We start from the raw sequence: 62,633 nt of genomic DNA, 5'->3' as shown, positions 1-62,633 counted from the left end.
TATTTAGCCTATACAGTTAATAAGCTAAGTCAGTTCCTAGTCACTCCCAAAGTCACACACATGAATGTTGCACAAAAAGTTCTTCAGTATGTCAAAAGTTCTCTTGGACAGGAGTTTTTCTACCCTGCTGATTCTGAAATTAAACTTGAGGGATACAGTGATGCGAATTGGACAGCATGTGTAGATACTAGAAGATCAACAACAGGCTTTTGTGTGTTTCTTGGAAGATCTTTGATATCATGGAAGTGCAAGAAACAACACATAGTCTCAAGGTCTTCAGCAGAAGCTGAATACAGAGCAATGTCAAACACCACCTGTGAACTGGTTTGGTTACTTTCTTTGCTGCATGAGATAAAGATTGAGCATAGGGGACCTGCTATACTACACTGTGATAATAACGCTCCTCAATAAATTGCAGCTAACCTCGTGTTCCATGAAAGAACCAAACACATAGAAATAGATTGTCATTTGGTAAAAAAAAAGGTTCAAGAGGGAATTATAAAAGCTGTTCACACTTCTAGCAAAGAACAAATAGCTAACATATGCACAAAAGCTCTTCTTCCTAATCAGTTTCAAGTTCTCAAAGATAAGATGAAAATTTGTAACAATGCATGCATACCCGTGCGGAAGTATCAAGAGTTAGTAAGTTGGAGTGTTAGTTAGAAGGTAGATGAGAGTTAGTTAAGGTCGTTAGCTAGTTGTTAGAAGGTGGTTAGCTTAATTGTCAAGCTGTATATATGCACATTGTAATGCTTTGTTTTCAGTAATGAGAATTCTGCAACTTTGATCCATTTTTTCTTCCTTCTATTCTTTCCTTCTTCTCTTTCATTCCTAAACTAATAACTTTAGAGTACACACTAGATTACTTAGAGTAAGGGTTGGGTTCTCTTTTTTGGGTGTGAAGGATTTTAGTAATAATTGTAACTTTTGTGGAAGAGAACCCGAAGTCCTGAGAAATTAATGGAAGGCTTTCAGTCATTTTTATCTCATCTATTCTACTCTATTTTCTACTGTTAATTAAATCAGTTTTGATAGGTTATCCCTAAAAGAAGAAGAGAAGATTTTTAGAAATAGCATGCGCTATTAATCTATTAATTAATTAATGTAAATAGTTAGTAAGTACAGACTAGAATCACCTATATCTCACATGCGCCCCAAATATTATATTTATAATAAATTAATATATCAATAAAATACGAAATATAGCTCTTTTTGAAAAAAAGTTTACTATTAGTTTTTTTTTTTTTTTTTGAGAAAAAAGTTCAGGTTTACGTATCATGTACACTTATTAATATAATTTTTGTTTGAAATGCGTATCATGTACACATATAGTATTACTATTAGTATACATAATTAATTATTATTTTATTTTTTCGAAGGGAAGTAATCGAAGGATGTTTAGCTGACTCTGCGCTTCACACAACTTTAGTAAAGGCATATCTTTCAGTAAACAACAAGTGAAACTATATATATAATTTGCTTCTTTTTAATATATATAATTAATATAGTCAATAGTCACGTATTTAGATGATCATCATCGTCTTGATTTTAGATCCATATGTATATATTTATAGACGATCTAAAAAGACTAATCATTAATAAAAGAAAAAAAAAAAAATGAAGCTCACCGAAACTCTCACGTATAAGCCCAAAAAAATGGCATATAGACAAAGGGATGAAAAGATCTTACACTATAAATAAAAGGGTTTTCTTATTCTTTTTCCTTTTCAAATTATGCTGTTATATATATGCTCTGTATAGCTAAAAAAGTGTAATGATGGCATCTTTATATAATATAACATACAGAATTTATTCCTAAACAATAATAATCAGGATTTTTTTTTTTTGAATGAAAAATATTCAGGATTGAAATCGATAATATATAATATATCTTTTTTAATAAAAAGCAATCTACAGAATTAACATACTATTACATAAATTTATGTTGCTTTGCTTAACGATTAATTAGCTGTGATCAAAATCATTGATATAAATAAACTAGAAGAATTCGTTAATCATAGATATATATTAGCTTGGTACTCTGTGTAACGTTTTATGAGCGGTTAACCAATATTTATATTAATTAGTTAAAAAGGAATTATATTATTCATATAATAGTTTTTAATTTTTACAATTTGTATTGTTCCTATAATTTTTATGTGGATTGCTAAATAGATTTGAATTGCGATTTAAATTACTCTTATTACTATGTTGGTCGCTTTGTAAATTTTACTAAGACTACAATAAAAAAAATAAAAAAAACCTTTAATTAAATTAGAATAATAATGTTACATGCACTATCTTAACCATATTTCTCTTATAGATATGATTAGATATTAGGTAACGGGTCAGTAAGACCTATTTATGATTGAACCAAATAGGTTGATTGCTACTTAGCTAGCTGTAGCTTGATATATTATATATAAACATTATCTATATCACTGAAAGTTAACTAACTAATACTAATTGACCTTCTACATTATGTGTTGAAATATAAATCATAATTATTGCCTTTGTTGTATATTATTGAAATAATACATTCAATAATGCAAAATATATAATTAATGCATAATTGAGTTACACCAAACAAAAGAAATTAAAAAAATGTCTCTCAACATTTATATGTATTTATGTTATCAAAAACCATTTATATGTATATATTTGGATATACAATTATAAGTAAGCAATAATTAATAATAATTTAATTTTTTTTTTTAATTTTTCGAACATGAAGGGAGTCACATGTGTAACATTACTCTCCAGATAACTTTTGTCGTCTACCATATTGGAAAAAGAAAAAAAATCCTTTTTTTTTTGATAGCAAAAGAAAAACAATACTATTAATTATAAAATAAATATTAATATATGGCGTCACGAGACATATTATAAATTTATTTATTTATATTAAAATTAATTAACGTAACTAGTCAGCTATACACATACAACCATTACCACCCTATAGCCTTGTGCTGCTACCTTCTCTCATTTTATATTTTTCATCTCCACACACATCTACATCTTCATTTATGGCTTTTTCCACTAATTTCTTCTAGCCACTTCTCTCTCTCTCTCTATCTCTCATCATCATCATCATCATCATCATCAATGAAGCACAATCAAGCTAATAACGATCATCATCATCATCAGTACTACTACGGATTAATATACAAGCAGTTTTGTACAAAAAAAGTGGGTCTCTTAGCACTAATCTTCCTAGTTATCCTTACCACAGTCCCAATCTACCACCCTTGTATAAAATACTCCTCATTTTTCTCTACAACTTCTTCTTCCTCGTTATTGGCCGGTGGTGTTGATGATGATTTGGATGATATTAAAATAGAGTCGTCGTCCACTCACAAGTGTGACATTTTTTCCGGGGAATGGGTTCCCAACCCGGAAGCCCCTTACTACACAAATGACACGTGTTGGGCCATACACGAGCACCAGAACTGCATGAAATATGGCCGACCCGACTCCGAATTCATGAAATGGAAATGGAAACCCGACGCCTGTAACTTGCCCGTTTTCAACCCGGCTCAGTTCTTGGAATTAGTTAGAGATAAATCCTTGGCTTTTGTGGGTGACTCTGTCGCTAGAAACCAAATGCAATCTCTCATATGTCTACTTTCAAGGGTAATTAAAACTTAATTATATTACACTTCTCTATGCATATATACATATGTACGTAATTATACAAAAATCGTAATATGTGGTAATTTTCAGTATCTCTGTAGTACTATAATACTACACAAGTTAGAACTTTGGTGATAAGTATTGTTAGTCGTAAAAGATAAGTTTCGTATGCTTTTTTTTTTTTTTAATTTTAATAATAGGGATGTGATGTCCATTTTCTCTTTTTCTTGTGTGGTGTGGCCCATCTTCCCTTTCTTATTCCATATGTGTCTTTGTTAGTAGATATTGATTGATTCGACCATATGATATTATTCATACAGACTTATTAATAATGTATTTATTCTTTCTTTACAAAATTATTATTTATGCTGTTCTTTTTTTATTTTTAAAATAGCTTTATACTATATATACTGTGTGTGTATTGATGCATAGTTTCAGTATAGTTTCAACTTTTAAAGTTGATTGTTTATTACTATTCTCTATATGTGGTTAGATGGAAAGTATGAAAAAAATCAAATAAGAGTCTCTTATTGATCAAGTGTACATTTTTGTATTTTCTTTTAATATTCACTCACCTTTAACTTTTGGGTAAAAATAAGTGTACTGTTTTCTACCTAAATAATAAATTATTTTACTTCTTGGAAGGATCGATATTGTCTAGTGAAGTTTACAGATAATAGCTCTCTCTATTTCCAGCTGGAAAGAATCAAACTATCGAAAAATATACATATACAATACAAGATAGCATAATTAAACTATTTTTTGTCACATTGTCTTTGGACATTCCAACAAATTTTCATAAAGTTGTTTGGTTTACATGCTTAATTTTTAATAAATATATGAAGTAATATATATTTATACATTTTCTATTGATTGAAAAATACATATACACATGCATTAGATTAAATTAATATATACGCTGTATATTTTTTTTCAGGTTGAATATCCAATTGATGAGTCATACACTTCAAACGAACAATACAAACGGTGGAAGTACACAACTTACAACTTCACTCTAGCCACATATTGGACCCCTCATTTGGTAAAAGCCCAAAAAACAGAGACAGAAGGCCCAACTAAAACGGGCCTATTCAATCTCTATTTGGATGAGTTGGACGAGGCATGGACGGCCCAAATGGAGGACTTTGACTACATTATACTCTCAGGAGGCCAATGGTTTTATACACCCATGGTCTTCTACGAGAACCACAAAATTATAGGCTGCCACTTCTGCCAATTACCAAATGTGACCAATTTGGGTATGTACTATGGGTATAGGAGAGCCATGAGGACAGCCTTGAAAGCCATCAATGGGTTGAAAAACTACAAGGGTGTTACTTATCTTAGGACTTTTGCACCATCCCATTTTGAAGGTGGGCTATGGAACCAAGGAGGGAATTGTGTGAGAACGGTGCCGTTTAAGAATAATGAGACCGTTTTGGAGGGCCCAAGTATGGAGTTTTATATGATCCAAGTGGAGGAGTTTAGAAATGCTGAAAGAGAAGGAAGAAAAAGAGGGTTGAAGTTTAGGATGCTTGATACAACTCAAGCCATGTTGTTGAGGCCAGATGGTCACCCTAGTAAATATGGTCATTCGGCCAATGTGACTATGTATAATGATTGTGTTCATTGGTGTTTGCCTGGGCCTATTGACACGTGGAACGATTTCTTGCTAGAGATGATCAAGACTGAACGGTTGAGATCTGCTGATGAGAATCTTCGATTTTCTGATAGAAAATTGCTAGTGCGATAGATGAATTATTCTTTCTTTTTTTTTTTTTTTTTGTGTATTTATGATTATTTTTTAATCCCATTGTATTTACTTCTCCTGATTTTTATTACTTAATAAGATATTTTATTGTGGCTAGAGAGTAATGCATGCATTTAATTAAAATATATCTATGTTAGAGAACGGGGAAGTTCTGGCATAAGTCATCAGTTGTTAATAAAATAAGAATATTTGACTTGTGTATGCGAGAATGGAAGAAAACGACAGCAATTCACTTTAGTGTGAATTAGTAAATGAGAATATAATTATCAAGCTAATTATAAAACCAAAACCAAAAACAAATGTAAAATGTTTGTTAAAATAGTTACTTTAAATTATTTGGAAGATGTCACATTCTAATTTTCCCTTGCATTCTCCTATTTGTATCAAACATCTTACATCTAAGGCTAATATCTGAATATATTTTTTCTTAGGTTTTCTTTTATAAATGCTAAGAAAAAAAGGCATTTCCTTTATCTTTTTGTTTAGAGAATAAAGACATTCGTGGTGTTTAGTACCTTGTAATATCGTTATTAGTTCAATTTCATATTAGGTCTCACTTATTTTATTTTAATAAAAGAATTGTTAAAGGGTACTATTGGTGCCTAGCACCTTATTTAGTGTCAAATTGCTATTTGTATAATTAAGTAGGTGATCCCATATAATTTAAAAAAAATAAGTTTTAAGAAATATTTCTAACTTATTATAGAGTGATACCTACAGAAGGTGCTGACATTATTAGTGCGCAATAATAACGCTATTTTAATAAATATTATAAAAAATTGCTAATCAATTATAGGACAATACTTTATCGTAGTAGTAAACAATACTACATAGTAATGTTTTTTTGTTTACCTATATATAGGGAATTGTGTAAAGTCATATACCTAAGCACAAGCATCAAGCAAGCCTATTCCTTTGTAATGGAGATAATGAAAAGTGAAATAAACAATCTAAAAGATAAAAACGTAATAAAATGTGCAACATAAATTATATAAAATTATATGACAAGTCTTTTTTAACTTTATCGTAAATGAATACAATTGGTTAAACAAATTAATCATCTAAAATCAATCACATAAGTGGTATAGTTTATTGTTAAAGATAAAACGTGAAGGTAAATATGAGAATCCAAATTTTAGAGGCATAAATTTGTAGCAAATTGTATGTAAAGCAAAGATTACATTATTCTCAACTGGACCTATAGTGGCGGCTCCACCACTGCACATGTATCATATAAATATTTATATATATATGTATAGCCAAGATATACTGTCATTGTCACCCTCCAAAAAAAAAAAGGAAGGTTGCACAATTTGACTAAGTATGTGAGAAGTAATAGATCTTCTTAGCTTAATGCTCTGCTTGTTTTTGAGCTATTCTCTTACTACCGACTGTGTTAAACAAGATTGTTTTATTCATAATTATTTTATTATATATCAACAATAGTATCACTCAAATATATAAATTGGATCAACTTAGACTATTGGAGTGCATGGTTTATGATTATTATAAGGTTCAAATTGGTAAAAGCCAAGATGCCCTTCATCTAAATTATTGGTTATGATTCGTACACACTATATTGATTAATTCTTGTTTTTCTTCTTCAGATATACATATAACCCCAAATGAATGTATAGTTTTTCCAATCCTCAAACACACACACACACACACAAAAAAAGGTAAAAAATTATGGCCCATTTCCTGAAATATTCTAATCCCTTTGGTAAGACAAATCTGCTACCACAAAAACAGTACTTGAGTTCAACCTTTCGATTTCTTTCACTTGCACTTACCATAACACTACTCTGCCTATTATCACCTCAATTGTTCAGTTTCTTCTCTTCATCATCATCATCACTTCCATGGCTCAAATCTCACATGTTCAGCTTTAGTAGTTTTCGAAACAAGTGCAGCATTTTTAGAGGAAATTGGGTTTATAATCCTGACAAGAGGCCTTTCTACACTAACTTCACTTGCCCTGAGATCTATGATCAGCAGAATTGTATGAAGTTTGGAAGACCAGATTCTGAGTTCTTGAAATGGAGTTGGAAACCAGCAGGTTCTACTTGTGATGATCTTCCTAGTTTTGATGCTGCTCAGTTCTTGGAGCTTGTTAAAGGCAAGTCAATTGCCTTTGTAGGAGACTCTGTGGCCAGAAATCAAATGCAGTCATTGTTGTGCCTCTTAGCCACAGTAAGTACTATTACATATACTGTTTGTTTAACTTTATATCATTATTATGAGTAATATATATTTATATCATCACACACATGTGGCTGTTTGTTTGTGGTATCCATAATTGGAGTAGTATCAAATCAAATAGCTGTAAACCATCACTTTGAACCCCAATTAGTTTTTCTTTGCTTTTGTAAATTCTACTAACTAGACTATACTACTTTACACTATTGCCACATACACAGTTGTGATGATGTTACAAGATAAGATATATTGGAGTTAGTGCCACTACCCCTTATATTTATTTGCATATACATATATATATGAGAAATATGTGTTCTATAACCCCACTTTGGTTGAGGACAAAACAAACCACATTTTGGCTAATCATAGTCACATTCACATACATATAAAAGCAGTAAAATGTGGTCCACTCGAAAAGGACACGCATGGTGATCATGAAGCTATCTTATAATAATGCTTAAACTATATATATATAGATATATATATATAGAATCCAATTAGTTTCACCTTTTTTCTTTTTACTATGAATTAGCTTTATACTATTCCAATATATACATGGTGATTGTGATCCTACAAGTGAAAGTATAGAACTAGTACTTGTACATTTAATTGTACTGTATGTATGTATTATTATGTGTCTATATTGTAAAAAAAGAAAAATGAAAGAAAAGTCTATGATGACCTCACTTTAATTGGTTGACGACAAATGAAATCCAATTTGGCCATTAATAATATACATAGCCAAGCATAGCGTGGCCCACTTGGCAAGGGCATGTTCTTGAAGATAATAATTGTATATCTGTATATATATGTATAACATATATATAGTGAGAGCTCATCATACAATTATTAATCAACTATATTTATGTATATACACATAGCAAATCTCATGTGTGATAAAAGGAAATAGTGAAGTAACAGAGTACAAATATTCTTGTGTAAACATGTCATGTCGGGTACAAACATGTAAAAAAGAAGAAGAAGATATCAATGTTTCATTATTAAGATATTGTATACGTAATATGTTTTGATGTTTCTAATATATAATATTGTTACATATAGGTAGAATATCCAACAAATGTGTCGTATAAGAGTACAGATACAAAGTTCAGACGTTGGCTGTACCCAAATTATAATTTCACACTAGCGTCGTTTTGGTCACCTTATTTGGTCAAAGCCCATGAAGCTGACCCAAATGGCACAGTCCACAAAAAGCTGATGGACCTTTATTTAGACCAAGTTGATAATGCATGGACGGCTCACATGGAGTCATTTGATTACGTTATAATCTCAGCCGCACGATGGTTCTTTGGTCCCGAAATATACCACGAGAATGGTGTTGTCGTTGGGTGTAATTATTGCCTGAAAAACGACATCAAAAACCTGACAATGGCTTATGGCTACAAAAGGGCTTTTAGGACAGCCTTCAAGGCTCTTTTGGGGCTTGAAAAGTTTAAAGGAGAGGTAATTCTGAGGACCCTTTCACCTGCTCATTTTGAGAATGGTGAGTGGAATAAAGGTGGGGAGTGTAAGAGAACAGAGCCGGTTTTGAGGTCAGAAATGAAGCTGAGTTGGTTTGAGAAAGAGCTGTATTTGGGTCAGATTGAAGAGCTGAGAGTAGTTGAAAGTGAAGGTAAGAAAAAGGGTGTGAGGTTTAGGGTTATGGATGTAACTGAAGCCATGGTAGCAAGACCTGATGGGCATCCAAACCATTTTGGGCACTGGCCACATGAAAATGTCACTATTGCTGATTGTGTTCATTGGTGTTTGCCTGGGCCCATTGATACTTGGAATGAGTTTTTGTTTCAAATGTTAAAAGCATGAGTCAAATCAAATTCATTCATCATATAACTTTATTTGATTTTTTTTATAAAGGGGTTTTCTTTTTTAAATATTTTTTATTTATTTATTTTTTTGTACTTGACCAGTACACACTATATGGCATTTGTTAAGTTTCAGGAAGTTCCAAAGGAAAGGTTTCAAAAGACTGACACAAAATTAAAGACATCCCATCAGGCACCAGCTTATACATTATGCATTATTATTTCATTTTAGCCAAATATTTAATATTGGGTTAGGTATGGATGAACCAAAAATGCCAGGTCTACTCAATATACAAGTGAGAGATCTGCTTTATTTTTCTTGGTAACTACTAACTAGTTGACAAAAGAGTTTTATATACAAAACCCCGTAACAACAGATCACATCTATTTCATACTCTTATAACATAGTTTGCTTCTTTGGGCTAAACAACTATTGATCAGATTAATTGTGTGACGAATTTAAAGTTCTAAATATCCTACCTAACAGACTTTCTTTCTTTAATTGTCTAACTAAGACTACCTAAACGACTATTTTGCTTTTTCTATTTTTTTCAATATATTCATTTCTTCCAGAGATAGATACCACTTGCCTTTCAGTGTATCTAGTCTAGCTAATATAATGTAGTTAAGTATATAATGCATTCTACTTTTAGTCTTCATCAAAGTTATTAAATATGTGAGAGTTTTTTTCGGCTGAATCTTCTTAATTATTAATCTACTTACACTTAAATATTTAAGTTTAAATTTTGGTGGTAAAACTCTTCAAATTACTGAACTATTAACAAATTTAAGGTGATATCTATTTTTCACTGTTAACTGCCAACATAGACGGATTATCGCTAAAATTTGATATTGTAGAGTTAAGTACGAGTTAAACAATAGTTAGGAGGGTTTAGCCGTTAAAAACTCAATATTTCATTGATATTGACAAAGTGTAATTTATTTTGTACTGACAAAGCAACAATTATAGATCTTCTCCACACATTATAATTGTAGTCAAAATCTTAGGAACCAAGCTTGTTATTGTATGATCTCCATTTGCAATGTAATAAGGATCTCTGCTTTGATCAAAATGTCGAGGACCAAGATCGTATGAAGAACAGAGAATGGATTCGCATTCTCATTGTATCTATTCGAGCTGCTTGACTTTGAGTACCAACACTTTTCTTGGCTATGAACACAAAACAATCGAGATAGAGACGAAGAGAAGAGCAACACACAACTACAATGGCTCTGATACCATATTAGGAAAAAGAATGGAAAACACACAATTCAAAACCAAAAGAATTATACTTTATATATCAACTGGGTTGATAAGATGTAATAACAGAAAAATAATTACATGAAAACTGTACATAGCAAACTCTAACTAACTAATGTAACTCACAATCCTAACTAACTCTATTTTACTTATTTTGATACAAAATTCTACATTTATTTTGGTTAATAGAAAATTCGTTGTTGCTTGTACGGAGGAGATAAACTGTCCAATTGTGTCAAGCATGGAAGCCATGCATACTCATCAAATGTATCGCAAATAGAGCCATTTAAATAAGAATCATCAGAAAATGATTATTTAAAAGTTTATCTCCCAACTAGGAAGCTCTTCCCACCTTTTATTCTTTTTTTCTTTTTATACAGTAAACTACAATTTATATTTTTCTCATCTTTTCATTTTTCACTCACTATAATTGGTGTGAAGGAAAATACTAACCTACTTAAATTGTCCCACGCTCCATGCAATTTTAATTTTAATCCATACTACATATGGTGCATTATGGATTGTTTTTTTCTCAAACAATACAACAATATTACATAAATATATAGATGGGTTGCGATATAAAATTTTGTTCCTAGTACATTTTTATAAATAGGGTAAATTATAGTATAATTAAGTACCTAAATTTTAATATTATAAGCGGTATAAATTTAATAATTTTTTTAGCAGTAAGCATTTAATGTTAGTAAAACTATATTTTTCATCCAATTTTGTTAATACAGATCCAATTCTAAATCTTTGAGTCTGAAAAGAAATATGTGGTATCAATTATTTTTAAATTTATTTTTAATAAATTTAAAACGGAGTTTATAAGAACAAAACTGAACACTAATTAATTATTGTTTTACTAACATTAAGTGTTAAAAAAAATTATTAAATTTATGCTACTTACTAACATTAAGTACGTAAACAGATGGATTGGTGTGGAACGGTAGTTGAAAATGATTGTCTATCCGTAGTACAAGCAATTCGGAGTGAGCTTCCTTTGTTATCATATTTTGGGAGTATTATTTCTGATTGTAAAATATTTTTAGAACAATTGTGTGATGTTTCTGTTAATTTTGTTAGACGGTCTGCAAATAGAGTTGCTCACTCTTTGGCTCAAGCATCCAATTTTGTCGCTGATCGTACTCTTAGGAGCATTAATGTTTCTACTGATTTGCTTCATGTAATCATGAATGATTGCAGTTAAATAAAGTTGATAAATTTCTTCAACAAAATTTATGCGACTTATAAACTCAAATTTCGGGCATATTTATATAAGTCACACCACATATTATGATGTGCAACAATGTTGTTTATGTATTTATTATTTTTGAAAGAGTGTAACAATGTTGTTTAAAATTATTCAAAGTGCATGCAGATGCGGTGTGTACACATCAACACATATATCCTCTTTTTTTTCCTCTCATTGACCAAACACATAATGTTAGTCATCAGATCATTGTATAACATCAAACTCCTATATAGTCAATGTTGGAAAATTGTTGTGCTCCAATAGAAATATTAAACCAACAAGATTACAACTCAATGACAAATAATACAAAGGATAAAAAAATAGATTAAATAATGTTACACATGAATAACAATATATATATTATATATATAAATTAGAGATGTGAGAGCAATCTCAACACCACATACACCACAAGTGTATAATAGGGGAATCACAAAACTTGAACAAGGTTTTACACCTTTGTCCAAAAGCTTATTTCCCCCTACCACAAGCACTTAGGGAAAAGAAAAGAATGGAAATAGCTTTCTGGATTTATCAAGCCTTTAGTGTTTCTAGCAATGTGCTCTCTTGATAGAAACTTGTTCTTTTCAAAGTAAACTCAAGACCTCTATTTATAGTGTTTTGAGAATCACATTTGAAAATCAAACCCTTTCATCACATGGCTGTTACCAACACATTAATTTGTGTTTAATGGGATAAAAATGTTGGTCAAGAGAGTTAGAAACATGCTCAATTAATTTATGTATGTTTATGAACGTTTTCAAAAATCTGGTTCCAGATGTTCGAAAACAACCATAAAACAACATACAAACAACTATTAAACAACTGTTTCCTGAGAACTCAAAATGTAACTCCTCTCCGAGTTAAATCATTTCCCAACGTCCCAATACCAATTTAAATGATATAATTGAGTATTGTAACAGTTTCTAACAGCTAGAAACTTATCTCATTAATTCCATAACTCCCACATGTAACAACTCACATAATTACATATTTATCAATTGTGATCCTTAAGTTACAATCTATTTTCAGATTTGTAACTCATCATATGTTACAATTTTATGTGTATTATTATACTATATATGATATAATATAACCTCCAACACATAATATATATTAATCTCATATTAATATATAATTTGTCACATTTCAATATTTTAATCTATATTATATCAAATAATATAACATTCCCCCACTAGATTAAAATTTGTGACACACCATTGTAACATTATTTAATCAATCAAATATTACATATATCCCCCACTTTGATTGAATAAATCAAACACTATTATAGAGATCTTACTTAGATGCATAAAGTAAAATGTCTTTCAACTTGAATTTTACCTTAGTGTAGTTACCACAAAGTTTGTTGAAATTCTGGTTGCCGAAACATTGAACCACTATTCCTTTTATACAAACCGGTGATAACACACACATCTTTGCTAGAGTTCACTTGAGACCTCATTATATCTCGCTTGTGCACCGTTAATGGCCATGTGCAACATCCATTTCATGGACTCTCTAGAGAATAACTCCCAATTCTCATAAGAGGCGGCACCACCTCTAGTCCATATAGGTAGAAATTAGTGTCTCACAAATTCTCTTTAGACACATCATTCTATTAAAAAACCTTTTGGTTTTAACCCTCTAAATTTTACCATTAGTACTCTTTCATAGATGGGACAAGTTGAGTACTACTTTTTCACTCTATTGACTTGTTATTACCTATTGAACTTAAGACTAGATTTTTACTAGTGTTAAGATAGGTTACCATCAATGAGTAAAACTCTAAGGGAGTTTAGGTCCCATCCCTCAAAATTTCATGCTTTAATCTTGTACGGAGATTAAGCGATTTGTTATAACCACACACTTTTCGATTCCAAACGAATCTTGCTAGCCAAAATTAGTGACCATTTTTACATGACCACTTTTCTCCTTAAGTATACTTAAGCTTTGAAAATTAAATCACATAAGATTAATTTTCACACTTACTCTATTTCTTATAAATTTTAATACCAAGCATATTAAAATTATGCACTAACTTTAGACACTAAACATGTCTAAGTCTTACTCAAATTTTAGGCACCAAGCATGCCTAAATTTCACATGGCATCCATTCTTTTACTAAATTGACTTGATAAATATTGGATGTCACCCCCACACTTCCACACATTTAATAGATATGACTCTATTTTATTTCTTTCTTCAAACAAATTTCTTTACACTATCATTGACACCAACCATGTCAAAATTTATAACCTTTGTACTCATAATCAATCAAATAAATTTTGATTAACTATTTGAGTCTTACCCCCACATTTCACTATTACAATCATATACATTAAATATGATATGTTACACATATATTATTATTATACAATAATAATGTTTATAACTTTCATTCAAAAAATTGTAACTCCTACAACTTTATGCTAATAATGTATGTTATACTATCATCTCATATATAACATACATAATATTAATATTTATCACAATTATATATGTTACATATCTCACATACATGTAACATATACACTTTAATATACATATCAATATATCATAATCTATATCATCTTCACATGATATATATATATATATTTATTGTATGCATCTTATGATATATATATTATATATGCATCTCATAAATAAATATTCTCATCACAAATATATATCATGTATATATCATGTATTACATGCTCAACATATATAATATATACATGCTATATATTATATATCTCACATATATATTAACATGCAATATACTCAAACTAATAGAATTATTTGTAAATTTGTTGTACACAAAATTCTCATTCTCAAAATAATATACCAAACACATAGAGTAAAGTGAAATGAACTTTATTTATTTATAGCTTCACAAGCATTATTTAAATATGTCAATACATAGACAATCATCTCACAAAACAATATAAGCATGACTATGCCATAATCACTTCCTCATCATCTATGGTATTAATCTCATTTTTCATTGGATCCTTACGAAGCCTACAATCTCTTGCGTAGTGCCCAAATTTTCCACACACAAAACAATGGCCTCTCACTTCTTTGAATTGGCTATTGTCTTTTCTTGGACCCAAATATTTTCCACCACTTTTATTATTGTTGTTGCCTTTGTGATGCTTGTTTGAGACCGCATTGGCCTTAGAAACCTCATCTTTAGGTTCTTTTACATTTCCCTTATCTCTCAATCTCGATTCCTCTTCGATTCGGATATGTTTTTGGATCTCTTCCAATGAATAATCCTCATTTTTATGGAGGATTCTTTTCCTATAGCCCTTCCAAGTTGGTGGCAACTTTGCCACAATTGCACCAACTTGGAATGCCTCGGGAAGCTCAATCTTGAGAACCTTTAACTTGTTCACAATGATTTGTAACTCATGGATTTGAGGAAGAAGATCTTTAGCATCACTAAAAGAAAATTCAAAATATTGTGAAATTAAAAATTTCCTTGTACCTTCTTCCTCCGCCTTGTATTTTGCTTCCAAAGCATTCCAAATCTCCTTCGCGGAATTAGTATTAGTGTAGAGATCATATAGCCTATCAGACAAGGCATTTAGAATATGACCTCTACATAGGAGATTGTCCTCCTCTCTCTTCCTTCTCTTCTCCACCATCTCAGGAGTGTCTTTCTCGGATTGAGCGGGTAGAGGCTCCAAAGTAGACTCAAGAATATATGCTATCTTGAGTGTGGTCAAGAGAAACCTCACTTTATCTTGCCACCTAGTAAAGTTGGATCCATCAAACCTATCCAACCTCACTAGGTCTTGATTCATCATTTTGATGGTCTCACCTTCCATTGAAGCTAGGTAGGATGGATAAGCTTTTGACTGTTGGAAAATTGTTGTGCTCCAATAGAAATATTAAACCAACAAGATTACAACTCAATGACAAATAATACAAAGGATAAAAATATAGATTAAATAATGTTACACATGAATAACAATATATATATTATATATATAAATTAGAGATGTGAGAGCAATCTCAACACCACATACACCACAAGTGTATAAGGGAAATTTGAATTTCCATACTTACAATACCATAAAATTTTATCCCTAAATGCATAGTTATTAAAATTGGTCATATATGACCACATTATTAATTTCTCAAAAATACCCCTCACATTTAAAATTCCTAATCTCATCAGCCTCTCTCTTCCTCTCTCTCAACTCACGTTTGATATCGGGCTTCAAATAATTCAACCACCTCAGTCTACAACTTTTCCTACATCTATTCAATCCTGCACAATAATTTTAAAAAAATCATACTCAATATATATATATATATACTGAAGCTAATAATAAACTAAGTTTACAGTAGTCCTATATATTTGCATGCTTTTCTCGACTGATATCTATTGAGCAAATTACAAAAGAAAAAAGAAATGAATACGCCATGGGTATATGTTTGAATAAAAATTATCATATATATATATATACTTTCTTTTCTTTTTTTTTTTTGTTGAGTAATTTTATATATATATATATATGATATGGCCATTCATTATTTTCATCTGTACTATACTTTTGCAGATCAAATATGATGATGAAGAAGATCAGATCTGAGAAACCATTGGGGAAGAAGAGGGTCCGATGGGGTCCGACGGGTGGGGTCCGATGGTCCCGATACATGGATCCAATGGGTCCGACGGTCACGTTGCATGGGGTCCGATGGTCCGACGGTGTTGAGTCTGATGGTCCCAATGCATGGGTCCGATAGGCCCGATGGGTCCGACGGGTTGGGTCCGATGGTCAAGTTGCATGGGTCCGATGGTCCGATTCGTGGAGGTCCGATTGGACCGATAGGGTCGAAAAGCTCCGCGCGGTCGATTGGGTCGGTCACCGTGGGTCGATTGGGTCCGCCGTCACCGTCAGCTGCGGTTGGGGTTGGGATCGGGTGGGTTGAGCGAGAGTGAGTTGAGAGAGAGGAAGAGAGAGGCTGTTTAGATTATCTATTTTAAAGCAAAAGAAATGAAGAAAACAAAGAGAAGAAGAGGGTTGGTTTAGCATTTAGGAATTGAATAGTTAACATATTAATAAAAAAAATAAAAACTTGAATGAACAATTCCAAGTTGTTAACTCAAAATACTAGATTAATGTTAATGAATGACAGTAAGTGAGTAATTTTGGAGAGAGAGAACTGGTATATATACTTATTATTATTACTACTGGTATACCTATATATGTGCATATATATATATATATTGAGTATGATTTTTTTGAAATTATTGTGCAGGATTGAATAGATGTAGGAAAAGTTGTAGACTGAGGTGGTTGAATTATTTGAAGCCCGATATCAAACGAGGAGAATTGAGTGAGTTGAGAGAGAGGAAGAGAGAGGCTGATGAGATTAGGAATTTTAAATGTGAGGGGTATTTTTGAGAAATTAGTAATGTGGTCATATATGACCAATTTTAATAACTATGCATTTAGAGATAAAATTTTAAAATATTGTAAGTATGGAAATTCAAATTTCCCGTGTATAATAGGGGAATCACAAAACTTGAACAAGGTTTTACACCTTTGTCCAAAAGCTTATTTCCCCCTACCACAAGCACTTAGGGAAAAGAAAAGAATGGAAATAGCTTTCTGGATTTATCAAGCCTTTAGTGTTTCTAGCAATGTGCTCTCTTGATAGAAACTTGTTCTTTTCAAAGTAAACTCAAGACCTCTATTTATAGTGTTTTGAGAATCACATTTGAAAATCAAACCCTTTCATCACATGGCTGTTACCAACACATTAATTTGTGTTTAATGGGATAAAAACGTTGGTCAAGAGAGTTAGAAACATGCTCAATTAATTTATGTATGTTTATGAACGTTTTCAAAAATCTGGTTCCAGATGTTCGAAAACAACCATAAAACAACATACAAACAACTATTAAACAACTGTTTCCTGAGAACTCAAAATGTAACTCCTCTCCGAGTTAAATCATTTCCCAACGTCCCAATACCAATTTAAATGATATAATTGAGTATTGTAACAGTTTCTAACAGCTAGAAACTTATCTCATTAATTCCATAACTCCCACATGTAACAACTCACATAATTACATATTTATCAATTGTGATCCTTAAGTTACAATCTATTTTCAGATTTGTAACTCATCATATGTTACAATTTTATGTGTATTATTATACTATATATGATATAATATAACCTCCAACACATAATATATATTAATCTCATATTAATATATAATTTGTCACATTTCAATATTTTAATCTATATTATATCAAATAATATAACAGTCAAAACCCATGTAAAATCATAGAAGGATGAAAATGTCACAAAACCCTTCAAAGCAAAATTTCGCATAAGACTTTGTATCTATATTGGTAAGCTCTCATCCTATTTATTATTGGTACGATGCCCTATTACATTTAAGAAAAAAAAAATGACAAGCCATTAAAAGATTCATTATTTTCAGTCTCATCTTAAAGAAAAAAAAAAAAACCCTATATCATTTTTCTTGAATGCTATGCTTGAAAGGGATCTCAAATCATAACTAAGTTGATTTGTCATAAATTTGGTATGTACACGAATTCTTTTGCTTGAGTAGTGTTCTTTCTTTACAAGTTTCAATTATTATATTATAATTTCATTTTTTTCCAACAGAAGCCACATATATGTAAACATTGAATATAATCATTTGTCTGGTATATGATCATTGAGGGTAGACCCATTTTCCTTACAAAGACTGAGTTTGCAAATGAAAGAGATTTATCTCTGAAGGAAGAATACTTTGACAAAGAAGCTTATACCACAATGATTGAACTATTGAGTTAAGATACTTCTATATGGGTACTCATGACACTCACAATGGTATTGATTATATATATATATATAGATATATATGTCACATATAATTGAAAGATTATTATGATCACTTTTTATTCCATGTAGTAGTTGGAGATCCAATCTTAATGAACACATATATAAAAAGACTGAAATTCTTCTCATTATCTTAATAGCTTTTTAAAATGGTTAATTATACATAGAAAAAGGATAACTATGTTTATTTTAAACGTAAATGAGGTCATAGTGGTAGGGAAAAGAAAAATTAGATGTACCAAATTAAGAAACTTCACTTACATATATGAGGTAATGTGTTCTATACCCTTTTCTCTTCTTGAAATCAAGAATTGACCAATTAGATAATAAGTATTAGTTGTAGCATTGGATTAACCTCATCTGGTTTGTTTGATCCTAAAGCTTTATTAAGGATAAATCAGTGTGGAAATTTCCTTGTCTTAGCATCAAATTTAAGTCCCACCACTTTTACACACCAGAAAAAAAAGCAAAAAAAAGTCCCACCACTTAGAATAGAACCCTAACATTGCCGACAAGAGAACTTTATTGAAAGCTATTGGCACTTTCTTCTCAACTATTCTTTGGTCCCCTTTTGTAGAAATAGGCCACAAGCAAAAGTCCAAAGAAATTTTATCAAGCTAGCTCTATTCATAGTGTCTTATACGTATATATAAATATATATATATATATATATATGAGTATGACTATGTGCTTCGTATTTTGTGCTTAAAGTAAATTTAGTGTACTTTCTGTTAGTTTACATGGGTTATATTAGGGGCGGGTAGGATGTAAATCAATCCAAAAAGTTGGATATTGAATTATAATTGAATTGGATTTGATGTGAATAGTTTGATTTTAATTGGATTTAATTCATTTTTGAATAATACTTCCAAAATCCAATTTAAAACAAACTCAATCAATCAAATTATACATTGTTATGATAAGTGTTACGTGTATATTTAAATCGGCTCATTTGGCACGATATGCTTATTCAATAAGCTCAGGTAGATTGATCACTCGGTTCGTGAGTAAAGTCGAATAGAGTTTGAATTCCACAATTGCTTCCCAGTTACTAAGTCAAACGTATAGTCCCAAGGGCAAACACTTGCTCTATCAACGAGTGTCCAAAGAAATGAAGATGATGCCCTCATGGATCATTCGGGAAGGGTAGTCGAAGAAGCATCTGGAAATGTATTAGTATCTAAAAACAATCTTATTACGTGGCACACTTTTGACAAGAATCCTCAAATTAAATGGCTTGTCCCTAGTGTCAGGCCTTGGGAAGGTGCACAACAAAATGTAGATCACCTTTTTTAGTCAACGCCCACTACTCTGACATTCTAAAATCAAACTGACAGCTCACGCCAAGCTACCACCATCAATCGTACTTACGTGTACAGACGACGCTTGTCGCCAACTGTGGGCCTCCTCAAATAGGCTCAAAATTAATATTTTAATGTAATTTATCTCATCAGTGGACTTTTTTCAATCTACAAATCCTAATGGGTCGAGATCAGCCCGACTAATTACACAAAGAGTCCATAAATATGGCATTCTCCCTTTAGAGCTAATAATAAGAAAGGCTTGTATGAAAAATACTCCATAACTTCAGAGCTAATAATATTGACTCGTAAACTATAGTTTATTAACACCTCAACTATGTAAAAAAAAAAAACCTTTTCTTGTCTATTTTAATTTTATTTTCTTCAACTTAATCCTCTTTTAAATCGAATTTTGAAAAATTCGGTAAATATTTTGGTGCTTTCATTGAGAGTTGAAGAAAGTTTTCACAATTTTTGTCATCTACAAACATGGCAACCACAAGAGCAACGAGTGGGAAACTAAGCGACTCAACCGCTCGTAACAACGTAGAAGCCACTGTGACTGATGACCTAAACCAACCTCCTCCAGTGGATGCTCAGACAACTGTCACGAGAGACGGTGAAGCGTCAATTTTGGAAGGTTGACCTCCTCAAAACGATCATCATCCAGAAGAACGCCATGATGAAAACCCACTCAAAGAGGAGGGCCAAGAATATGATGATGAAGATGAAAGAGGAGACTGACCAAGAATATGAGTAAGACCTTGAAGTCGTGTGGTTAAGGCATAACTCTTAGACCAGGAAATTAAAATATAGGAATAAGAAGAAGCTACCTGTCAAATCCAGGAGACCCTCTTACAGATGCAAGCCTTGATAGCGGCAAGAGGCCTTAACCTAGATATTCCTCCTACAAACCAAGTTCCTTGAAAGGGATTCGTGTTAATGAAGACGCTCTAGTGGTTGCAAGAAGGCTCAACCATCTTGGAGCCTGACCCTCACAATCAAGAAATAAAAGGAAAGTCGTTGTTGTCGGCCCTCAGAAGAAAAATCTCCCACCAAGATCTATGTGCGAGCAATCAAACCTATGGAAATGAAGGGCTGACCAAACCCCAGGCCAAGGTCACCCAACCAATCCACCAAGGAGGGTCTCTTAGAGCGTCAAGACCCATGCTTAGGCACCAGGACTTAACGCCCATGGAAAGAAAAAACGTGGCAGTGCCTCCATGAACCAAGGAGACAGTATTGTGGATCTGGATCCTGAAGATGTTTACTCCTTAGCTGACCTCAAGGATAGCTTGAGCGCACGAAGAGAAAAGGCGCGAGGAGAAAGGATCAGGCCTCGCGGAGGTGATTTGAGAAACAAAATCAATGATCGAGTGCGAGGATGAGATCTCCCTAGGGATCACACTAAGAAACTGGAAGACAAAATTGTGGCCCTAAGACTGAAAAGCTGCTCAAGAAACAAAGTGGATTCGGATCTCACTCAGAAGATTTGGAGCTCTGTGTTCAGAGGATTTTAGACGATGTGTTTCCAAAAAGGTTTTGGATGCCTCATATGGATTTGTATGAGGGCAGGACGTACCCCAGGGTTCACTTATCTTGCTACGACCGACTTATGAAAGTAGCACATGTCAGTGATGACAGAAAATACCTATGTTTTCCTCTCACTCTAGCGAAATCCGTAGAAGAATGATAGAAGAGGCTTCTAGTGGGATCCGTCCAAAAATGGCATGGCTTGCAGTCCATGTTCAAAAAGCAGTTTGTGGTTGTGAGAAATTTTGATATGGAGGTCAGTTCTTTGGCCAACATCAAGCGGCAAAAAAAAGAAGCCTCAAGTCCTATGTTCAAATAATGAAGGAAGCAGCATCACAGACAAAATCTAACGATGATCAAAAGTTAGTGACCCTTCAGGCTGGAGTGAGATTCGGATCTCTGTTATGGAATGAAATAAAAAGAAAAAAAATTGACAATCTCTACGACTTCCTACAAAAGTTAGTGACCCTTCAGGCTGGAGTCAACATTATCTTGAAATGGAGACATTGGTCACCGAAATTCATAAACACGAGGCCTTACTTTTGCACGTGTTGCTTGTTATTAGCCCCCTAATATTTAGTCCTAGCTCTGCCCTTGCTTGTATGAAAAATATTTCATAACTTTAGAGCTAATAATTTTGACCCGTGGACTTAAATTTATTAACACCCCAATCACGTAAAAAAAACTTTTTCTTGTCTATTTTAATTTTATTTTTTCAACTTAATCCTTTTTTAAATCGGTTTCTAAAGAACTCGGTAAACATATATAATATATATTAAAAATATTATATTTATTTATATATAATAAAATAATATTTAAATTTCATTTTTACTTTTTATTCATTAATTTCCCAATAGAGCTTATTATACTTTTTCTTTAAGTGATGAAAATTTCATTTAAAGGCACAAAGCCATGATCAAAAGATTAATACAATAATAGTCTAGGATTAGAGGTAAGACGGTAAATCAAGCCACCGAATTTGAGATTTCTCAAGAGTTAAAGCTGGACGAGTAAGGAAATGAGCCATAGCATTTTGAACCCTTTTATAATAATCAAGAGAAATAGAAAAAAAAGAAGGCTATACATAAAAATTATCTTAAACAATAATACTAAATTCTGTCTAACAGTTATCTTTCCTATTGACTGCTTGAACAAAGCAGAGGCAAACTGAAAAAATAGTGATAGAGTTGTACCCTAATCGTAGACACAACAAAAGGAGTTGATGCCTCCGCCGGTGTGGAAAGAATGAGGTCGCTGCTAGAGCTACCGCAATACACGGGACCATCCCCCACAGCCTACCCCAATTGCACTGAGACCCACATTTCCTATTATACTTAATTGAAGAAATCCTTAAAAAAAACCTAAGACTTATACATATTTTTTTAATGTGTTTTTATAATGTTTTTAAATTAATATAAGAAATTAAGTGTATGAATTAAAATCTAATTAAAAAATAGTTCTTAATTGAATTGAATTAGATTTTAAATTATAATTGAATTAGATCGGATGATAGTTTTCTAAATACAATTATTAATTGGATTGAATTGCAAGCATCTTTAAGGATACACAATTATACTAAATTGATGTGGAATCTTCACATTATTCAACCCTAAGGATACTAAATTGTTGTGCACCAAATTACACACTATTAATGATGTTACATTTTGAAGTTACATCAAATTGGTATATAACTTTTTCTTTTCATTTTAACTATTTTTTTCATTTTTTCTTTTCAAATTGGTCATACATACCCTCCTACAATTTCAATTTTTCTTTTGTATAATTTTTGCTTGCTGTCACAAAATTCTGGCTTTGTGAGTGGTCATAAATATTTAATATGTGAGCAGTTGTGAGTGTGAGAAGAAGGGGTGTGGCTAATTCAAGTTCGAAATGATGGACGACTTTACTCTTAAGCCACGCCAATTTGTAACTTGACACTGTATATATCTATAAACAAGATAGTGGAATTTCTTTGCCTTTTGGCCCCATTAAATGTTTATGTGTAACAACCTTGAAGTGACTCTTAGCCAATCTTCACACACCCTAATGATTGCTTCAATAAATAAAATAAAATAAAAATTGAAGTGTAGGAAAGTAAAGAAGAATAAAGGAACATAACTCACTTAAGGGAATATATGTTATTCCACACTCAATTATACTTAGTTTTATATAAAATATTATTAGCAATGTGATAAACCAGCCTGTAATATGTAAATATATTATATTAGTGTGTTTCCAATGCCACAATAGTTTTCATTGTGGAATGATTAGATTAATCATCATTACACATTTTTCCTATGTATATATATATCTATATATGTAAAAAGTACTGCACTTATACAAAAATATACACATTTTTTTGTTGGTAGTGATAAGAAAAGGTATTAATTAGGAATCTATTAAGCAGTTGGGGCTGCAACAAGATATAATTATATATTATCATTTTAAGCACTTAGAATTTGAATCAATTGATGAACAAAACAGCACAGATTCTCTGTACACTTTTTAAGAAAAGAGAAAAGCACACAATTAGTGGATTGAGAAAAAAAATTGTTCTAAAACGAAAGGAGTATTTTTTCCCCTGTTTATACAAGGACACCGACAGCATAATTTCAATTCAATAAGACTTTTTAATTGGTTAATTTATTTGCAATAAACATTTTTAAATATTATGTGCTTTGACAATTAAAATAAACATGTGATTAAGAGAAAATTATATACAAGGGGTGATAATAAATAATTATATAATTTTTTTTAAATATCCTGAAAAACTTATTACATGCATGCAAAAAGTATTCATATTAGACTGTTTTACTTCAATTTCCTTAGTCCAATTCATCATAATTAAAATCTATGGTTTATGAAGATTAGTATATTTAATTATGAATAATGATGTTTCACCGAAAAATAAATGAAGTTGGGGACATGGTGGTGATCTGGTTGTTAAGTCAATCCAAAAGAAGAAAAGCTGTTTTGAATTATATTAAATTATTATGAATAATAATTAACTCTAATAAATTGTCCAAAGGACAATAGCCATTAACTCAGTACTGCTGACAAGGCATGTATGTTGACTGAACACCCCTCCTCCTTCCCATATATACTAAAATGAATTCATTCTATCTTATGCATTTTTGGTACAACAATATCCACCATGAAGCTTCATACCATTCCTGACTTTCATAATGGAAAACTCCCACCACCCAATTCACTCAAGAAATTTCTTCTTCTACTCCTATACTTCATTCTCTTAACTACAATCCCATTTTGTCTAAGAAATACTTCTCCTTTTTCATTATTGTCTCCCCCTGAGAGTGATGATATCAGTAGCTTGGAAGAAGATGATTCAAGCAAGACTTGTAATGTCTTTAATGGAACTTGGGTTCCATATTTTGAAGAGCCTTATTACACCAATGAAACTTGTAATTTGATCATTGATCAGCAGAATTGTCTCAAGTTTGGGAGACCCAATAAGGAGTTTTTGAATTGGAGGTGGAAACCAGATGAGTGTGAGCTTCCTTTGTTTGATGCTGTTCAGTTTTTAGAGCTTGTTAGAGGGAAATCACTAGCTTTTCTTGGTGATTCAGTTGGAAAGAATCAAATGCATTCTTTGTTATGCCTTTTAACCAAAGTAAGCATTCAAAAGAAAGAAAGAAAGAAAGAATATGTGGTAATAATAGTACACATTTTTCTTTATAACAATAAAAATATCTGAACATTTTTTGGTTTTTTCTGCAGGTGGCATATCCAGAAGATTTATCAGATAGATATTACACAGACACATCTTATTTCAAGCGCTATTTCTACCCTGATTACAACTTTACTATGGGAACACTTTGGGCACCATTTCTGGTCAAATCCATAGAGTCAGACTCCAATGGCTACTCACCCAATAGTCAGATGAACCTGTACTTAGATGAGCCTAATGAGGGTTGGTTAAATGATGTTGAGAAGTTTGACTATGTGATTGTCTCGGCCGGCCAATGGTTCTTTCGGCCAACCATGTTACACGAGAATGGCAGCCTCATCGGCTGCTCAACTTGTAAGTATGACAACCTCACAACCTTCACACCTTATTATGCATACAGGAAGGCCTTCAGAACTGTCTTTAGAACTCTCTTAGGCCTTGAAAACTACAAGGGGGTTACCTTTTTGAGGACTTTTTCGCCTTCTCACTTCGAAAATGGAGCGTGGAACGAGGGAGGGAACTGTGTGAGGACTAGGCCTTTTGCCAGAGAAGAACTAAAGGTTGATCAGTACATATGGGATATGCATTCACCTCAGGTTGAGGAATTTAGAGTTTTTGAAGAGCTCGGGAAGAAGAGAGGTTTGGAGTTCAAGCTAATGGATACAACTGAGGCTATGTTGATGAGACCTGATGGACATCCTAACTTCTATGGACACTCACCACACAGGAATATGACTTTAGCAGACTGTGTACACTGGTGCTTGCCTGGCCCCATTGATGTTTGGAATGAGTTTTTACTCTACTTTTTGAGAACTCAGCAGAGTTCTCTTGATGGTAAAACTATAGAAGTATGATTCTTAAGAAACTATACATATATAAAATATATATATACTTGTTTACCATATACAATGTTTAGGAAATATATAATTTAAGCACAGTTGTGTTAGATAAAGTTTCAGAGAGAGAGATGTCTGTCATGTACATGTGGACAGTTCATAATTCAATTACACTTGAAAAGTCAATTTTTTATTCATCATAACTTAGATTCTGTGGCTACTTACCACAATGTTTACAAATTACAAAGTTGGAAAACTGTATGCATTACATAAATATTATGATTGAAGTTTATTATCATACACCAAAAAGTGGCATATCAAAGTAAAGTACAATTTTTTTTTTTTTTTTGAATTTCCATACTTACAAAATTCCATTATTTTTTTCCTAAGTACATACTTACTAAAATTGGTAATACATGCCAATTTTACTAATTTTCCAAAACTAACCCTCCCATTTGAATTCCTACTCTCAACCGACTCTCTCTCTCTCTCAACTCACCAACACCCAACGCCACCCATCAACCCCAAACGGTGACCTACGAAACGCTCACCCACGCTCAACTCCAACCCCAAACTGTCACCGACGCTCAACCCACGGAACCCGAAGAAAACCCCAACCCCAGCCCCCCAACCCCTCTCTTTTCGTCTCTCTCAAACTGGAAAAAAAAAAACTGCAGTGGTCCGATGGTCGGACCATGGGTCCGATGGGGTCACCGTTTGGGGTTGATGGGTGGCGTTGGGTGTTGGTGAGTTGAGAGAGAGAGAGTCGGCGGAGAGTAGGAATTCAAATGGGAGGGTTAGTTTTGGAAAATTAGTAAAATTGGCATGTATTACCAATTTTAGTAAGTATGTATTTAGGAAAAAAATAATGAGGTTTTGTAAGTATGGAAATTCAAATTTCCCAAACCATTCAAACTTGTGTAAAGACATCTCGAAAATATTATGTCCAATGTCTAGTTTAAGCCTTTGATGTATGATGTATCAAATTTTGTATATTATGATTGTTGAAAATAACAGAGTTCACTTCCTCTAGAGCTTTAATTTTTTAAAAGTAACAAAGCATATGTAAAATCATATTAAATTACAGATCTTTTTGAGCAACAAAAGAAACATTCCATCTTAAGATGTATTTATTAATTAAGAATAAAGTTACAAGTTGCTATATGAATTTACAAGAACAGAGTCACCCTGTTTATTTCAAGAAAGAAAGTAAACATGAGATAATTCTTGAAAATGAATATTGTATTGAGACAATTCTGAACTACAAACACACATAGGACCATAATTGATTTGGATTTTCTAAGGCTGGGATACACAGCCTCTAGTTGAATCCACTGTCACTGAGAACGACTACATACTGGAGCATTACATCAATTGTGACTATTATAATCTCTTTGGTTTTCTCAATTTCCAACTAATATTACTAGAAAATATTAATCATTTTCTGGCTGCCATATTAGTTACCCTTAGTTACAAAAAATTAGGCTGCAATCCAATTCCTAACGAAGAATTAACCGAAAAAGCTAACTCTTAACTACAAAACTAACAGACAAGGCCAAGTTTCTGATCTTGGCTTTGTAAAGAACCTTTCACAATTGGTTCAAAATACAGCTTCAGATTGAACCTTTGATCTAACCAAAGCTCCATTAACAAAAGACAAGATGTGACTGACAAGCTCTTAAAGATTCCCAAATGCCATCATTATGTGAGGTCATATGTGTGAAGACAAATAACACAGATAAGCAACACTAGTTGACCTCAATAACATCAACAGCTATTGCAATAGTAAGACAGGACTCATTTAGTTTTCATTTGAGAAAGTTGTTTCCAATTAAAGAGCAAATGAGGGTTTGCAGGTCACTCATCCAAAAGAAATAGTACAAATTGAATTGTACTTTATAATTGAGACTTATTTTCATCAAAAGTTATATTAAAGCACACCATACATTTTAAACTCCAGATAAAACCATAAAACCAAAGACAAATATCAGTAGAAGATGAGGATCAGGAGTCCAGAAGTGGATTAAGCACAGCTCCAAAGAAGAACACAATTCCATGAGTCTCTTCTCTAATCATGAACAAGAAGGGATGATCAGCCACAAAGCTCGGATACACTCTTTGGCATTGCAGTTCAAATATAACAGCAGTGCTAGCCGTGGCTTCTGTCCCTTCCTCGTTGACTTCAATACAAGACTTGTGGAATATTTCTGAAACATAGATGTCCTTACCAAGAATAGGACAATCGATCACTTCTGTAAGCTCACCAGCTTGGAAAGGTAGTTCAAGCCCCATATCCTTCATGGTCTGTTTCGGTTCAAACCCGAAAGAGAATTTAAATTTTGGAATCCAAAACTCAGTGAGTTCGTCTTTTGTCAGCTCATATTGTTGATTCAAAAAATTAGGATTTGATTTAACCATTTGGATTAGATTGAAGATACCATCCCTCTCGTTCGGAAGGAAAAAGTACATGGAAAATTTACGAGAGTCTTGACCACTTCGGTATGGAATTTTGAGAACCTTAAAGCCATCAAAGCATCTGTATAGATGTCTCTCAAAAGGGTTACTAGTGGTGGTCATAAAGGGGACTCGAACAGTTTGATCATTAAGAAGGCGAAAGTTTTTAGTTCGAGTATTTGAAACATCAAATTGTGTGTCCCATGATCCTTTGAAGTAGAGTGCATTTGCAAAAACAAGTACAGTCAAAGGATCTACAGACCCATAAGGGAGAAGTTCAGTTATGAGTCCTCTAGTCGCTTTTTCAGCCCAAGAATTCACTTCATCCACCGATTCATCAGCCTTCAGGGAGAAACCACAAGCAAAACCGAATTAAATTGATACTTTTTAGTAACAATATATGTGTATGTGTTGTGTATGTTGAGTATAACAAATCAAACTTTTCAACATAATTACACAAGTTCATCTCCATGGATCTAAAAGTCAAACTATAACTGAGAAAGTCAACCTAAATGAGAAAGTTAACGACTATAAAAAGTTGAAAACTAAGAGATTTACCTTGGTACAGAAGTCAACGTTTTTTATCTGGGCTTTGTGAGTCTCTTTCACAATAGCTTCAAATGATGGCTTCAAATTGTACCTTTGATCCAACCAAGCCCCATTGACAAACGACAATAGGGGACCACTTCTTGGACTTGTACAGCCTTCATTTGGTGATATCAGACTTGTGACATGTGAAGACAATAAACTGAGTTCATCAAGACTTTGTGATCCCAAAAACCACAACAGCTGTTCTAGAGTACGTCCCGTTGACCCTGCGGCTACCAGGCTTAACACAACATGTAATGATAAGGGTGAGGCCACAAAGTTTGAACCCTTAATGGCTTCATTTTCTAAAACTTGGGTTGCCAATGCCAAACAGAAGTCGGTATTGAAATGTTTGGAGGGGTTTGGTTTTGATGAAAGTTCCATTGAGGTTATCTAAGCTCAAATTGAACGTTGTAGGTGTAGTGATGTTTCAATATACTTGACTCCTCTTAAATAGAGTTACAAGAATGAACTGTTTGACTTTGTTCCTCTTGTAATAGGTTGCTTAATATCCACGTATACTTCTTGAAGCATGCTTGGTATCCACGTACATGTACATTTGACTACATGTCGTTTTCCCTTGAGTGTCTCCTTACACAGATGAATGACAACATGTTGGGCCAAATCAACTATAAAACATGATCAAATTCTAAAGAAACGACATGTAGTTTTCTATAATGCCCCTGTAATTGTATGTATTATGTAACGCTGACAATTTCCTCATTCTTTCAGATGAAAAGAACATATGAGGCAGAAACGGCATGTAGTTTTTTGTTTCATATGTTTGAACTTTGAATTGTATCTTGTTTCGTATTAATAATGTAAACTATATAAAACGTCGATTTCTGTCAAAACGAATAAAACTTATGAAAAGATGTTTTCACTTGATGCCGTTTTGTTTGTTCATAAATGACATTTACTTTCCTTCTGGAAATAAAGGAAAATGAAGAATTTGCTACAACATGATCTTGAGAGAGTATAGATAAAACATTACATTGTATATACACAACTATAATTCATACAGAGTTCTTATTTCTTAAGGTAATCTCCTTTTTTTCCCTAGTATACTCCATTCTATATTGGAGGCATAAAACCAAGAATAAAACAACGTATTGAATCAGTATCAGCATCTCCATATATATTTTTTATATAAAAATACATATATTATATTACCAAAATGAAATTTTGATGAAGACCAAGATGTGCAAAACTAAAATGTAAAGCACAAAACCTGATCTGAGTAACATAAGCCTTTGCTGACTTTCATTTCGGCCACCAGAAGAATAAGGGTTCTTGTAATTAGGTTCACCAATGTAATCAGAAGAAGCAGACCCCTTCTCTGATGCACTTCGTACAAACCGATTTCTTGCTGCATTCACTTCTACACTGCTACTTTCAAGCCGCCTCCACACACCATTCAAATTTTCTAGTTCCATCCCTTTTATATGAATTTCACTTACCAAGCCTTCTGCTTGTGCCTATAAATGAAATGGACAACACATAAAACTAATACTTTCAAAACAAGAAAATCTTAAATTTTAATCTTTTGGCTCGAAGGGCTTATAATTTTTGAAATCCACAATTACCTGTTTCGAAGCCAGTTGCTCAATGAGGCTGTGAAGCTGCTTATCCAATATCTTCTCTCTTTGTGCTGCAGAATAAAAGATTTTTACAACTCCACACTATATATTTATTAGGCTAAGAAGGACGACATACAAATTGATAAATCAAAATACCTGGGGTGGGTTGCTTCAGTGCATTCTCTTGTACTTCTAACCAAGTCTTTTCTAAGACATGAACTTTATCCTCCAATAAACTCTACAAGAAGGATAATGTTTGTAATAAGTAAAATGCAATAAGAAGAAGAATACATCATATAAATAAAAATTCAAAAGAAAGCAGACCAGCTCCTTCTTCTTGTTCTCTAACTCCTCTATAGTGGAGGACTTTGGGGCTACTGTATCTTGTCCAGTTTCAAAAGCTGAGGATTCACTCACTGATACTTCTGTTCCACCAGATTGACTGGCACTCAATTCAGTTTGTGCATTTTCAAGTTCTACTCTCAAATTCTTCTCAGTCTCCTCCATCTCCTAAAATGCTCAATTGATCAAAAGAACTTCAAATGGCTTACTCAAACACATGAGAACTATCAAGTAAACTATATTCATTGTAGTATATTTATAATAACAGAACAGGGCATAGAAAATTTATTCTTTAGGACTAAAAGAGTCCCAACAAAAGGCAATGTCACTAACATAAGGACATTCAATATATATGGCTAACTATACAAAAATATAGTAAAAATAACATTTCTCAATTGAAAGTTTTCATGCTCACCTCTAACTTTCTCCTAAGTAATTCGGCTTCCTGCCGTTTCTCCTGTATCTTATTCTCACAAGTTGATATAGCATTCTCAAAAGCAGTATTTTCTTCTTGTAGAGTTACCTCTCTCAATTGAGCCTGACCATGATGAATTTCATTATTAACACTACAAAGGAAGCATTAGCAATATACAAAAGCTATAATTTCATTCAAACCCTAAAAAAAAAGGGGATGAAATCACTTGATTTGAGCAAAAACAATGCACATTTGTAACGACCCAGATGATGAAAAATACACATCAAAATTTGGTTGAAACAAACAATTGAATAAGAAGAAAAAGAAGTTAACCTGTTCGCGAGTAGCGGAGTGGGAATTCAATTGCAGAGCAAGATCGGCATTAGAAGCTAATGAGTGGGCATGGAGGTGAGGGAGGCGTTGGGATATGTCAGGAGGAGGGAGTCTCAAGCGTAGATCTTGAATCGAGCGGCTCAAAGAAGCCGCTTTCTGATCCAATTCCTGAACGTACTTTTGCTGCTCTGCATTGAAAACGATTGGGATCAAATCAGCCCCACCTTCTGCGTTTCCTTGTCCAGTACCACCGCCTCCGACGACGTCTGCCGCCCATGCTAGTAGACCCGCCATTTTCTTATCTTCTTTGACTTGCTCCAATGGACAATGGTGGTTGAGAACTTACTTTACAGTTTCAGACGACGAGCCGGTGGAAGGAAGCCAGTTTGGGCTTAGCCAGTAATTCGGCTTCTAAGCCCATTTTTATTGGGCCTAAATTCAGGTCTAAGCCCACTTCTGCAATAGTACAGTAGAACCTCTATTTAAGAATAGACTTGAGACTAAGCAAATTATATTCTACAATAGTACAGTAGAACCTCCATTAATTTTATGTAAATAAATTTACAAAACATATGTATATATTTTATTAAGATGTAATTATTCTTATATAGAGGTATACTTTGTTAATACGGGACTTGAAAAATGTATAACTAATTACAATTTAGAGATTATTTTTATTTATAACTGGCCCAAATTAGAACTTAATTTTTTTATAACAAATTAAAGGTTATTCTTGAATAGAGTATTCTTAAATAGAGGTTCTACTGTAGTAGCATCTCAAGTGAAATGGACATATGTAAACGAGGAAATTACACTTTATACTATTTTTTATTTTTTATGGGGTAAGTTGAAAAATACTATTTTTATTAATCATTTAATCAAATCTACTTCTAATTTTATATTTATTTGAAACATACCTCGTTTTATATGTATTGTACCCAAAATACCCTGACATAATAGAGTCACATAAAGAGTATCTTGAAGTGACAGGGGCAAAATTTGTACAATGTTTAAAAAAAGAGGTAAAAATAATAGACTTTAAAAAAGAGAATAAAAATAAAAAAGGACAATATAAAAAAGGTATAGAGTGTAATTTCCTCATTTTTTATTTGGAAAACTTATAAAAATACTGAAATTTAGGTTGATTTTTACAAAAATACTATCGCACAGAAATCTTTTCAAAAATAATGTATTTTTATAAAACAACAGTCAACAGTAGAACACAAAACAGAACAACTAAAAATAACAGTGGAACAACCAAAAAACAACAGTGAAAACTTAACACAGTACACAGTATAAAACTTACACAGTATTTTTGAAAAAAATTCCGCCCACAGTATAAAAGTAAAAAAGTTAGAAATTTCAGTATGTGGTGTAATTATCCCTTTTAATTCTTATTTTAATTTTTAATTTTATTTTATTATTCTTTAATTTATACCCAATTTTATTAGTCATATCCCTATTATGTATATTAGAAACTCTAATTTTGATAAGTTATGTAAGATTATATTTGGTACTTTAATTATAAAAAAAGGTATTTATCAATTAAAATTATTTTGAAATTATATTTAGTTAATATATAATAAAAAGAGATAGTTTTCAACTTATCTCGATGTAAATACATTTGGGCTCCATTGACATTTTTGTGAGCACTATATAACTTTTTTAGTAATAGTTAGAAAATTGCAGAATAAGTCCCCCAAAACTTATATTTGATGCAAATAAGTCCTCAATTTTAAAAAGGCTAATTAGGATGTTTGCCCCCTGAACTTTGACATGTACCAAATCATGCCCCTGAACTTTTAAGGTCATTGAAAATGCTCCCTGAACTATTGAGATTGTTGGATTTAAGGACTTTTTTCTAATTTTAGTAAAAAAGTCTAACATGGATGAAAGTTCAGGGGGCATAATTTAGTACATGCCAAAGTTCGAAGGGCATAATTTGATAGATATCAAAATTTGGGGAACATAGTTTAGTACATAAACAATCATTGAAATAGTAAAATTGAATAAAATTAGACAAAAGTCCTTAAATCCAACAATCTCAATAGTTCAGGAGGCATTTTCAATGGCCTTAAAAGTTCAGGGGGCATGATTTGGTACATGTCAAAGTTCAGAGGGCAAAAATCCTAATTAGCCTTTTAAAAATTAACAGTAATAATCTTTAAGGTTACGATTTTTGTAAGTCTGTTAGTCCCTAACTTAATTGATCCGTCTATTTATTTAAAAAAAATACCACATGTTGAAATACTATTGGTCTAAATCATAATTTAAATTATAAATAATTTAAAAATAATAAAAAAAATATTATTAGAAATTTAAAATATTATTTTTTTTATTTTCTTTTTTTTTTCCAGTTTCTTCTCTCGTCTTCCTCACCCAGCCACCTACCCTCGACCTTCACCCCACCCAATCGTCATCCCCCCACACACATAGTAGTCCAAACCTACAAGAAAACGACAAACAAGCTCTACGATTATAAAAACCCCAACCCAGAAAACCCCAACCCCAACCTCAGGAACCACAACATAATCATTTGACTTCTCTTGCTGAAACATCATCCACATCGTCTCAACATAATCTCCAGTGAAACCTCAATCCCTTGAAGCCTAAAGATCCCCAAGAATAGCTTATTTTGTAAATCGATATTGATCCTATCAAATTACTGATTACTGAATAAATGAGAGGGCAGATCGTGAACCTCAGAGGTGTGCCTTCGTCCCCACAATTCCCTATGTGGCTCTGCTTGCGCTTCACTGATCTATTCCACAGTGCATCCTCTCAGCCAACAGGAAGCCCCCTCCATAGCAGTTTAAGAAATCACAGCTTAAGAAAAACATTGCCCATCTCCGTTGAACGCCTGGAAACCAAATCTCTGATGATAGAATCTTACCGTTCCAAATCTCGATACCTCCAATCTACTACTTCTTCAGCCACGATTACAACAAGTTGACGAGATCTGACCCCACAATGGGGTTCAACCTCTCCAAAACTCTTAAAACCTTCGCTAATATTATCCGGTTGAGAAGTCGTTAAAACCCAGGAGAAAAGTAGATGAACAGATCGTGGGTGGAGGGTGGTGGTAGGGCAGAGCATAAAATCCACAAAACTGTTCAAACTGACCTACCAAACACTGTTGGAACTGAAACCGACGGAACCGAAAACCGAAAAAACCGCTAACAGTTGAAACTGACATTGAATGGTCGTTCTTTTTTTTTTGGATAACAAATCGACCGTAAAAACCGAAACCGACCGTTATACATATATATTAATTTTTTAATTTTTTTTTTGCTTTATATATTGTAGTTTCTAATAATATATAATAATAATACAATAATATTTTACTAATATTAAAGTTAAAAGAATAAGATAATTAGTTTTTATCAATTAATTTGTATGTTTGTAGTTGTAAAATGTAAAATATTGTGTTTATAGAATTAATTGGATTAATTTTTTTTTTAAAAAAAAAGTTCGGTTTGGGCAGTTTAAACTGACCAAACCGTGGTTCAAAATAGTCGGTTTTAAGATAGGTTCTAGATTGGTCGGTCAGTTTTTGAATTGCACCAATCCAGACCGAAAACCGAATTCTGGATTTTTATATAGAAAAAAACTGACCAAACCGACCGATGCTCAGCCCTAAGTCGTGGTGGTGGATTTTTGGTAACCGGTTTAGCACACGGGAATGGGCATTAAGCGAGAAGAAGAAGAAAAAAAAATTAAAAAAAAAAAGAGAGAAAAAATATATTTTTTTTTAATTTTCAAATAATATTTATGATGTGGATCACTAAATTTTTAATATGTAGCAAATTTAAAAATAACAAACAGAATTATTAATTGGGTATTTACGAAATTACAAAAAATGTGACATTAAGGATTATTACGGTCAATTTTTAAAGTTGGAGACTTATCTGCATCAAACATAAATTTTTAAGGACTTATACCCTAATTTTCTAATAAAAAAATACGTTAGGACTAAAATTGATAATAAGTAAAACTCTTGAAAATAAATAATAACGATATCATTTTTTTGTTATCATTATTTTTATGGTTTTAGAATAAATTTTTTGGATAACCACAATTCTAAATTTTGAAAACAGAATTATTTAAAGCAATGTAGTGTGTATACACGTTATATAACTATAGGGCACTTGAATTCCGTAAATATGAAAGAGCAAAATTAATTAATAAAATAAAGGCCAAATCGTATGGTCCATTTTAATTAAAAAGAGCAGTGCTATTAGGCATTAGTGGTGCCTAGCACCTTTGCGACATGTCGCGTTGCGACTGGCTAGCGATACTCCCTAAAAACTATTATATTAAATTATATGGGACCCGATACTTAGTTGTACCAATAGCGATATTGACACATAGGAAGGTGCTAGGCACGACTGGTGCCCTTTAGCATTTCTCAATTAAAAAAGGTTGCCACTTGACTTGTAGGATAGGAAAACACCATATATAATTTGGGGACTTGTTCCAATATGTAACACACAAATTGATTGCTCACTACCAGCCTTTTTCTAGAGAATTGCACCACACCACGCATACTGTAGGAACACCACAAAAATGTCATCTTAATTTGGAGCCACCATTTCAATACCATATAAAATTCATTTTATTTAGGCCATTTTCTCATTACTTTATCTTACCCTAGGAACCCTCTTCAATGTCCATCATTAACCAAAACAAGCTCCCTTTGAGCTCTCATCGCTACTTTCATCCACGCCCTTCTCCTAGAGTCATCACTCGGGTACATTGCTTGATCACCACATCTTCTAAACCAAAAGTTGAACCAAATCGATTAGTGATCGAATCACCATCTGTGCCCCCTACACAATTTCTAGCTACAAGCAAAACCCCACCTCAAGCCAATGACCCAAGTCTTAAGTCCACATGGTTGCATCGTGTGTGGTTGGCATCAGGGTGCACAACGGTGCTCATTTCTCTAGCTAAGTCCTTAGTGGGTGCGTCTAGTATGCATATTTGGGTCGAGCCCACTGTGGCTGGCTTGGTTGGGTATGTAATGGCTGATCTTGGTTCAGGAGTATACCATTGGGGCATTGACAATTATGGAAGTGCCTCAACTCCAATCTTTGGTAACCAAATTGAGGCATTTCAAGGTCACCACAAGTGGCCTTGGACTATCACTAAGCGTCAATTTGCTAACAATTTACACGCACTTGCTCGTACAGTGACTTTTATAGTTCTCCCCATAAACCTTTTATTTGATGATCCAACTTTTCTTGGTTTTGTTGGTATGTTCTCTGGTTGCATTATGTTTAGCCAACAATTTCATGCTTGGGCACATGGCACCAAAAGCCGACTACCGCCACTCGTGGCGGCTCTACAAGATCTTGGCATCATCGTGTCGCGGTCACAGCATGGAGCGCACCACCGTGCACCATATAACAATAATTATTGCATAGTGAGTGGTGTTTGGAATGAGGTTTTGGACAACCATAAGGTTTTTGAGGCATTGGAAATGCTCTTGTTTTTCAAGCTAGGGGTTCGGCCTAGGTCTTGGACTGAACCCAATTCTGATTGGAGTGAAGAAATTGGGGACCAATTTCAATAATTCTTTGCTTTAGTTAAAATTAGAATTCAGTACAACTAATTACATATAATAATTACATGTATATTGTGAAAAATTATTTAAAGAGGCATTAATTACTTTGTAATTGAATGTGTCTGATCTTTTTAATTCGAATCAGGACTTAAGAATGAGTCCCCATTCTTTCTATTTTATTTTGTCTTTGTTTTTTCTTTTAAAGAAGTCACCATTCTTTTAAAAAGATAATAATATACATATGTTTGTTATTAGATTGGGCTGAAATTGATTAATTAGTATTGTACCATGTTAAACTTTCTAGACATTGTAGTAGAAGAGAAAACGAAAGAAAAGGAAAGATAGAGAAAACAGAAAAACAAAGGAAGAGGAAAGAGTGAATTGAATTCAATCATGAAAGAGCACCATACATTATTTATATACACAACTCACTAACAAAGTAAATAGACAAAAGAAAGAAGGAGAAAGATAGTTTGAACACTAACTAATTAACTAATTGGCATTTCTAACCAACTTCACTAACATTAATAACAGAATTGGTATCCGTAACACTCTCCCTCGAACGTAAAATAAAAGTATCTTCAATTCTGAGTTTGAGTCGAATATGTTGAATCTATTGCTAGAAATAGAGTTGGTAAGACCATCTGCAATTTGATCTATAGCTGGCACATGTCTGATGTCAACAACATGCTGCAGAATCTTCTCTCGAACAAAGTATAAATCGAGTTCTATATGTTTAGTCCTGATATGTAGAAATAGATTAGCAGTTAGGAGCACACTACTTAAATTATCACATCACACTATTGGGATCCTAGGTAGAGGAACATGCAATTCAAAGAGAAGAGAATGGAGCCATGTTATTTCAGCAACAACATTTGCATGTGATCTGAACTCTGCTTCAATACTAAACTTGGAAACAATATACTGTTTCTTAGAGGACCAAGCAACAAGATTTGTGCCAAAATAAATGGCATAACCTGAAGTAGATCTCCTGTCATCAACATCTGCTGCCCAGTCAGCATCACAAAAGGATGTAATTTCAGTATGTGGGGGTTTCTTCAGGTGCAATCCATAGTTTATAGTGCCACTGATATACCTTAGGATCCTCTTGACAACAATCCAATGAGCTTGTAGAGGATTCTACATGAATTGACAGACTTTGCTGACACTAAAGGAGATATCATGCCTTGTTATTGTTAAGTATTGGAGAGCTCTAACAATGGACGTATACAGTTGAACATTCTCAACAGGATCACTTCCATAAGCTGAATGTTTGAGTCCACTGGTCATAGGTGCAGATGCAGACTTGGCTCTTTGTATTTGAGTTTTGCTTAACAAGTCTCTAATATACTTTCCTTAAGAGAGATGTAAGCCATCTGCAGTGTATTGGACTTCAATTCCCAAGAAGTAGTTTAGTTCACCAAGGTCTTTAAGAGAGAATTCAATGTTTAGATTGGAAACAAGTTGAGACAATACTGAAGTATTGCTGCCTGTGATGAGAATGTCATCAACATAAACTCAAACTAATATTATAGCCTAAGGAGAATGTTGAATGAACAAAGAATGATCTGACTTTGATGAGACAAAACCAAACTTGTAAAAAGACAGTTGCAATATCTCAAACCAGGCTCTAAGTCCTTGCTTAAGGCCATATAGAGCTTTATGAAGTTTACAAATAAGATTAGGCATTGTTGTAACTTCAAAACCAGGTGTTGTAAAATGTACATCTCCTCTTGAAGAACACCATTTAGGAAGGCATTATTGACATCCAATTATCTAATTGGCCAACCTTAAGAGAGAGAAAGTGTTAACACAACTCGAATGGTGACTGGTTTTACAATTGGACTAAAAGTTTCAGTGAAATTGAATCCAAGTTGTTGATGAAACACTTTTGCAACCAAGCTGGCTTTATACCTGTTAACTGTCCCATTTGTGTTTTCTTTCTCTTTATAAACCCATTCGCACCCTATAGCTTGTCTTCCAAGAGGCATATACCTAAAAAGATTTTAAACTTTATCTGGCGAGGTTTTCATGAGATACTTCCTACTAATGTTAGTTTAAAGAAAAAGAATATTATTAACTATTCCAACTGTCCAGTATGTGGTTACAATTCTGATACAAATAGTCATGCTATTTTTTTGTACTGTGTTTAATTAGAAGGTGTAAAAATTATAAAAGTTCAATCTCTTAAACAATCTCTTTATAGAAGTTTCTTTTCAATAAATAATCAATAAAGCATCAAAAATGTTACCACAATCAGAATTTAAAGTATTCCTTGTGGCAGCTTGGTATATTTGGGGAGAACGAAATCAAGTAGAGCATGGACACCAAATTTGTTCTCCTAAATTTATAGTTTTATGTATTCAATTCTTTTCTAATGAATTTAACAGTTTAAAAGAGAAGACTAACTGCACATCAACGTCAAAATAGATTACTCCACCACTGGGTACTTTTAAATTAAATGTGAATGCATCCTTGAATGATATAAGTGCTACAATTAAGATTGGAGCAATTATTTGAAACTCACAAGGATTAGCAATGACATGCATTTCAAAAAAATTATTTGGTAATGGTATCATTGATTAATGTTTTACTCATTAGGGATTTTTTGTTATGATGTTGTTTCTCATGCTTCTAAATAAGGATATCAGATAAAGTTCAGATATTTATGTGGCTAGTAAGGACGAAGAGAGGTTTCCCTTCTATCCAAGATAGGCTCAACATTTATTTTACTTTTAATATTATTTGTTTTTATTATTATTAGTTTAATATCTTGGGGTGAACCTTATTTTGTTCTATGTTGGTTTTGTAAGAAATTTCACAGTTATCCAGGCTGAAGCAGTAGCTCTTATGATAGCGTTAGATTGGTCACTTAGAATTGGTCTCCCTCTTTATTCTATTGAATAGATCATCTCTTTGTAATGACCTTGGTTCTCTTTTAGATGATATTTCTAGTCTACTATCCAATTTTCTTGAAGCGTTACCGATTCATGTTTGTCAGTTGGCCAATAAATCTACTCATGAATTATCTGTGTACGCACTTAGGGTGGATGTTGATAAAACTGAACATTTCGAGCGGGTTCGACCCGAATCCGAGCAACCCGCCTGAACCCGAACTGGTGAACTCGCAATTTTTTTTTAAAAAAAAAATGTTCGGGCATGTCAGGTTTAACCCGGTAGGGTTTGCGAGTTAAGTTTTTAGGAATACCGAATTTCGGGTTGAACCCGAACCCACCCGCCAACCCGCATATTCAATTCATTGTATATTTTTTATTTTTTTATTACATTATATATATTAATTAAAAAAATAAAAAGAACTAAAAATAAAAAACCTTAAAATTGTTATGCTATATATGTTTAATTTAATAAATACAAAAAATAAAAGAAATAATTATTTGAATAAAACATTAATTTTTTTAAAGAGTTGACCGAGTTGACCGGGTCAGCCTGCCAATCCGGCCAACCTGGCCAACCGAAACCCTCCAACCCGTGACCCGCCAACCCGCCAACCTGCCAACCCGCCAATCTGGGTCCGGGTTCGGTACCATTTTTTTGAACTCGAAACCCGTGAACTTGAAACTCGCGAATCTGAAACCCAATAAACTCGCCCGATATTCAGCCCTAGATGTTGAGCTAGTTTGGATGGATGATTTTTTTTCTTTTCTTTTCGATGTACTCAATGCTGATTTTTTCAATGAAATTTTGTTCATTGTTCAAAAAAAAAAAAAAACCCTTTTACGTAGTCAATGATATTTTAAGTAGAAAAAATAAAAAAAAAATAACATTTACTTTATTATTTTAAAAAAGAGACACTAACTTTTAGTAGAGTGAGAAATAAGGTTATTTAGTGCCATATCTCTATGTGTAACTTGCTAAGTTCAATTCTTCTATTGAATATAGTAGATATATACACTTCTGAGATAAATAAAAAAATTCAAATTGCTCGCATTCATTCGAATTTGGACGTCTCATCAAAAGTCAAGTAAGAAAAACGTTTAATAAGCCAATTTGAAAGATGGAGAAATGCAACAAACTGTGGAAGAGAAGTGATATATATTTATATTATATTCCTTGCTTTCACAAGAAAAGTATGATTTGGCCATATCATCTGAGAGTTGCACTGCATTGACTCTTAATAATGATTATCATTTGTGATTAGATTCCTTAATAATGATTTGGAATTTCTGAAGTGGTAAACGCTTACCGGTTTTTAAGGCCAAACCCAAACTTAATCCAAAATGTTGAGTCCACGACTACACCTCCTACTAATAATACTTGTTTATAGCAATATTGCATCGATGCAAATTCACCAAATCCCACATAACTAACTATTATTCAATCATAAAAATGAAATCTAATAAGTCTTCATATATGTACAAAGCAGTATAACCGCGTTAAATTTATGGGATCAATATCTAAAACCTTAACAAGGACTACACTAGAATTCCTTACCTATGAAGCATTTTAAGGTTATACTTTTCTTCAAACATTATTTCGAAACAAAAAATAAATATAATTGAAAGAACAAATTGATCCCTTGCATTGATGTGATGACTAAACTATACCCCAAAGCAAAAGTCTCATCTTCTTCTTCCCTTCAAATTCATCCAACCTTCTTCTTCCACGTCCCACCATTTTCCCCCCAATTTGGTCATTTATTAATATGCTTCTCAAAACTTCAATAAGACCTCTAAGCAAACTTCATCCAAATCCAACCTCCTCTCTCTCTTCTCTTCATTTGGGTCAATTTTGGTTACTACATACCCCTCTATTTCCTCCTACTTTCCCTCCAACCATTTTTTTTATTTTAATTTATTTTTAAAAATATCATAATTACTTTACTTACAGAATTTAATTTGCTATTATTATTATTATTATAATAAAAATGTTGAAAAAATTGAGGAGGAGAGTGAAGACCCTGATTACCAACAGTTTCAAAAAACCTCGAAAAAAGCTTTATAAACCCCTTGATCATCCTCAACCAGAATACCCAACATCACCATCTCCTACTACTCCTGATCCTGAATCTTCAAACATGTCACTCCAAAGACCAGGAAAGAACACTCCTTTCCTCTTCCCCAAAGTTCAATCCACCGTTGTCCCTGACCCTTCACCCTTCTTCTCCCCTAATCTCCTCTCAACCCCTCTTCCCACTAACTCCTTTTTTCAAAACTTTGTCCTCAAAAATGGTGATCAGCCCGAGTACTTCCATCCATACCTTGTCAAATCCTCTTCTTCTTCTCTTTCTCTTTCTTACCCATCTCGCTTCTCCAACTCAGCTTTCTTGTACCAAGTTTTCGTGGCTGATCTCACCATCTCAGCCGCCGCAAACACCAACCCAGGTTCGCAGAAAAGCCATGTTATTTCTTCTTTCAATGATCTCAGTGTCACTTTGGATATTCCTTCTTCCAATCTAAGGTTTTTTCTCGTCCGTGGTAGCCCGTTTCTGACTTGCTCTGTCTTTAACGGTACTGCGATTTCAATCTCGACCATCCATGCAATTCTGTCGTTTTCATCGAATAATTCGGGGACAAAGTACACTGTCAAGCTTAACAACAACCAGACTTGGCTTATATACACATCATCCGCAGTCAGTTTGACTCACAGCCTTTCTTTAATAACTTCTGGTGAATTTTCTGGTATTTTAAGGATTGCCCTTTTGCCGGATTCTGATCCCGAATATGAGGCGGTGTTGGACAGGTTCAGTTCTTGTTACCCTGTTTCAGGAGAGGCTGCATTGACAAAGCCATTCCATATGGAATACAAATGGGAGAAGAAAGGGTGGGGAGACTTGCTTATGCTAGCTCACCCTCTTCATCTTAAGCTTCTTTCTAGTGAGGATTGTAATGTCACTGTTTTGGAGAATTTCAAGTACAGAAGTATTGATGGTGACCTTGTTGGTATTGTTGGTGATTCATGGATGCTCAAGCCTGATCCTGTTTCAGTTACTTGGCATTCAATCAGAGGTGTCAAAGAAGAATCTTATGCTGAAATTGTTTCTGCTCTTCGAAAAGATGTGGAGGCACTTAATGCAACGGCCGCCATGACGATAACTTCTTCATATTTCTATGGGAAGTTGGTGGCAAGAGCGGCCAGGTTGGCATTGATTGCAGAAGAGGTGTGTTTTCTTGAGGTGATTCCAGTGATCAAGAAGTTCTTAAAAGATACAATTGAGCCATGGTTGGATGGGACTTTCAATGGAAATGGATTTCAGTTTGAAGGAAAATGGGGTGGGATTGTGACTAAACAAGGAGCTGTGGATGCTAATGCAGATTTTGGTTTTGGGGTATATAATGATCACCATTTTCATTTAGGCTATTTTCTATATGGGATTGCAGTGCTTGTGAAACTCGATCCAGCTTGGGGGAGGAAGTACAAGGCTCAAGCTTATTCCATTATGGCAGATTTTATGACCCTTGGCAGAAGACCAAACTCAGTTTATCCACGTTTGAGATGCTTTGACCTGTATAAATTGCACTCATGGGCTGGAGGGCTCACTGAATTTGGTGATGGGAGGAATCAAGAAAGTACTGGTGAGGCAGTGAATGCTTACTATTCAGCAGCTCTAATGGGGTTGGCTTATGGAGACACTCATCTTGTAGCCACTGGATCAACGCTTACAGCATTGGAGATGGGGGCAGCTCAAATGTGGTGGCATGTAAAGGAGGGAGATAAACTGTATGAAGAAGATTTCACAAGAGAAAATAGAGTGGTGGGTGTTCTCTGGTCTAACAAAAGGGACAGTGGCCTTTGGTTTGCACCCGCTGAATGGAGGGAGTGTAGGCTTGGAATTCAAGTGCTACCCTTGTTGCCTATTACTGAGGCCTTGTTCCCTGATGTTGGTTTTGCCAAGGAGCTTGTCACGTGGACATTGCCGGTTCTGCAAAGAGAAGGCGTCGGAGAAGGATGGAAAGGCTTTGTGTATGCCTTGGAAGGGCTTTATGATAAGGAGAGTGCTTTGCAGAAGATTAGGTCCTTGAATGGTCATGATGATGGGAACTCACTCACTAATCTTCTATGGTGGATTCACAGTAGAGATGGGGAAGGTGAGGAGTATGGAGGAGGGAAATATTGCTTGTATGGCCATTACTGTCACTAAATATGGCTGTACTACATTAAGGATGAAGTAAAAAATTGAAAAATAAGAACACTTGCTGTCAACATTCAGAAAACCTGAATTTACTTTCTTTCATACAAGTTTGGCTGTTCATCACTTTATAGTTTATACCCGTTTCCAGTTGATTATGTCCATGTGGATTATTATACTTGTATGAATATGAAATGTTCGAATTGTAGTAAGATCATTGTCTAAATAAAAAACATGTATTACAATACATTATTTTTTCCTGTTACTAAACTATCCCTTTGTGTGTTTGTATTATCAGATGTGTACACCTGTGTTTTATAAATAACTCTTATGAGAGGAACAATAATACTTGGTAAGGTACAGCATCTTTATCTGGGCTTGAATATTATTTGATGAAGTTCAAGTACTGATATCTGTAATGGTTCAAACCTTTGCCAATAAACTCCAGTCTATTGTAGCTCATTCTCCCATGAATTTTGTATTCCTTGATTAGTCTGTGTAAATCTAAAAAAGAGTTTACTTGATTGTTTTCATGTGTTTGAGATAGCCATTTGAAGTTCTTTTTATCTATTAATAGTTTCAGTTGCAGTAATTTTATGTTATTCATTGTCAAATCAAATTAATGTCCATTGTATTTGTAGGAATAATGAGTAGAAAAGGGGGTCTGTCTGCTTCTTCTGATTAGATTCACAGTTTCCTAATTACAATGCTTCTTATGCTGCTGTACTGGTAATGAAGTGGCCGAGATTAGAACCATCAGAGGCTTATGTTGTTCAGGTTAGATGTTGTGCTTTACATTCTTAGCACAAACATAATAATGATAATAACTCTAAACAAATCAAAATTTTGTTTCAAAATGGTTGAAGTATAATTTTCAGATAAATTTATAAAAATAAATAAAAGTAGACATATTTTCAGTTTGAGTTTAGGGGAGAGTTGTTTCAAAACTAGCAAAAGCTTCCAATTCCAAACATGTTTTAAATGACATGCGGAATTTTTTTCATATTCATGTACGTTATAGATATTTAAGATAACCTGCGAAATTTTGAGAAATTCAGAATGATTTACAATATAGAAAACAATATTCAAACAGTCTATTTTACACGCGTATAAAATAAAATAGTTACGCGTGCTACACACTGTTTGAACGTATTTTTTGGCGTGTTAAACTTTTTCAAATTTCTTAAAATTTTGCAAGATGTCTTAAATAACTATAACGTACATGACTATGAGAAAAAATTTGACTAAAAAATTATTTTGGGTGCTAAATAGATAAGGGTGCATCAATGTATCCATTTTAAAGGGTGCATTGTAGAATTTTCCAATAATTTATTATGTTTAGCACCCCCTTAGCATTTTCCTTATTGATATGTACAAATTTATTTAACTTTTTGTTCAATTATACATAATTTTGTAGTTTTTTTTTTTTACTTGTTGCGCACCGCGTAGGTAAGGATTTTCTATAGTCCTCATTTTTTTTTTTTTTTGTATTTTTTCAAGTTGAATAAGATTATAAAGTGTTAGTAATTTATGTGTGTGTTTTGTGATATTTGGAGTTGTGTGTTTTGTTTTGTTTGTACCAATTATTAATACTTTTGTCACTCATTTCTACATCTTTTACTATTAATTTTCTTTTTTTTTTTAATTTTAAAGACCGCCACATCTGGCTTTTGCCGTAACCATCCAGGTTGCTTATATTTTTTATTTATTTTTTAGTAAATATATAATAGTGTAGAAAATTATATATACAAATATATATAATATATTAATCTTTTCTTTAGTTGTTATTTACTTTTTTTTTTATAAATTTTTGTTAGTTATTATTTTATTTTTCTTCTCAACTTTGCTTACTAATATATAATAGTAGAAAAAAGAGATTTTTTCTATTATAAACTTAAAATATAATAAATTTACATTTATGACCCTAAAAAAGGAAATAAACAAAAATAGAAACTATAAAGTTGTTAATTACAAAAATGCCGGCCAAGCAAAACGGAACACCATCTTCTTCGTGACCCAACAAATTTTCTTCGTGACCCAGCGATCCAACCCCAACAACCCAATCTCAACCATCTTTCTTCCAAAACCAGCAAAATCAAAATCTAAAAAAATGTAGAACTCCTAGGAAACAAGCTGAATCCCGAAAATCCAAAATCAAAAACGAAAAGGAAAAAAAAAAACCAGGAAACCTCCATTGATGTACAAAAAAACTCAAAAACAACAATCATTGAACAAAGAAATCGCGATCAGAGGAGAAGAACCGAGTAAAAGGGGAGCTGGAAATCAAAGAAACTCACCCATGATTGAATCAGAAGGAGAATTGAAGGTAAACAAATTTTTTCAGGAACGTGAAAACATCTTTTAGTGTAGATGAATAGTAATTTGATATTAATTGATGAAAACCGGATTAAATTGAAATAATAATGAAATATTGATGAAGCTGAGAAAAAAACAACAACGGTTTGCATGAAAATAAACATTAATGCATATAAATAATTGCTACAGTGTTTTATTCTGAAACTGTTGTTTACAAGTTGTTTTACAGTGGAATAATAGTTGTTTGGGATCTACAAACTGGAAAATATGAATCTACTGTTATTAATTAGTGATCAGTTTTGAAATAGTTGTTTGATAGTTGATTTAAGCTATATAAATAGTCGGCCAGCTGAAAGTGTTAGATGCATAAGTTATTGCTGGAAAGAGTTGTTTATTGGTTGTTTTGACAGATTAAAATAGTTGTTTGCAACTACAAAATCGAACCAAGTAAATAATTTACATTATTTCGGAAACGTAACCATTACAAATATTGGTGCAGCAATGGGCATTGGGATGACAACAAAAATTATGTTGATTATGAATCAAGTGGAGAATTAATTTCGACCAAGTGCACTTTTGAGGAACTAATGAGAATAATGATGGAAGAACTCCAATGCAACCATGAATCAACACAACTACAACTGAAATATCAACTGAAGGAAGGAGGCCAACCACTACAAATCAAGGATGACAAAAGTCTGTTGTTCTACATAAAGCTATTAACGAAGGAGGTTGATTTCACAAGGTACCCATTGTGTGTCAACAAAACCAGTAACACGGCACCACCTAACCAAACAATGGTGTGGAACAATATGATCATGGAATCGTATGAGAACAACGCAGCAGAGGAAGACTTGCAGCAACCTGGAAACAACACGGCAACAACTTCCAAGCAACAACTATCTCGCGCAGACGATGGGATCCGGTGAAGTTGATGCATTTTTCCTAGAAACATAAATGTCATCGAATCAACCATACAACAACCGTACAACAACGGAGAAAAACTACAGCGGTAGATGAAGATTTCGACTTCACCGACTATGCAAAGCTTGTGGCTGCGTAAATGGTACAAAGCAACTAGAAAACAACCAGAAGAAGAAGAGGAAGTGGACAAACACGTAAATGATGATCATCAATGACAAACGACATGAAACAATAGAGAAGGGGCAAATTTACAAGGACAAAGAAACATTGATAAGTACACTATGCTACTTTGCAATCAAGAAGACATTTCAATACAAAGTAGTGAAATCTTGCACAAAAGAATACAACATAGTGTGTTTGGACACAAACTGCAAATGGAGTTTAAAGGCTACAAAAAATGGAAACACAGAAACATTCATAATAAGGAGCTACGAAGAAGAACACACATGTGCAGTTACAATAAGATTTGGAGATCAACGACAAGCTACATCAAAGTTGATAGCAGACTTTGTAAAACCAAAATTCTTGAACACGAAAACAAAGTGCAAAGCCCCGTACATAAAGACGAAATGAAAGACAAATACGGAATAAAGATGAATTACATGAAAGCATGGCGTAGTAAAGAGCGAGCACAAACCCAACTACATGGAAATGCTAAAGAGTCGTACAATCTCTTGACAAGATACCTGTACATGCTACATAAAACAAATCCAGGTAAAAAAAAATTTAAAAATTTTACTTTGAAAATATTTGTGAAAAAACAGTTGTTTTTGAGTTGTTATTTCGTTGAGTACATGTTGTTTGAAAAAATCCTGTTTGATTAAAATTCAGGAACATTAATAGACATAGAGAAAGATGATGATGACAGTTTCAAATATGCATTTGTTGCATTGAATGCTGCTATAAAAGGTTGGCCAACCGCAAACCAATCATCGTGGTAGACGGTACATTCCTAAAGGCCGCGTATGGAGGCACGTTGCTCACTGCCAACACACAAGATGCAGAATCTAAAATTTTTCCACTAGCATACTGCATAGTTGATTCTGAGAACGATAAATCGTGGGAGTGGTTCTTAAAAAAATAAGAGAAGCATTCGGGGTTCGAGAATGTCAATGCCTAATATCAGACAGACATGAAAGCATCATCAAAGCAACTAGGAAAGTGTTCCCTGAAATAACACATGGCTACTGCATCTTCCACCTCTTGTCGAACCTCAAAACAAAATTCAAGAAAAATGCAAAGCATTTCAGAGTGCCATTCTTTGCGGTACCGCAAAAGCTTACACGAAATGGAGTTTGAATTCCATATGAGGGAGCTAGACAACTTGGATAAGCGCATAAGACCGTACTGGAGAAAATTGGCCATGAAAAATGGTCAAGGTATCATTCGTAAAACAACAGGTGAAAACTAATAAGAAGGATAAAATTAATGATATGTTCACCTATTTATAGCGTTGTATTTGCGTTGTTTTTGCGTTGCGTTTGAGTTTTTTTCCAAAAGTAGAACTATGACAGAAACTGTCCAAATTGTAGGTACTCTACCATGACATCAAACATAGCTGAGGCACTGAACTCAGCAAATTTAGCAGCAAGGGAAACACCAGTGACAACATTAATGGAGTGCTTGAGGGCACAAATGCAAGAGTGGACATACAATAATAGAAAGGAGGCACAAAAATGCACAACAAGGCTGACACCATCATCTGAGAAAAAACTCATAGGGAACTATGTACAGTCATTGCGACTAACAGTAAGTTCAGATTATCGTTCGCATAAAGTAAAATAAAAACAGTTGTGTTTGCATAGTTTTTTGGTTGTTTTAAAGTTGGTTTAAAACATGCAGGTGAAACCAGCAAACCAGAACCTGTTTGAGGTGATAGATGAAGACAGAACAAGAATAGTAAACTTGAAGGAGAAGACGTGCACATGCAATAGATTTCAAAAAGATGAAATGCCATGTAACCATGCAGTCGCCGTCATGAAGGACTTGAACATAAACACATACAACTACTGTGCACAATACTACACATCAAAAGCATGGCTGCAAACATATGAAGAAACAAGATACCCGATTGGAAACGTAAGAGAATGGGAACTTCCAGATTTTTTTGAAGAAATCATAGTGTTGCCTCCAAAGGAGAGAATCAAGTCTGGAAGGCCGAGGAAAAGAAGAATGGCAGCAGCTTGGGAAACAAAGAAACAAAACAAGTGTGGCAAGTGTGGACAAAAGGGACATAACAAAAAGACCTGCAGAAGAATTACAGCATAGAAGTGGAAACAACTACACATCAACCAAAAAACAACTATATTAAAACATTTAGAAAACACATACTGCATATTACGATTGGTTGTTACATACATTTTTTTATTGTGATTTTTTATGTGGAGAGATATTGATAATAGGGAATTGGTATTATTATCATTAATATACAAAAGAACATCAAATATTATAGTTAAATAATTAAATGAGTGGAAGAAGGTTGAAATTAATAAGAAGGAAAAAATAAACTACATAAAGTGATTACAAATGCAATTTAGTTGTTTGTCAGATGGTTGTAATAATGTTGTTAATAGTATGCTGTCATGACTAAGAGTAACTATAAAGATTAAAAATCCAAAAATATGAACAAATTAAAAACCAATTCCAATTAAGAAAAAAACATGATAGAAACAACAACTTGTCTATGATTATGAACATAATCTGGTAATAGAAAAAACAAAAGCTACATAAAAAAAAGTAGTATTTCCAACAACAACCAATAGATAACTAAGACAAATTCTTCTTTGGACCCTTTGGAGGAGCCTCATCTTCACTATCAATAAATTCCACTTCTTTCATGCGAGCATACTTATAGAACAACACAGCAAGCCTATCACGGTGTTTCTCAACATCAAATATGGGAGGAATCGGTTTCATATCAATAAAGTATTCGGCGAACGATGCAACGAAACAACCACGATCAACGCAAAACAACCAAAAAACAACGACGAGAAAAACTTAAAAAAGGAAAATAACATTACAAATTTTAAAAACATTTGAAAATAAAAAATAAAAACAACTTACTTCGAGGTTTGTTGAGGCAAACCATCAACCTTAACAACTTCGAAAGGGTCTAAACAAACCGGTTTGTTTTCCTTTTTGAACTCATCAAACAAAGCAAAAAAGTGGGGCAACAACACCGCAAATGGCTGACAAGCTTTGATAGCAGCACTATCTTTCATAGCAGTTGACAAGGAGTTGTACATGTACACACGCCTTTCCTCAATATTCAATCGACCAAGAATCCAATGTGATTCAGTCTCCATATGGATGATAAAGAAAACATGATCGCACAAATGCCAAGGGGAACCACATAACATTTTTCTACCTCTTATATAATCAGCAATGGCATGCTGGGCAGTTATCAAAGAAAGATTTTTTTTCTGTGCAATAAATTTTTCATACAAAGCATGAATGGTTTTGAAGAATAAGCAATCTGTGGTTGTGAACTTAACCTTTGGCTCCTTTGCATACTTTTTTTTTTACGAAGATAGTAAAAAATGATGTCCAGATGCTGAACAATAAGAAATGAGAAATGTTCGAAAATCAGAAAATGAATTATATTTCAACAACTAAAAAACAACCAACAAACAATATGAAGAAAACTATAGACTGAAATTTTTGAAAAAAATCAAAAGAAAAAATAAATTAACTTACAGAATTAGTCAAACATTGGCCAGGATATGCAAGCTTGTGGAACCACATCTTGGTTGCAACATCTTCCACGCCAAAACGAAAAGGGGGAACAATCTTATCCTTACCCTTCAAGTAAACCTTCTCCTTATCATGCCTAACATTTTAAAAAAAAAAAATGAAACATAAATAGTAAAGTAAAAAACAAAAAATACAAAAACACAACAAAAATGCTGAAAATAAACACTTACGGATCTTTCTTCGATCGGCGTCCTTCACCAAGCCACAAGTCAAAATCAATCTCGTCTTTATGTTCTACATCTTCACCAATCTTATCATCGAGAGGACACAACCCAGCCACATACTTAACAACTCCATAACCAGAACCATCTTTAGAACTAGAAATGGAAGAGTCATACTCCATAAACGGAGACGTCAGCGCTATGGGTTTCTTAGATTTCCTCTTGTCAACAAGAGGAGTTTCTTCAACGGGAATTGGGTCATCTTCAAGTTCAATGTTAGAATCAACATTGAGACCTGTTGCACCCATCTAATATATTTTTTCCACAAAAATGAAAGAAAATAGACAGTGTTAAACACAAAAAGTATGAAGAAACTAAAAAACAACCAAAAAAAAAAAAATATACCTCAAAACAAACAAGACGACGATCCGTAACCTCAACATTTTCGAAACCGAAATCGTTTACAAGGATCACCACCAATTCCATCCGAAGACATCCGTTTATATATGGTATTAAAAAGGAATTAGATCATGGTTAAAAAATAACAACCTTTACACAACCAAAAAACAACACAAAAGCAACATTACCATAAGCTCAACTCGCTTTTACCCTGATCGAACAGTAGCCTCAACATCTATTTGAGTAGGGCCGTCATTGAAATCAACGAAATTCTTGATACATAAAATAAAGGAAAAAGAAAATGGAAAAAAGTGAAGTTATTTTTTGTGAAAGACTTCAACAACTAAAAAAAAACTACATAACAAAATAAAAACAACAAGTAAAATAAGAAGACCAACAATAAATTGCGAACAACATAATCTACAAACACAGCCATATAAATAACATAATAAATACAAATAAATAGTCTGAAAATAGTTGCAAATTTATGAAAAATAAAACATAACAAGCGACATAACAATAACATAGAATTACAAGAGCACTACCTAAAACGGACTTACAACAAAATAAACCACACAAAGTAACTAAAACCTAGTTACATTGTCTACTTATCTACCTTCTCCTCACTATCAGTGGCATCATCATCACTGCCATTATCATTTTTTTCTTTTGAGTCAGAATCTTCATCGGCTTGACCATCCTTCTCTTCACCTTCACTACCCTCCCCTTCCTCATCACCCATAACATTCTCTTCTTCATTTTCATCGGTTTCTTGATTCATTTAAATCAAAATCGCTTCATCACCACCTCCATCATCATCATTGGAAGAGTCACTGCCTTTTTCCTATATTGAAATTACAAATTAAATTAGTATAAAACAACTTAAAAAAAACCGAAAAACAACTATTGAAAAACTAAAATACCTTGGCATAGGAATCGGCAAAAACGAGAAAACCGTGTCCGTTCAAGCCATCCGAGCACCAAAAGAAACAACCGTGCGTACACAAACTCTTTCAACTCAACCAAATCGGCATGAAATCTTCGTTGGGAAGTATGCAACGAATCGATCTTGACCTCCAACCCATGAAATTTCTCGAAAAGGCATCAAGCTTGACGTAAATGTCACTCGAGCAACAGTTGGCTCTTCGGGAAGAGGAAGACTCTTGTAAGAGTTGTAGTCGGTGTCGAACTTGAAACTGCTCAGTTTCAAAGCTTTGAACTCACCAGCCGTGGGCCTCATATTTGAAAGTTGCAGCTGATCAAAAAACACCAAAATTAAAATTTCAATTATGAATATTAATAATAATGAAAAACAACACAAAAACAACTACTGAAAAACCAAATTACAACAAACAGATATACCTTATCTTTGGAAACATCAAAGATAGTAGTCTTCAAAACTTTGAAAGTAGGTTGACTATTGCATGTCCACTGAGTGATCCTTGGAATACGAGAGCTTTCCTTTTGGCAGTACTTACCTTTCATGTACTTACAACACTCGTAGAACCAAACTTGAAGAACATGAGGACAACCAATCAAAGTGTAAAAAACACTCGGCCTCTTTCCCGAACTCCTTGCCTTCCTAACCCCCTCAACCCAACTATCAAGCTTACCCTTCAATGAGGAAATAGTCAATTCAAAAGAACTCCGGCCCCAAGCAAATTCATTGTACCTCCCACTATCTACAACATCTAAAATAGACTTGGGTACATTTTTATGCTTAGTGCCACTAAGCAAGAACCACTCCACGAAATACAAAACTGCCAACTTCACAGCATCCTCATCAGAATCACCCCACCTCTTGGTGGTAAAACATTCCCTAACAGATTCCTTAGTGATAGAGGACGAAGTTGGCCAATATCTTTCACAAAGACTATTAACCTCTTGCTTAAAATCTAACACACTACAGTCACCTTCACAAGCCTAACCCAAAGAATCAATGCAAATTCCTCAATGCTAAACCTAAGCCTAACACCGCGTATCATTACCCACAACTCAAAGATCATTAGGTTGCCGAACCTCCTGAGCAACAACCCATGAAACACTTGGGGTTGAACTTTAAAATCGGGAAGGTTAAGGAAATGACCAAAACAGGTTTTTGAAAACATTTCAAGCTGTACATCTGAAAGACAAGACTTAATGTTCTCTATCACCTGGAAAGTAGCAGTGGAAAAGGCTTTAGCAATGAATAGATTCTTCTGGTCATAAATATAATCCCATTCCTGTATCAATATAAACAAAATAAATCAGGACAAAAACAAAAAAAAACTAAAAAAAAAAAACAGAAAACAAATAATAAAAATAATATTTTTTTTAAAAAAAAAGGACACCTTAGGGGGATTTTTCTTTGGTAGGTCAAATCCTTCAACCTTCACTGAGGTCCTAGCATGGACCTGCAACAAAAAAGAAATACAAAAGCAACAAATCTTAGATACAATAACAATGAATATATAAAAATGTAGTAACCAAATTACAGCCAATAAAAAACCTAAAAACAACGTTTATGAAACCCTTACAGTATGATAAATGTAAGAGATAAACAACTTTCAAAAAAATACAGTAACAACACTGTCACAACTTAAAAAAAAAACAACTAAAATATTAACAACACTGTACAAGCTCGTTGTTATGAAATTTCGAAAATGGTAGTCGATAATAGTAGTGTGACAAACAACCGAGAAAAAACTGACAATAAACATATACAAAACTAAAGAATAAACAACACTGAAAGATCTTGTTGCAATTGAAATTAGTAAAATGCTTCTCAATACCAATAGTGTGTAAAGCAACCGAAAACAAATTCACAATAAACATATAACCAACCAATGGGGAAAAGCAATTCAAAACTGTAACAAAATACGAATTGAACTGGGCAATTTTTCAACAACCAAACAACAACTGAATAAAAACAACAAAACAACATCAACCACAATACATGACAGAAATACATAAAGAACACCAAAAAAACATAAAAACATCCTAATAAACACCTAAACCAGTGACCTAAAAAGCTCATGTAAAAATTAACACAATAAAATGAAACCAAGCAAATTTAAATTACCTTTGATTCAACTTTGGGCTTTTGGTCCTCACCATGCACTTCATCCTCAAAATCAGAATCTGAGGAAACCTAGAACAAAAAATGGGGAAAACTTTAAATCATCAAATGTAACACCAGAAATAAAACAACCAGAAAAAAACTAAAGAAAAATTTAAAAACAACAAAGAGAAACTTACATCGCGTGCAGACTTGGAAATTTTTGCTCTCTTAGTCTTAGGAGCATCTACTTTAACAGGAGGGGCTCTTTTCTTAGTGCCCGATGTCTCTGGAACATCAGCCACTAAATTTTTAGCAATTTTTTTTAACCCCATCTTAGGTTCGACTTTGGAAGTAACAGTTGGAGCCTTCTTCGATTTTTTAGAAACTTTCTTCGCCGGAGATGGTGATTTCGAACCACTTCTAGTGGTTGCCATTTTTATAGAGAAAATATAGAGGAGGATGACAATGTAGGTTGAGGAAAACGTGGGTGAGGGCTTGGAGAAGGTGATCGTGGGAAGAAGAAATTGGTTAGGGCTTGATAATGGTGATCGTGGGAAGCTCGGTTTGAAGAGTGGAAGAATCAGGTAAATGAAAAATTCAAAAAAAAAAAAAGAAAGGATTTATGAGGTGGCGTGCGTGTACGTGTGTAAGGAAGAAGGGAAAAGGTAAAATTGTAATTATTAAACTTTTTGAAAAGTAAAATTGAAAAATGTAAAAGTTAAAAAAGTTTAAAAAAACCGTGTAAGGATAAAAATATAAAAAAGGTGTCAATTTTGACATGAGGTGTAAAAATCTCTAGAAAAAATTATGTGTACTTACATTAGAATAAGACACTAATGATCTTAGTTCCATAAACAAACATATATCGCCTTGTTTAAACATAATTTCTTTTTAATAATAGTATAAATATAATTAATAAAAATAAAATATATGATTATAATTTAGAATGCCTCACATATTTAGGTTACATCTATTACGATATATAATGATGCTTGTTGAACACGTTTTTAGATAAGATTAGAGCTATTAGCCTATTACACCACAAGTAATGCATTTTATGGTTTCCTGAAAGTACACTCTGGAATTGGCAAATTATGTGGATTACAACTACTAATTATATGCCAATCATTTAATTTTGTTTATTACTTTATCTTTGTTATTAGTCTGTAAATAATAAGCTAATTACTAGTCACGTGCCTTCCTTGGTTGAGCACCTGTGTTGTACCCACTCATTCGCTCACATCATGCAATAATTTGTGCTTCATTACTTTCTAAAAATATATTTAATATTTCTTAATTGCTTTTATTTACATTACAACCAATTCAATATAATTACATTCATTTCAATAATATTAAGAGCAATTTGCGGCAAAATCCCTTTATGTTTTGATTTTTATACACTTAACCCCCTTATCTTTATTTTTGGTGGCAAAACCCACTTATGTTTTAATTTTTATACACTTAACCCCTTTATTTTTTTTTTTGGTGGCAAAACCCCCTTATGTTTTAATTTTTATACACTTAACCCCTCTATCTTTTGTTTTGGTGGCAAAACCCTTCAGTTTACTTTTCTTTGCAAATTTAAAGTTTTAGTTAAATATTACCGTTAAATACTAACTGGATTACTACTGTATCGACTTCGAGGTTTTACCGTTACATATACAAAGGTGTATACAGTGGTCATCCAGTTGATATTTAACGGTAATATTTAACTGGCGTGTCAAATTTGCAAAGAAAAATAAACATAAGGGGGTTTTGCCACCAAAAAAAAAGATAAGGGGGTTAAATGTATAAAAATTAAAACATAAAGGGGTTTTGCCACAAAAAAAAAGATAAGGGGGTTAAGTGTATAAAAATTAAAACATAAGGGGGTTTTGCCACCAGAAATAAAGATAAGAGGGTTAAGTGTATAAAAATCAAAACATAAGGGGGTTTCGCTGCAAATTACTCTAATATTAATATATTGTGCAAAAATATTGTATTACCTATAATACATATCTTATTGTGGTATAATTCTTTAAATTTAACAATCATTCGTTTAATTAGTTAGTTAGTCTTTTTTTTGAAAGAACCTTAAGTTAGTTAGTTAGTCTTTGATTAATTTAACTGTCAAATTATAACAACAAGTATATTGAGTCCCTTGGCTATATAAAAAGGATTACTCATCTTATTTCATAAGAGAATAGAAAGAGAAAGAACAAGAGAGACACAATGCAGTAGAGAGAGAAGTTAGAGTGAGAAATATCTGAGAGAGAGAGTTGGGATTGGGAAATTGTATTAAGCAACATTGTTGATTATATTGACTCGAGTTAGTGAGTTAATGAGTGTTGAGGGATTACACCATGGATAACTTACTGTGATTATTTCCTTGTAGTTCCTGAGATTGATATCTCTAATTCTCGTTATCAATAAAGATTGGTGACAATGCTTTCAAACTGAAGTATGACCAAGTTTACATTGAACTTAAGATCGGAACCAGTATAAATATCTTGTGTTATTGCTCCTGAGATTAATTTGTGTTATATTTTTCTGGTTTAATGTGTTTGTTGGTTTTTTGTTCTTGAGTTGTTTGTTTTGATTTAACTTTTGTTTGTTTAAGTGTGATTTTCAAGTTAGAATAGGTTAATTTTCATATATCAGAGCCTCCTACGCTTATCTTATTGTATATTAACTTGGTTAGAAACATTTATCTTAGTTTAGTTTTCACTTGGGCTTTTCTTAATTGTAACTAATTCTATTTAACAAAATTGTTTTTTTTTTTTTAGTGAAAATCTAACATATAAATAAAGAGTTCCCTAGTAAATGATTTTTTTAAGGTTTGTAAGCATTGTTATGAGGTTTTGATTCTTCTCTCTAATCTCTTTTATGGTATTAGAGCACCATTGACTGACGTCCATGGCTTTTTTCGGCGACAACTCATCTCTTTTGGGAGTCAACGATCCATCGCCTCGGGCTACCACGCACACAATACCTTCGAATCAATCTTGGAATTCTTTTTCCAATTCTCTTTCCTATTCTTTGACCATCAAACTCGATCGAATAAATTTTCTAGCAAAGAAATCTCAAGTAGTTCCTACTGTGATTGCTATATGAGATTTTATTCAGTAATGAAGCTCCAACTCCACGACTTATTAATGGCGATATTAACTCTGTCTTCACTCAATGGAAGTGCCGAGATCAACTTCTTCTTTCTTGGCTCTAATAAAGTATTCTTGGCGCTATCTCACATTGCACCAGCTCCAACTCTATTTGAACAACTCTTCTGCAAAAATTTTGTAGTCAATCTAAAGTCCAATGGCTCCAACTCAAAAGTCAATTGTCCACAATTTAAAAAGGTACAAATATTTGACTATATTAACAAAATCAAGACTCTATGTGATTCTTTAGCTGTAGTCGATCACCCTATTAGTAATTTTGATTTTATCTTGCATTTATTCAATAGTCTTGGTCCTAAGTTTGATGATGTGGTCTCGAGTATTACAACTTAAAGTGACAACTTATCTTTTGAAGAAGTTCACGCTCTTCTCATGTCACATGAGACTTGTCTAGAACATCACAACTCCATGATAAATCTTTCTACTAAGATGTATGTTAATTTGACTTTTGGTTCAAGAAATGGTCCATATCATTCTTATAACAACTCTGACAGGTTCCGGTTCGTGGATATTCCAAACCTCCTAATCCTAATCTCAGTCGCTCATTATGTCAAGTTTGTATGAAATATGACCATACAACAGTGATTTGTCATTACAGGTTTGACAAGAATTGGGTTACTCCAAAGGCTACCCCCTCTTAGCCTCAAGCTCATCTCCCTGAACAAGTCCTTGATTATGATCCTCAAGCTTATGTTACTCAATCCATTTCAAACTTTGGAGATGATGGAGGGTGGTATGCCGACACTGGTGCTACCAATCATATTGTTTTTAATATGGAAAGTCTTGATTTAGCTGTGACTTATTCTAGTCAAGAATTTGTGGCAGTAGGCAATGGTAAGAAGTTGGTAAAGCAATTCTTTCTTCTCCTTCTTCTAATCTGTTGGTTTTGTGGTACCAAATCAGGTACGCAGCAAAAAATAATTTATGATTATCATCGTACCACATCCTCAAGATCACCACATGTATGTATATTAAATCTGAAATAAATAGTTACTACATGTATGTATATTAAATCTGAAATAAATAGTCAAAAAGAATAATTTATCTCTCGAAGCAAATCAGGGTATCATTATTTCTTTTTGTAAGTTGTATCCTCGGGATGGTGATGAATAACACACACTGTGATCTTCTGAACCTTCTACCACACACAAGAATTAGTGTGGGCTAATAAGATAAATTGTACATTGAGTTCTTATTTTTGTCTCAATACATGAGCAAGAATTCTATGAGTGATATGATGATAATGAAAAAGGTTTAATCTCATTAACTTTTTTTAGGCTTTCTCAAAACTTATACGTATATAGGTTTTAGGTTTATACAGTATATTAAAAATAAAACCAATGGAAATTTAATTAAAATAAACATTTGAATTCAAAATAATAAAATAATCATATTTAATTATTTGAATAAATATTTATAACTAAATCTGTTATAAATATTTATCGCTTATAACTGATTGAGGAAATCTCTCAATATTTTGAGGGAATATCTCAACCACTGTAAATATATGTCTACTTTTTAAATTCAAATTTAAATGAATATTTATTCTTTTGAATTAATTAGTTAATCCAAAAATAAATTTTGTGCGGACAAACACTATCCATAGGTGCCTATCACTGTGTCCTAACACAGTGATAGTGGCACCACCTTTGTCCTAACCAGACAGTGGTGGTGTTTTTGTCCAGACAATTTTTGTCTTTCTCTAATTTATTTAATTAATAAATTTAAAAATAAATAATTACTATTTTGACAAATTAAAATAGATTTTTTTCAAACATCAATATACAATTTTTATCCATACTCTTGACAGTGTTTCAAGGTAGCGATCCGAGAACCATGACCTATAATACTAAGCTCCAATAAACTAGATTATTTATTAGATCTCATCAACCGAATAGCCATGTTTATTAATTTTATGATTACCACACTATAAATATGGAATTGAACTCTTAGTAATTTTAAAATTATATTTACTCAGTTTTATTGCAGTGTCTATTGATATAATCAATTTTAGTGATTAATATTGTGTCAGTTTGTAATTAGTTTTGGTCAAATTATTATTTTACCCTTTTAATTATTTCTTTATCCTTAGCATTGTTAATTCACTAGTAAGAGTATAATTTAAATCCAATCTAAATTTGTGTACAACATTTCAGTTATAGAATTAACACTTAAAATGGAACTTACATTCGATTTGTTCGGAAAGTTAGGATTCTGTAATTGTAGATCATATTTCCAGTCATCCATATTATTAGATTCCCAAAACAGAAATTGTAAGAATCATATTCTCTGAGAAACTTTAATAAGTGAATCAAAGAAACTAACATGAACATGAGTTCATGATTACTTAAGATTTAGGTCGATCTACTATTGATCATCCTTATGATATGAATTAGATCTTTATAGTAAACGATATATTTAATAATAACAGCTTAATTACATATCGATCCTTACTATATATAATCTCTATTATATAGAATACATTCACTTAGATGTCATGCTACATCAACAATCTGAATCGAGATTGCTTGGACCAAATAACGGGCATCAGTACTAGCAACCGTTGATTAAAGATTCCATAACTTTAATATGTTGCTGACTATGTCACTCATGGCTTAGTGATCTTAATTCTCCGTACTATATAAGTCACACCCTCATGTATGAATAAGGAATTTTTTGATATTTATATATAAATTACTTAATATTAAATATTAATAATTTAACATTTAAGCATATATCAAAATATTCAACTTATATTTATAAATAGAAATGTCTTTACAGACTTTTCAGGGCATAAATCCTACATAATTCATTGCATCCAAATTTAGTTATGCAAGTGCCTTCTATTACCAAAAAATTAGTGATTCTAAGCTAACTCAAGATAATGATGTTTTCTTAGAATTTCCCAAATCATGTTGTTTTGTTAAGGACAAGCAAACAAGTGCAGTCTTGCTCAAAGGGAAAGCTAAAGATGGTCTTTATTGTCTAGTAGAGGATAACTCGATTCTTTCCACCAAGTCTTTGGAGTGTCATCTTGTCACTTCTTATGAGGATAACTCTAATGTTCCCCACTCTCTCAAAAATCTCAAACCTTGCATTGCTTGTAAACAAGGTAAAGGCCATAAACTTTCTTTTCCCTTCTCCACCAGCGGAGCCTTTCAACCCCTTGAACTTATTCATACCGATCTTTGGGGTTCTTCCTATGTTGTCTCTAAAGACAATTACAAATACTATATTACATTTATAGATGATTATAGTAGGTTTTCCTAAATTTTCCCACTTACTCTTAAGGCTCAACTTCTGAAACATTTATCAAATTTAAGGGTCTTGTTGAAAAACAATTTAATCTTCTTATCATGGTTGGGGGGGGGGGGGGGGGGGTGGAGGGGGATATAAGCCTTATGAAAAGTTTTTGAGAGATTAGCGTATCATGTTTATGTTGGAACTTATTTTACTAGGATCTAATATTTACTAACATGTATGTTGATTATATATCTATAATCTAACAACCTAAATATGAACAATCTTAAAATGATGAAAAAACACATAAAGTTAAAGAAAAAATCTTACATCGATTGCAGCGGAATACAATGTCTCATTTCATTTAGTTCTCTAGCTCTTGATCATTTCTGTTGCAAAGTATGATCAAGAAGTGAACCTGGATCTTCTCCTCCTTCAATTGTGTTCATTATAGTCTTCCACAAACGCCTGTGTATCAATTTGAATAGAGTGAACTAATACTCAAAATACATTTGAACAATTTTTAGAAAGAGAATTTTGCTAGTGAATTTTGAATTTACAAAGAGAAGAAGAAGTGACAATTTGACAATATTAGGTTTTTCAATCATTTTCTCTTTATTTATATACATGCATTCACTTAGGACTATGTTTAGGTGAGATGAGCTTAAAATAAAGACTTTAGCTAAATATTGAGATAATTATGTATCACTAATTGTCAAAATATTTTGACAATTAATTTAAGAAATAAAATCAAATAATAGACTATTTAGTAAATCAAAATCAGACCATAATTAAAATATTTTTAATTAAAATCAAATATGTAATCAATTATATAAAAATCTTTAAATTAAGATGAATTATAATCAATTATTGATTTATACGTATAAACCATCTATGATAATAAATCATAAAATATTCTAACATATACAAACTTCAAATCAACATATCCCCTAAAAAAATAGTAATAATGTATAAACATAACAACTTTTGAGATTACTTCTTCACTTCTCATTTCATAATAAATTCAAACTAAAAATAATAAACATATATTGTTAAGCAACAAAGTTATCGAGATGATAATTAAAGACGTGCACAAATGGCTCTCCATATAATCCATGACCCATA

The 62,633-nt window shown here is 33.0% G+C and overlaps 10 protein-coding genes and 1 long non-coding RNA gene across 11 annotated transcripts; 6 read left to right on the top strand and 5 right to left on the bottom strand.

Moving 5' to 3' along the window:
• The first annotated feature begins 2,919 nt into the window (after positions 1 to 2,919).
• On the top strand, positions 2,920 to 5,500 carry LOC115698638 (protein trichome birefringence-like 19). Its single transcript, XM_030625767.2, has 2 exons — positions 2,920 to 3,633; positions 4,571 to 5,500. Exons 1-2 carry the CDS (start codon positions 3,106 to 3,108, stop codon positions 5,384 to 5,386), a joined length of 1,344 nt encoding a protein of 447 aa, XP_030481627.2. The 5' UTR covers positions 2,920 to 3,105; the 3' UTR covers positions 5,387 to 5,500.
• A 1,248-nt stretch (positions 5,501 to 6,748) lies between these two features.
• Positions 6,749 to 9,495, top strand: LOC115701457 (protein trichome birefringence-like 19). The gene is made up of 2 exons (XM_030629263.2): positions 6,749 to 7,597; positions 8,666 to 9,495. Exons 1-2 carry the CDS (start codon positions 7,094 to 7,096, stop codon positions 9,425 to 9,427), a joined length of 1,266 nt encoding a protein of 421 aa, XP_030485123.2. The 5' UTR covers positions 6,749 to 7,093; the 3' UTR covers positions 9,428 to 9,495.
• A 6,505-nt stretch (positions 9,496 to 16,000) lies between these two features.
• LOC133030332 (uncharacterized) lies at positions 16,001 to 17,961 on the bottom strand. Its single transcript, XR_009684185.1, has 2 exons — positions 16,488 to 17,961; positions 16,001 to 16,203 (listed from the first exon to the last, which is right to left on the bottom strand). It is a non-coding gene; the product is annotated as an uncharacterized LOC133030332 (long non-coding RNA).
• A 6,743-nt stretch (positions 17,962 to 24,704) lies between these two features.
• Positions 24,705 to 26,358, top strand: LOC115701279 (protein trichome birefringence-like 19). Its single transcript, XM_030629030.2, has 2 exons — positions 24,705 to 25,262; positions 25,370 to 26,358. Exons 1-2 carry the CDS (start codon positions 24,786 to 24,788, stop codon positions 26,171 to 26,173), a joined length of 1,281 nt encoding a protein of 426 aa, XP_030484890.2. The 5' UTR covers positions 24,705 to 24,785; the 3' UTR covers positions 26,174 to 26,358.
• Positions 26,359 to 27,355: 997 nt separating this feature from the next.
• LOC115700718 (serpin-ZX) lies at positions 27,356 to 30,025 on the bottom strand. Its single transcript, XM_030628347.2, has 2 exons — positions 29,168 to 30,025; positions 27,356 to 28,951 (listed from the first exon to the last, which is right to left on the bottom strand). Exons 1-2 carry the CDS (start codon positions 29,579 to 29,581, stop codon positions 28,160 to 28,162), a joined length of 1,206 nt encoding a protein of 401 aa, XP_030484207.2. The 5' UTR covers positions 29,582 to 30,025; the 3' UTR covers positions 27,356 to 28,159.
• A 144-nt stretch (positions 30,026 to 30,169) lies between these two features.
• On the bottom strand, positions 30,170 to 32,344 carry LOC115700719 (uncharacterized). Its single transcript, XM_030628348.2, has 6 exons — positions 31,868 to 32,344; positions 31,535 to 31,657; positions 31,102 to 31,287; positions 30,934 to 31,015; positions 30,784 to 30,848; positions 30,170 to 30,675 (listed from the first exon to the last, which is right to left on the bottom strand). The coding sequence occupies exons 1-6, from the start codon at positions 32,159 to 32,161 to the stop codon at positions 30,367 to 30,369; spliced, it is 1,059 nt and encodes a 352-aa protein (XP_030484208.2). The 5' UTR covers positions 32,162 to 32,344; the 3' UTR covers positions 30,170 to 30,366.
• A 4,010-nt stretch (positions 32,345 to 36,354) lies between these two features.
• LOC115698783 (fatty acid desaturase 4, chloroplastic) lies at positions 36,355 to 37,607 on the top strand. The gene has a single exon (XM_030625957.2). The coding sequence runs from the start codon at positions 36,534 to 36,536 to the stop codon at positions 37,440 to 37,442; it is 909 nt and encodes a 302-aa protein (XP_030481817.2). The 5' UTR covers positions 36,355 to 36,533; the 3' UTR covers positions 37,443 to 37,607.
• Positions 37,608 to 41,875: 4,268 nt separating this feature from the next.
• Positions 41,876 to 44,863, top strand: LOC115699625 (glucan endo-1,3-beta-D-glucosidase 1). The gene has a single exon (XM_030627126.2). The coding sequence runs from the start codon at positions 42,319 to 42,321 to the stop codon at positions 44,530 to 44,532; it is 2,214 nt and encodes a 737-aa protein (XP_030482986.2). The 5' UTR covers positions 41,876 to 42,318; the 3' UTR covers positions 44,533 to 44,863.
• A 4,295-nt stretch (positions 44,864 to 49,158) lies between these two features.
• LOC133030634 (uncharacterized) lies at positions 49,159 to 50,028 on the top strand. The gene is made up of 2 exons (XM_061103437.1): positions 49,159 to 49,509; positions 49,603 to 50,028. The coding sequence occupies exons 1-2, from the start codon at positions 49,303 to 49,305 to the stop codon at positions 50,026 to 50,028; spliced, it is 633 nt and encodes a 210-aa protein (XP_060959420.1). The 5' UTR covers positions 49,159 to 49,302.
• Positions 50,029 to 51,433: 1,405 nt separating this feature from the next.
• LOC133030077 (uncharacterized) lies at positions 51,434 to 52,105 on the bottom strand. Its single transcript, XM_061102286.1, has 2 exons — positions 51,684 to 52,105; positions 51,434 to 51,589 (listed from the first exon to the last, which is right to left on the bottom strand). The coding sequence occupies exons 1-2, from the start codon at positions 51,980 to 51,982 to the stop codon at positions 51,448 to 51,450; spliced, it is 441 nt and encodes a 146-aa protein (XP_060958269.1). The 5' UTR covers positions 51,983 to 52,105; the 3' UTR covers positions 51,434 to 51,447.
• A 749-nt stretch (positions 52,106 to 52,854) lies between these two features.
• LOC133030633 (uncharacterized) lies at positions 52,855 to 55,842 on the bottom strand. The gene is made up of 7 exons (XM_061103436.1): positions 55,311 to 55,842; positions 55,135 to 55,203; positions 54,404 to 54,466; positions 54,062 to 54,295; positions 53,436 to 53,996; positions 53,155 to 53,328; positions 52,855 to 52,917 (listed from the first exon to the last, which is right to left on the bottom strand). The coding sequence occupies exons 1-7, from the start codon at positions 55,545 to 55,547 to the stop codon at positions 52,855 to 52,857; spliced, it is 1,401 nt and encodes a 466-aa protein (XP_060959419.1). The 5' UTR covers positions 55,548 to 55,842.
• Positions 55,843 to 62,633: the final 6,791 nt, after the last annotated feature.

The sequence above is a fragment of the Cannabis sativa genome, chromosome 8, assembly GCF_029168945.1.
Source record: "Cannabis sativa cultivar Pink pepper isolate KNU-18-1 chromosome 8, ASM2916894v1, whole genome shotgun sequence".
In the NCBI taxonomy this organism is placed as follows: domain Eukaryota; kingdom Viridiplantae; phylum Streptophyta; class Magnoliopsida; order Rosales; family Cannabaceae; genus Cannabis; species Cannabis sativa.
The sequence above is the reverse complement of the archived record's forward strand: the minus strand, read 5'-3'. Positions and strand labels throughout refer to the sequence as shown.

Bases quoted from the DNA above. Each gene is read 5' to 3' on its own strand.
- LOC133030634 (XM_061103437.1), top strand. From the start codon at position 49,303: ATGACATCAAACATAGCTGAGGCACTGAACTCAGCAAATTTAGCAGCA. The intron at 49,510-49,602 runs GTAAGTTCAGAT...TAAAACATGCAG, and splicing joins TACAGTCATTGCGACTAACA to GTGAAACCAGCAAACCAGAA.
- LOC115698638 (XM_030625767.2), top strand. From the start codon at position 3,106: ATGAAGCACAATCAAGCTAATAACGATCATCATCATCATCAGTACTAC. The intron at 3,634-4,570 runs GTAATTAAAACT...ATTTTTTTTCAG, and splicing joins TCATATGTCTACTTTCAAGG to GTTGAATATCCAATTGATGA.
- LOC115699625 (XM_030627126.2), top strand. From the start codon at position 42,319: ATGTTGAAAAAATTGAGGAGGAGAGTGAAGACCCTGATTACCAACAGT.
- LOC133030633 (XM_061103436.1), bottom strand. From the start codon at position 55,547: ATGGCAACCACTAGAAGTGGTTCGAAATCACCATCTCCGGCGAAGAAA. The intron at 55,204-55,310 runs GTAAGTTTCTCT...TTTTTGTTCTAG, and splicing joins TTTCCAAGTCTGCACGCGAT to GTTTCCTCAGATTCTGATTT. The intron at 53,997-54,061 runs GTAATGATACGC...TCTTTGGGTTAG, and splicing joins TAATGATCTTTGAGTTGTGG to GCTTGTGAAGGTGACTGTAG.
- LOC115700718 (XM_030628347.2), bottom strand. From the start codon at position 29,581: ATGGAACTTTCATCAAAACCAAACCCCTCCAAACATTTCAATACCGAC. The intron at 28,952-29,167 runs GTAAATCTCTTA...TTCTCCCTGAAG, and splicing joins ACGTTGACTTCTGTACCAAG to GCTGATGAATCGGTGGATGA.
- LOC115701279 (XM_030629030.2), top strand. From the start codon at position 24,786: ATGAAGCTTCATACCATTCCTGACTTTCATAATGGAAAACTCCCACCA. The intron at 25,263-25,369 runs GTAAGCATTCAA...TTTTTTCTGCAG, and splicing joins TGTTATGCCTTTTAACCAAA to GTGGCATATCCAGAAGATTT.
- LOC115700719 (XM_030628348.2), bottom strand. From the start codon at position 32,161: ATGGCGGGTCTACTAGCATGGGCGGCAGACGTCGTCGGAGGCGGTGGT. The intron at 31,016-31,101 runs GTCTGCTTTCTT...TCCTTCTTGTAG, and splicing joins AGAACAAGAAGAAGGAGCTG to AGTTTATTGGAGGATAAAGT. The intron at 30,849-30,933 runs GTATTTTGATTT...TTTATTCTGCAG, and splicing joins ACTGAAGCAACCCACCCCAG to CACAAAGAGAGAAGATATTG.
- LOC133030077 (XM_061102286.1), bottom strand. From the start codon at position 51,982: ATGGGTGCAACAGGTCTCAATGTTGATTCTAACATTGAACTTGAAGAT. The intron at 51,590-51,683 runs GTAAGTGTTTAT...TTAAAATGTTAG, and splicing joins CGCCGATCGAAGAAAGATCC to GCATGATAAGGAGAAGGTTT.
- LOC115698783 (XM_030625957.2), top strand. From the start codon at position 36,534: ATGTCCATCATTAACCAAAACAAGCTCCCTTTGAGCTCTCATCGCTAC.
- LOC115701457 (XM_030629263.2), top strand. From the start codon at position 7,094: ATGGCCCATTTCCTGAAATATTCTAATCCCTTTGGTAAGACAAATCTG. The intron at 7,598-8,665 runs GTAAGTACTATT...TGTTACATATAG, and splicing joins TGTTGTGCCTCTTAGCCACA to GTAGAATATCCAACAAATGT.